Source organism: Panicum virgatum, chromosome 9N (genome assembly GCF_016808335.1).
Source record: "Panicum virgatum strain AP13 chromosome 9N, P.virgatum_v5, whole genome shotgun sequence".
Lineage (NCBI taxonomy): Eukaryota > Viridiplantae > Streptophyta > Magnoliopsida > Poales > Poaceae > Panicum > Panicum virgatum.
The window spans coordinates 59,588,286-59,659,686 of NC_053153.1; the positions used below are offsets into that span (position 1 = coordinate 59,588,286).

General features: G+C 48.3%; 3 protein-coding genes and 1 long non-coding RNA gene across 7 annotated transcripts; all 4 read left to right on the forward strand.

Moving 5' to 3' along the window:
• Positions 1-673: 673 nt before the first annotated feature.
• Positions 674-2,931, forward strand: LOC120691693. 3 transcript variants are annotated; one of them, XR_005682357.1, is made up of 4 exons: positions 674-1,181; positions 1,287-1,443; positions 1,908-1,992; positions 2,597-2,931. It is a non-coding gene; the product is annotated as an uncharacterized LOC120691693 (long non-coding RNA). The 3 variants fall into 3 exon arrangements; XR_005682358.1 differs by having other exon boundaries at positions 1,290-1,443; XR_005682356.1 differs by having other exon boundaries at positions 674-1,443.
• Positions 2,932-7,380: 4,449 nt separating this feature from the next.
• On the forward strand, positions 7,381-10,323 carry LOC120693058 (MOB kinase activator-like 1A). Of its 2 annotated transcripts, none has more exons than XM_039976457.1 (7): positions 7,381-7,598; positions 7,701-7,749; positions 7,900-8,011; positions 8,275-8,368; positions 8,503-8,636; positions 8,757-8,920; positions 9,901-10,323. In XM_039976457.1, exons 1-7 carry the CDS (start codon positions 7,573-7,575, stop codon positions 9,979-9,981), a joined length of 660 nt encoding a protein of 219 aa, XP_039832391.1. In that variant the 5' UTR covers positions 7,381-7,572; the 3' UTR covers positions 9,982-10,323. The 2 variants fall into 2 exon arrangements, with proteins under 2 accessions (XP_039832391.1, XP_039832392.1); XM_039976458.1 differs by having other exon boundaries at positions 7,385-7,598; positions 7,903-8,011.
• A 2,599-nt stretch (positions 10,324-12,922) lies between these two features.
• LOC120689190 (MOB kinase activator-like 1A) lies at positions 12,923-15,634 on the forward strand. The gene is made up of 6 exons (XM_039971509.1): positions 12,923-12,988; positions 13,726-13,834; positions 14,377-14,470; positions 14,758-14,891; positions 14,981-15,144; positions 15,538-15,634. Exons 1-6 carry the CDS (start codon positions 12,923-12,925, stop codon positions 15,610-15,612), a joined length of 642 nt encoding a protein of 213 aa, XP_039827443.1. The 3' UTR covers positions 15,613-15,634.
• Positions 15,635-63,963: 48,329 nt separating this feature from the next.
• On the forward strand, positions 63,964-64,323 carry LOC120689192. The gene has a single exon (XM_039971510.1). The coding sequence runs from the start codon at positions 63,964-63,966 to the stop codon at positions 64,321-64,323; it is 360 nt and encodes a 119-aa protein (XP_039827444.1).
• The last annotated feature ends 7,078 nt before the right edge of the window (positions 64,324-71,401 follow it).

The following is a 71,401-nucleotide window of genomic DNA, read 5'->3' on the forward strand; positions in this document are numbered from 1 at the left end:
ATCACCGAAATTTCGGTCGGAATTCACCGAAATTTTGTTTTTTGAATTTGAATTCTCTTTCCATTCGGAATTAGCGAAATTCGGTGAAATTTCGGCCGAAATTTCGTTTCTGACAGTTGACGGGATTTGGTAAAAAAACAAAATGGTAAACCCTGGTTGATACTCCATGAGAGATTCTTTTCCATGGAGGACTTCTTTCCCTTGTCGTTTTTCTCTGAGCTCCTTGGAGGCTGAGTGATGCATGGCTCCATGCAGGGGATCGCATTTCATTTGGGTTCTTTCTCAAGGCAGGGAGTGCATGCCCAAACGCCTGCTAGTGCTAGCTGGTTCGAGTGGAATCCAGCAACATGTGAGTAGATAAATTTGTAAAAGAGTCCTTAAGCCGTCAAACGATTTTTGAAAGATAAGAGAAGAAATCTTTAAAAACAATTAATTTTAATCGCTGTCATTAGCGGACTAACAGTTTCTTTTGCGGGCCGAAAGCCTTCCAGGCTCGAGAGAGGAAAGAAAGAAATATGCGTGTACGCCACCCAAGCTCCAGCTAGACTGCTAGAGAGATGATCGCCGTCATATCCTTCACGCATGCACGGCCCTCGCCCGCGAGTAATTTATCCTCTTCTGGTCGTCTCCGATATATATATACCTATGTGCTAATCTATACCCTAGGTGTAGATTAGTATTCTACACCCAACTGACCCATCCAGCCCACAAATCAACCAGCTAATCCAAACCCGGCTCCCACCACCCAGCCAGCCCACCCCTCCCGAGCCGTCCCCCAAGCTATCCAGCTTTTGCGTTCAGCGAGCACAAGCCGCGAGCGCGCGGAGCGCGGCGAGCGGCGAGTGTGAGACCTCCCCGGATCGACGGCGCATGGGGCCATCGGGAGCTACGGTGGGCGCGGCCAGCAGGGCCGTTGCGCGCAGGCCGGCGAGAGGCAACGGCCGCGGCCTTCGCAGGGAGCGGCGGTAGGCGCGGCCTGTGCGTGGAGCGGCGGCGCGGTTTTGTGGAGAGCCGCGACGGTGCAGCCTGCACGGAAAAGCGACCTGCGCAGATGCGCGCGCGGTGCACGGGGAGCGGGGAGCGCAGCACACGGGTGGAACAGAGATGGAGCACACGCATGCTAGGATTTAGGCGCAGCTCCCCTCATCCACATAATCTCTCTGATTTGGATGTGATAATAGGTAATGGATATCTGCCTCAGCAATTGAGCTCTCTCATCACCCAAATCTCTACACCCCCAATTGATTTTGCTGTGTAATTATGTAGGCACACGCGGTATGGCCCAGCAGGAGCAACTCGAGGAGCAGCATAGCCAGCGGGGGCGGCGCAAGGAGCAGTGCAGCTGGCTAGCAGCGCCGGTTTGAGGAGCAGGGGCGCGCGGCAGAGGGAGCAAAGGCGCCCCGGCCTGCAACTGGGGAGGTGGCGACGCAGGTAGCAGCAGTGGTGAGAAGCCCCACGCCTTCTTCTCCATGGAGCAGAATGGAAATTGAAAAATTACTGAACCTTCCAGTACTTCAGTAATTCATGCTATTGTTAGTTTCAGTATTTCAGTAGTTATGCTATTGTTAGTTTCAGTACTTCAGTAATCTATGCTAGCATTTAGTTTCAGTAGTTCAATTTTGTTTTTTTTCTTTTTAGTCTTAAGTAGTTTCATTAGCAATTTAGTAATTTTAGAAATAATTTGGTAGTTCAGCACTTCTTAGTAGTTTCATTATGCGTACGCACCCTCCCTTTTCCCTTTTGCATGAACCTGACAAGGAGCAAGGGAAAAGCTATCTTGATCCTACGCGTGGTGCTCCAAGGAGCATCACTCTGTATTATTTTTCTATTTTTTTCAATCCCCTAATCTGGGAATTTGTGTCCATGTATGCGCAATTTTTAAATTTTAATGGACATGTATGTTCTAGGTTTTCTTGGGGTTATGTTGGAAATGGAGACACGCTGATCCCATCAAGCTGGTCGTTATGCAGGCAACGTCACTAACAAATTGAGGTGAGAACGCAGAAGTATGGTTCAATATCCAAAAATCACATGCCCATTTTGTTGGCAATTACTAAATATTTTCTGATGTTGTAAACTACCCAATGTTGGCTAGTAGCTTTTGTTTGGATTTAGTATCAATAAATTTTTAGGTCTTGTAGATAATCCAGTATTTTATTTATTTATTACTGATGCGTGATCACAAAGAACTAAACCCCAATTCTGCTAGATATGGAGTCATTCTACCACCCTCACTTATGTTAATAAATATTAGTAATCCAGTAATACTTATAAATATTAGTAATCCCTCACCCAACAATAATTGTGTATTTTTTCAGTAATTCTCTGTAACCTAGTAATACTATGTACGATGGACATCATCCTCAGTAAAGCAGTAACTCAGTAATTCAGTATCTTATCGGTCTTGCTCTATTTTTCTCAGTGGTCTTTTTCAGAGTTTTACTGTTGTCTGGTTCATATGGGCATGTACTCCTTTTCGACTCAATGGCTCATGCACAGGACAATGGCACCAAGTTATTTCTTGGAAAAGTTCAGAAATGACATCAAGTTTCTCCTTTTTTTGCTCAAGGAGCTGATATTGTCCTTTTTGGTGTAGATTGGAGCTGTGACTGGTGTCTTACTTGCTGCTACCCTATTCATTGGCTTTGGATCTTTGTCCCTTTTCCTCAAATTATTGATGTTGATGCGAGTACTCTCTATGCATTAGCACCTTACTGTGGCCAGCGGGAGAGTTGGAAACAAAACCATGTAACTGATGCTGCAAATAAGACTTGATACTTTTTGCTTTTGTTTCTCTGAAATAAAGTGGGAACATCCTTAACTGTGTGGCAGATAGCAAGGTAGCTCATGTATCTCTATGGAAGTATGTAGACAGTAACAAAATCATGTACATGCTTGGATTCAGTAACGAGGAGATTCAGTTATTCAGTATTTTCTTTTAGTCCAGTATTTTTTCGTCGTATTTTTTGGTGACTTTACAGAGATCTAGTTATTGGATTCTTTAGTAATATAGAGATCTAGTAATTCAGAATTTTTTTATACATTGGTGGAATCAGGATTCCATGCAGACCAATAACTGTTGCAAAATGTGCATGTGTTTGAATTCAGCACTCGAGACTCAATAGTAGATATTCACATATGCTTGTATTCAGTATTATATACGTGCATTATTTTTTTCCCATTCACCCACACCTTGTTTTCATAAATCATTTTTTTTTCAATCAATAATGGTGTACCTTCCAAATGTTTAGTATTTTTTTTCATTCAGATTCAGTAATGCTTATAAATTTTATAAAGATTACTAGTATTGTGCATTTTCTTCCAGTAAATTCTCAGGTTTTTTGTGGTTGTTTTCTTTTCGGTATCGCACCATATACATGATTGGATTCAATAATAGGGAGATCCAGTAGAACCATTAATTTAGGAACATGTCATGACTAATACAGCCAGTAATCCAGTAATACAAGAGATCATTAGCAATGTAATTTTTTGTTTTATCAAAAGCAAACTAGCCATGGTACATCAGTAATTTTAGTATTCAAGTGTTTCGAGAAATCATCACTAATGATGAATCCAAGGAAGGCTGCGGGTCGGAGCGCATCTACTAACAAGGCAGATTTTGCTGGAGCTCGACTGCCTCATTGTAGTATCATATCCTTCCGTATCTGAAGCAGAGTGCTGCAAAGAAACTAAAAAACCAAAGAAGTAGATTACTGAACATTATTAGTATTACTGAACTACTAGATTAAAAAGCAAAATACTTAAATACTAGACTACTGAACTATATTATATTGAATAGATCTCACACTTAAAACACGAACATTGTTTTGCTAGTGGATTTTAAATAAGGGATTGGGAGTTTTGAATATAACGCTCTCTCTTCTTTTTAGTAATTGCCCAAATGAATATAGCTACTGAAACTACTGAATTTCACTACGACTCAACAAATCACAGCATTTTTTCGATCCACGAGAAGTGAGATTAGCTCAATTACTGAGAATCAGGGGTTTTTTAGCTGAAAGAGAAACGAGATTAGCACAATTAGATGAGAATCGGAGCTTCAAAGCTCCATGGACCTCCTCATACCGCCACTGCTCCAGGCACGTCCCTACTCCTTTCACAGCAGCCGCTTCCCGTCGCGCGCGGCAGGCCCCCATGCCGCTGCTTCTGTCACTGGCCGTGCTCCCCGATCGTCCGAGTGCTGCTCCATATGCCGCGGGGCTGCGCTCCCCGCGCAGCTCCGGCTCTGCTCCACGCTGGGCGCTGCGCGCGCCGCCGCCTTCTGCCCTGCGCACGCCGCACGCGATTGAGCCGTCCGCCGTGCGCTCTGCACCGGTTGCGCCGCCATTGCCGCACGCCGCCGCTCCGCTTCCTCCCCACGCCGCGCCGTCCCCGTCGACCCTGCGAGCGCTGCCGAAGCTACCACGCAACGGCTCGTGCTCGCCGCGCTTCGCGCGGCTCGCGGCTCACGCTCGTGATTATATCTTGGTTGCTGGTGGGAACAGGTGGACGGAGGGTCTAGTTGGTGGGGTGGATGGGTTGGGCCGATTGGTGGGAGGTTACTAGGTTGGTTAGGTGTAGAATCCCATTCTACACCTAGGGTGTAGAATAGCGCTGCCATATATATATATATATATATATATATATATATATATATAATTTAATCCATATTGTTGTTGCGCAAGAAACACCCTGTGCGTGTGTAAAATTCATGTCTGCATGCTGTAGAAATTAAATTTGCATATTAGGAAAATACTTAAACTGCACTACTAGCGTCCGAACTTCCGATAGATCATAAATTTCTCAACTGATCGTCTATCGCAACATTGATAGATACTAATAGTTGAAACATTAGAAATCGACGTTTGCAACATTAAGAAAATATGTATACAGTTGATTCTGACATGTGTTTTGAGGATGACCAGGGTCAGCGGATGGGACCTCAGTCACATCTACTGTGGGAGTGGCGTTCTGACGCCGCCCGTCCTTTGAGCCGTGGCGGAGTGGCTGGCCTTTAATGCCTTCGTACGGCGGGCGGTTGGGCGGCGGGGCCGTTTGTCCCTTGTGCCGAGAGACGGCCTCGAGCGAGGCGGAGGTGAGTTACCCGCTCGAGAGTAGATCCGCTACCCTCGAGCGAGGCGGAAGTGTGTTGCGCGGTCGAGGGTCCGGGGGGGGGGGGGGGGGGTGTCCTCGAGCGAGGCGGAGAATGAATCACCCGCTCGAGGGTAGATTCGCTACCCTCGAGCGAGGTGGAGATTGTCCAGCGGGCCCGGGAGGGACCCTCCAGCGAGGCGGAGATCGTTCCGCGGGTTCGAGGGGATGTGAATGGGCCGCGTGCTGGGCTTTATTGAGTCTTTTCCTTTCTTCCGGATTGGAAGGAGGCCGTGGGCCTAGTTGACTTAACAGGTGTTTGTGTTTTTAAAAGCGGTCTTAGTATCCCGATTAGGGTGTCCCTAATTGTGGCACCCGACAAGTGGTTAGTGTAATGATGGATCATAATTTGATAAGATTTGCGTTCTTGCATTTTCATTATTGTGTTCCTTTCCCGGAACAATCCTAGCGTCGCGTTGCGAGATATTTATCGGAGATTTGCCTCTAGGTGGCTAGTTTTCTTTGCCACGCCATCCTAAAATTTGGGCCAAAAGGACTATTTTAGTTCAAAATTTAACTTGTCAGCTGTAATTATCCAGTTACACATAAACTAATCCGACGAGGTACATACTTGGTTCTTGCGCATACGCTTAAATTTCATCAGTTCTACTCCCGTCTCATGATATAGCTACTAGCATTAGTTTTATCCTAAGCCAATATATTTAAGTTTGACCATGAAGGATAGCAAAAATAGCGAAATGGCCTGTAGCCTAGTGGTTATACAAGAGCCTCGGTAGTACCTGAGGTCTTGAGTTCGACTCCTAAGGCTTAGTCTTCGAAAATACTCATAAAGGTAGGGTTTGCATAAGTGTATTCATTGAGGTGTGAGTATGCGTGCGTTGTGAGTGTCTGAGTTGTACTATATAATCTAAAAAAAGATAGCAAAATATCATACAAATTGATTCGTTGTAAACCCAACTACAGCAACATGTATTTTTTCCGATTCAAAATAAATTATTTTGGGAGACACTGTCGGTTAAAGATAAAAATATTTAACCTAGGATAAATTTTAAAAATACATATTCCAAGACTGATGGAACAAGAGAGATTCGGTTGCCGACCTCTTGTTGAAACTCCATGAGAGATTCTTTTCCAAGAAGGACTTCTTTCCCTTGTCGTTTTTCTCTGCGCTCCTTGGAGGCTGAGCGATGCATGGCTCCATGCAGGGAATCGCATTTCATTTGGGTTCTTTCTCAAGGCAGGGAGTGCATGCCCAAACGCCTGCTAGTGCTAGCTGGTTCGAGTGGAATCCAGCAACATGTGAGTAGATAAATTTGTACAAGAGTCCTTAAGCCGTCAAACGATTTTTGAAAGATAAGAGAAGAAATCTTTAAAAACAATTAATTTTAATCGCTGTCATTAGCGGACTAACAGTTTCTTTTGCGGGCCGAAAGCCTTCCAGGCTCGAGAGAGGAAAGAAAGAAATATGCGTGTACGCCACCCAAGCTCCAGCTAGACTGCTAGAGAGATGATCGCCGTCCTATCCTTCACGCATGCACGGCCCTCGCCCGCGAATAATATATATATTATTTAATCCATATTGTTATTGCGCAAGAAACACCCTGTGCGTGTGTAAAATTCATGTCTGCATGCTGTAGAAATTAAATTTGCATATTAGGAAAATACTTAAACTACACTACTAGCGTCCGAACTTCCGATAGATCATAAATTTCTCAACTGATCGTCTATCGCAACATTGATAGATACTAATAGTTGAAACATTAGAAATCGACGCTTGCAACATTAAGAAAATATGTATACAGTTGATTCTGACATGTGATTTGAGGATGGAAATTCCTTACGCAATAATAACATCACGTTTAATGCAAAATCGACTACGAATATAAAAATATAAAAATAAAAAAGACGCGTGACGAGAGCCCAGGCAGGCAGGCAGGCGGCCATCAACACCCCCCGAATCCAATCGCAGCGACAGGAGGAAACCACCCAGGCAAAAGGGGCGGCGGGCGGGCGGGGAGCGGATCACAGCCGAGCCGGGGCTTGCTGCTTGCATCATCAGCACGCGCGGGCGAAGCGGAAGGAACTCAACTGAAGCGGCTTGCCAGGCAAGGCAAGGGGGCGGCCAGCAGGCGAGGGGTTGGCTGGCCCTAGTCTCCGTCACCGCCAGCCTGGCTGCCTGCCTGCCCCTCTCCGTTTCTCTCTCTACTTCTCCCTCCCTCGCTGTCGACGGCGATGGCCATATCCGTGTACGTAACCTGCCCCGGGTATATATGTATATATATTACCTTCTCAGGGGGTTGGTTCAGAATTCAGAACCGCGGACGATCCAATCCAACAGAGAGAGGATTTATACATAAACCCTGCAACTACTTTCTTCTTTCTTTTGTTCGTCGTCGGCAGCTGTCTCTAAACTCTCCCGCGGCGGCTCCTCAGTCCTCACCCGGAGGGTCGGAGGAGAAGATGAGCTTCTTCGCCCGCGGCAGCAGGTTAGCAGATAGATGAGGATTCCACCTTCCACCTCTGGGTTTCCTTTGCTGGCTGATGCTTGATTGCGCTTGCGCCTGCCTGCCTGCCTGACGACGGCGCAGGAACCAGAGGACCTTCAGGCCCAAGAAGAGCGCGCCCTCGGGAAACAAGGTACGGCCTGGGCCATCCGCTCGCGAGCTCTCGGTACAACTTATCTGTGCAAAAAGCTTTATAAATAGACTTTATTTAGTACTTCAAATTAGCAAGATTCTTTCGCAAAATTTTTTTGCGTTTCAACTAAACAGGGCCTGAGACTGTCAGCAGGGTATGCAGCTGAAAAGGCACATCGACGCCACTCTCGGCAGCGGCAACCTGCGCGAGGCGGTACGTCTGCCCATCGGGGAGGACCTCAACGAGTGGCTGGCCGTCAACAGTAAATCCTTCATCCTTAGTTTCAGTTCTTGATCGACCACCGTGTTAACAACTTCATGAATCATGCATGACACCTGTTTTTCCAGTAGTAAGAAACTAAGAACGATGTAGTAGTAGTAACAAGTCTCAAGTCTGTCTTTATGGTCATGTTTCTGTGGGCTGTCGAACCAGCACAACCATATATGTCTTGAAGAGTTTTGAAGGCATTCCACTTTGCAGTGTATTAATTATTACTAACTTGCCGTGCTTCTTTTGTGATGGCAGCTGTTGACTTCTTCAACCAAGTAAACATTCTGTACGGCACCCTGATGGAGTTTTGCACGCCAGCTACCTGCCCGACCATGTCAGCCGGACCAAAGTACAGTATAATCTTGCTTCTTCGTACCCACAAATACAGTCAAACAACTAGTTTAAGAACGAATCTATATCGTCATTATAAAAACATCACACTGTTGCAAACTGTCTGATGAATGAAAAACGAAATCTTGGCAGATATGAGTACAGATGGGCTGATGGAGTCAAGATCAAGAGGCCTATCGAGGTCTCTGCACCAAAGTACGTTGAGTACCTGATGGATTGGATAGAAGCCCAGCTCGACGATGAAAACATATTCCCTCAGAAGCTTGGTAATTGTTTGTTCGTTACAAAGTATATAGTACATCACTTGAAACCATGTGCATTTTGATTTAATTTGAGAATATTTTTAGTCTAATCATGTGTTTCGGTTCCAATTTCTGATGCCGTAGGGGCTCCTTTCCCTTCCAACTTCCGTGACGTCGTCAAGACGATCTTCAAGCGTCTCTTCAGGGTGTATGCGCACATATACCACTCGCACTTTCAGGTGATTATGAAGCTCCAGGAAGAGGCGCATCTCAATACTTGCTTCAAGCACTTCACACTCTTCACATTGGTAATTCTACTCAATGCACTTGTTTGCCCCATTTCCTTGGTAATTGGTAAAACAAAGTAGTAAAATTCTTCTTCTGTAGACAAAACAGCAAAAAAAAAAAGGAATAGCAACTCAGCAAGTCCATTTTAACCATCGACTCAAGGAAAATAGCTCTCTTTCTTATTTATTTATTCTTAGTTTATTTCACTCTAGTATGCTCTTAATTGAATTAGTACACCTTTCTTCTATTCTAAGAATTACAGACATTATTTACATCCCAAATAAGAGATTAGTGGTTCTACCTTTCCCACAATTTGCTAGACTTGTTACATTTTCCAGCTGCTTATGGTGACCTGGTTTTATTTTCCAGCTTTGTTGATTATGGCATTTACCTATATTTATATATCATGCATCCAGCTCAGGTTTCATAGATTGCTTTGGCATATATTCCCAATAGATAGCTTTTACCTGTTGACTTTCTCTCTCATCATAGTCAAAGCTAAAAAAAGTTGAGCTTGACAACAAACCAATCTTGTTCTGGCTGCCGCTAGCGCTGATCAGATCAATAGCATGTTGCAAACCATCTTATTAACATGCAATCCGAGAGGAGGTGGTTGCCTTTGGTGCAGCGATTCAATCGTTCAAATGCTTTTGCCTTCTTGCTTTAGAAGTTGTGATGCATCATTCAGCACACTACCATTCGATTAATTTACAAAAGGAACTAAAGAAAATCGATTTGTTGCATACCTTGCTTATTACAATGATGATCTTCTGTCAGACACTAAACTGAACTAAGTGCCTGACAGCTAATATATAGTTGGTCCGTCTCTGTGATTAGTAGAATATTTAATAGGGAGTTGAGTAGATATTGCTTTAATGCATTTTTGCAAGTTTCATAAAAAAAATGCAGTTTTGCAATGCTGAAAATCTTCATGTGAAAAAATGCTTCTTGCAAATGCTGCGGCGACTGCAAATTAACCTAACTCGTTTTTGTCCCGCAGGAATTCCGGCTGATCGACAGGGCAGAGCTGGCTCCTCTCAGCGAGTTGATTGACCCCATAATACTTGGGAGAGAGCTTTGATGACGCCAAGTGTGGATAGAATTTTTTTTCTCTCCTGATTAATTTTTTGATCAATTCGGATGGAACGTCTCCATTTACATTTTTGGAAGCATATATTATAGGCTAGCAGTTCGCAAGTCAGATGTGTTCTGTAGCAGCCTGATCGCAACGTCATCAGTGAAAATGGAGTGGTTCTTGATCCGCATCAGAAGGGTGCCTCGGTTGGTTAATGTTTCTATTGCTCGTGGCTGCTGCTAAACTGCAGTGGGCCTTCGTGAATCATGTATATAGTTTCAGACGACTGATTCGGACCGCTATTGGGCTAATAACGGTTTGGGCCTGAGTTTTGCCCAATTTTGGATGACAGATAAGTTGTTTGGTGGCGGCTACACGTCGCATGGCGTGATGGCAACCAGCCGGTTTTATAGTTGATAGAAACTTGAGTGTTGTTACTAAGAACTAGGATCAAGGATCTACTCTGGTTAAGAGAAACTGCTACGTACACCCACCGTACCAGTCATGAAAAATATGATTAATTATTATGGACATGCGCACAGTCGTCCAGTGTTCACTCTGTAGGTTATAATAGGCACAATTGTAGCATCTTATTGGCTATCTAGCTTCATCTATACTAGTTAACTACTATATCATGGTATATTATTGGCTCTGACAAAGCTCTTGATCTTGGATCTGGAGCTATATATATAGGTATGTCAAGAGTATTTAAATAGATCATCTTGTTCATAGATTTAGATAAATATTTGACCATTTTAATTTAATCTACAAACTATATCCAACCTAGATTACAAATAGCCCAATCAACGCGATTGTAGAATTCATATTGGCGGCTACCATCTGTATAGGCCAAAGTTTCAGTGTTTTACTCGTCTTATCTCATACTTTTAGTCCCATTACTAGTTATAATTATTGGCATGTTCACATAATTTATGTTGGGTGATACCGATAAAAAATTTCAGCAAGTACTCATTTTATCACCTTTCTTAGTCCATTAGTGAATTTAATTGCCTTTTCACCCATGCCCTCATATGCCAAGACATCAAAAATATGCATCTTGTTATGTCCCGTTATTAATTAGTAGAATTATGTCTCGAAATTTCACTTATCACCTTTCTTAATCCTCTACCGGTACAAACTGAACATGTTTCCTAACTTGCGATACAAACCAAACCAGACGTCATTTACTTCTTGTATATGTTTGCACTATAGTTCATTATAGACACAATTGTAACCGTCTTACCTACTATCTCAACGGTTACTACTTATCTCGTAGATGCCATCCCATCCACAAGAACATCATTATCAAATGCCGTTAGTAGTGCCAAATTCTTTCTTTCGGTGTGTCTATTTTAGGAAACACATGAAAACTACTTAAACGTTGTATTGTATGGATGTCCTATCTATTTTTGTCCATGTGTTCAATACCGTACCATATGCTCGGAATGTAACTTGTCGTATTCTGATCTTGTACCCTTTTCGGGTAGTCATGTTATCGGAGTCACTTATCACCATTTTATAGGCTATCATACCTCTCTATGTTTGTCGCGGAGCATAGAGCAGCCATTACCATCATCTTCCTTTCGTAAACATGCATGATGAGCATGTCTTTTATTGAAAAGAGTATTCCCACCGTTGGCATGCCTATTTCAGGAAATACATGAAAAGTACTTCAATATTGCCTTGACCTACTTTCTATTTTCCGCCATCTGATGTATATCATAAATCCGGAACATAACGTATACCCGGAACGTATAACCGGAACTATCATATCACCCTTTCGGATAACGGGTGTTGCTACTAGAGATAGCGCTACCACCAAGTTCCTCCGGCTACCGTAGCTCTAGTCTTTGTCACTGAGCATGATGCTCCCACTACCATCTTTTCTTCATGGACGTGCCTAATTAATAATGCATTTTTCATTAACAAGAATTCACTGTTATTACCATCTTCCTTTTCACGAGCCGCTGGGGCACCATCTCCAGTAGGGCCTAGGGATGCAAAGTGGCGACTCTTAGGTAAGCAAGGCTCTCTTTAGTTCGAATATTTATGTTACTTTTTGAAATAGAACCTTATTTACAAATATTTAAATTAAATAGGTGGAGGTGCATTATCACCAATTTATTTACACCCCTACTATAACTTGAAACTAGGGTCCATGTCATAAAAATTAAACCTGACAGCTCAACGATGTACTATGTCCGTGACAGGCAGCCGAGGTACGGTCCGCGTGCATGCCCCGCGCCGCGGCGGGTGGCGCCAGGTGAAACTAGGGGTGGTAATGGGCCATGGTCCTAGTGGCCTCTTCACAGCCCAACAAGATTTTTAATTTTTTAACTCAAAATTGTATAAGATTAGAGTCCGGCCCTTTTAGGGCCCGGCCCTTGTAGAACTCGGTCCTTGAATTTTCTAGCTCAAAATGTTGGACCCTTTACCACCCTACGTGAAACTGAACCACCCGGCCCCATACAACGCGCTGCTTACCAGGCAAGGCAGCCAGCACGGTACGTGAAACTGCTCGCTCTGCGTCACCGCCAGCACGGCTCGATTGCTTTCCCTCCTCTCACGCTCGATGTCGATGATGACACACGGCCGTATCAGTGTACGTCACGGTCAGTTCTCGCGGCTATATATACACACACTCGGAAGAACTGTGAATCCAGCAGAGGATCTGTCTCCGTCGCCCTCACCACTTCTTCCTGGTCGTCGACTCTGATCGAGCTTCGGCTCATCAGCAACTGCTCCGGCGACTGCGGATACGTCGGACGGAGGAGAGAAGATGAGCTTCCTTGCGCTTGCTCCTAGCAGCAGCAGGTTAGCAGATGACAATTATTCTTCCTGATCTATCTCCGATAGATCCATCGATCTTTGTCCGAGTCGATTCTGATGTCAAGCTAAGCACTTGATCTGTCTCGATCTCTTGCCTGACGCGGCCTCCTATCCGGCGATGGATCGCACTTGCAGGATCCAGAGGACCTTCAGGCAAAAGAAGAGCGCGCCGTCTGGGAACAAGGTATGTATACTCTCGCTGGAACTGTAAACGCACGTCGCGCGGTGAATTACTTCTGAATTCTATCTTATCGTATGTCGCGAGTGTGTGGGCTTTATTTCACTGAATTCGAACGCGCACCTGCCCAATGCCCATGTACGTGTTTCACAGAATTTGATTTTGGTCAGGCTCAGGCCTGCATGTTATGTTATAGAAGGATGTAATTAAACAGATGCTGAAAGTTGATATAGCTAGGTTCAAGTAGTGATGATATATATATTTTGCCTGCTAGCTGTTGATTGTTTATATATACCCGTATATCTGTTTGCTTTACTAGTTTATCAGCACCGCTATCTCCCTCCCCAACAAAGCTCGATCTACGAGTGGGAGAAATTAGCTAGTGAATCATAACTCGGTCGATCTACGAGTTGGAGATGGAATCCACAGTTCCGTCCAGATGGCCTTTTTCACTAGAAACTGAAACCAGCTTCTCTTTCTTTTATGTTTTGCCTTTTGTCTTGTCAGGCCTGCTTGGGTTGTTTCTTTGAAACGCATGTAGATGTAGGTTTCTTGCAACGCCAAAACTCTCTCAGCAAAGCTAGCAAAAAGAGTTATGAAAGAACGACGAGGTTCTGGAACTTAGCTGCGCATCACGTTATTTTCTCACAACTGGCCGTAGATATGTGTGCTATGCATCTCTATCTGTATGCTCGATCGATTCTAATAGCTAGTATAACCTGAAAGTTTGTGATTCTTTCCAGGGCATTCAGTTGAAGAAGTACATCGACAAGACTCTAGGCGAGGGTGACCTGCGAGAGGCAGTCCGTCTGCCCATCGGGGAGGACCTCAACGAGTGGCTGGCTGTCAACAGTAAATTCTAGATCCTCAATTTCAGTTCTTAATCTTTTTTTTTGAAATGAGAAATTTTATTCATTTCAAACACAATAAATCAAGGTGATATATTGTCTTGAAAATTCCCGGCCTCTGCATAAACGGCACACAGCCCAAAAGAGAGTATGAAACAGCCTAACACACTAATGACTGCCAATCCTAAGACTAGACCGCCACCCATGTGCCCGGGTAAAAAAATTCTTGGCCACTTGCGTGCCAAGAAGTGAGATGCCGCCACAAACTTGTCCTGCAAATAATGATGTTGAAGGATAGCCCACGAACGGAGCCAATGCATTGTCGTTCAGTTCTTAATCTACCATGCAAAGAAATTCAGAATCCTATTTTATGTTACAGTAAGATTAGGAACAAGCCATGCATGACTCTTCTTGTAGTCTTATTCAGCGCGCTTCAGTCTTGTATTCTTGTTCATCAGCGCTTTAGTTAATATACATAACCCTGAATGTTTGTGCTAGTGTACGTAGTAGTACTACTAACTTGCAGTGCTTATGTTGTGATGGCAGCTGTCGACTTCTTCAACAATGTGAACATGATGTACAGCACCCTGATGGAGGTCTGCACGCCAGCTGCCTGCCCGACCATGTCGGCTGGACCAAAGTATACACTACTATCTTTCTTTTTATTCTAGCTTCTTCGTACCCACGAATGCAATATTGCAATTGTCAGACAGATAATCATCCTTTCGACTTGTCTGCTTTCGGCTTATTTCAACTTATTCCGGTCTATTCTCTCTCATACAACACTATTGCACTATTGAATAAGTTGGAAAAAGCTAAAATAAACAAAAAAGTAGACAAAGTGAACATTGTAATAAGAATCTATCAGACTGTAATACAAGGAAGTGTCACACTTCCAACTGTCTGACGAAAATGAAATATCCACAGGTATGAGTACAGGTGGGCTGATGGAGTCAAGGTCAAGAGGCCTATCGCGGTGTCTGCACCAAAGTACGTGGAGTACCTAATGGACTGGATAGAAGCCCAGCTGGATGATGCAGATATATTCCCTCAACATTTTGGTAACTTGCTCGTTGTTCATTATAAAGCACACAACACTGCGAACTGCACATTGATCATGTGTTCTTGTTGGAAATTGTGATGCCAACAGGGGCTCCTTTCCCTCCCAACTTCCGCGACGTCGTCAAGACGATCTTGAAGCGCCTCTTCAGGGTGTATGCGCACATCTACCACTCGCATTTTCAGATGATTATGAACCTCGAGGAAGTGAAGCATCTCAATACTTGCTTCAAGCACTTCACTCTCTTCATAATGGTAAATTCTCTATGCACCCTGAAATTACAGTTTTCAGGAGTCCTTTTGTCAGGTTTTCAGTTGTGATGCACCATTATTCAGCGCGTAAATATTTGTTAGAGGGACACTAACATTGGATTAGTTGCTTACAAAAGATGAGAGAACATTCGATTTGTCGCATGGCATGATAACTTCCCTACATCCCTACAAGAATGACCTTTTGTCCAACAGTAGCTAGACTAAACATGACAAACATTCGTTCTTCATCCGTCCTGATAATGAGTGGATTATATCCTAATAGCTGTGATTCAGTTATGCAATCTATGCAATAATAGTGAAAATCTTCATCTGAAAAAAAACGCAATCGTGTAAAATGTTGTTACTGGAAATTAATGTAACTTTTTTTGTGCGCAGGAATTCCAGCTGATCGACAAGGAAGAGCTGGCTCCCCTCAACGAGCTGATCGAACCCATAATGCTTGGGCGCTAAACCATCCAGAGAGGGAGAGAGAGACTTTGATGAGACCAAGTGCTGAGAGAGTTATTCTACTCTCCCGTTTAATCTAATCACCCGGCCCGGATGTAACATCTCCATTTACATTTTGGAACTTGTTTGGTTAAAATGTGGGGGGGGGGGGGGGGGGGGGTTGTTTTGTTTGATCCGTATCAGTATCACCTGGGTACCTCGGTTCTGCTTTGCTAGGTGCTGCTGTGCTAATTAACTGCAATGGATCTTCGTGGATCATATCTAGTTTCAGACGAGTTCTGATCGGATTCTGACCGTTGTGCTAATGGTTTAGGGCGGAATTTTGCCCAAATTTGGATTAGCAATAAGCTGGCTAGCGGCAGCTACCTGTAGGTTGTATAGCATTTCATGTGGCAACCAAATTTTTTGTTCGCTAGAACTTCTGATCATGTGTTGATGAACAAGAAACTATTAGCAGTTTAGCAGTCGAGGTTATTGGTTAACCCAAACACGGGTGGTGCAAACACGGGTGCACTACTAGAAAACGTGCCATGGGAACCAGTTGGAATCAGCCTTCGGCACCGGTTTTCCAACCGGTTCCCCCAAAACGAGACCAATGGCATCACCCTAAGACCCCATGTATTTAACCGGTGCCTTAGGCGCCCGGTGACTTAAGCACCCATTGGTACCGGTTGGAAAGACCAACCGGTACCAAAGGGGCTGCCGGTTGGTCTTTCCAACCAGTACCAATGACATTTTTCTTTTTTCTTCTTCCCAAATTCAGTTTTGTTTGTTATATTTATTACTGTTTATTATTTTATAATTGCTAAACGCACTCGAGCTCTACAGTACTATACGTTCATTGGTTGTACGTACGTGTTCGTTTTCAGAGAATATTTGAAACTAACTAAAAGTGAAATGCGAGCATATAATTAAGCTAATTAGATGAACTAATATATTTACAAATATACAAACATCAAGACATCACGTTTAGAAATATTTGCAAATGTACAAGTCATGTTTGTAGTTCAACTACTGGCCCCTCAAGAGCTCGATGCAAGTCCTCTATAGATGTGACCGTCGTGGTAGAACTCGCCTCTAGGATCCAGGATCTCGTTCAAAATGAATACGGCGAGCTGCTCGCACACGACGTTGATCCGATCGGTAGAGTAACATTCATCCCACATTCGAGACATCTATCATTTAGGAAAAAAGGATTAACATCATGTGCGTTATAGTATAATTATGAAAATGTACTAATGAATGGTTTGTACGTACTTTTAAGTCCTCCGTAGTAGGCTTCCCACATGGAGTCATGATGTGCAAGTAGTCGCATAAGTAGTACCTGCACCAATCAGTTCCTTGTGCTTGTCTCGCACACTTAAGGAGAAACAAATAAATTACTCAATTTAGAACAATTTGGAATTACTTAACTAGACAAATATTTGTGAATCAACGTACCGGATAATCCATTTTAACGTTCAGTTCGGGCCTCCATTGACCACATTCTTTGTTCGTTTTCACAAATTTTTTCCAGACCCTGCGCTCAAAGTTAAGTTTGATATTCAGGAATTATTATTAACAGAAAAAGGATTTGATTGTGCAAACTGAACTTACCTGTTCAAGGGATCTATGATATGTTGGATTGCGGACTTTGGATTTCTCATTGAGTCAAAGACTACAAGACTGCCGGTCTCTACGGAAAGTATGAGTAAAATCCAATGATAACTGTAGATATAGATAGGATATATACATACATGCATTAGACGACTTAGTATTTATTTAGTAATATAACAGAGGATTGAGTCGACCAATGCTTACCCAAAGTTGTATGGTATGTATATATAGGATTTGTAATTTTGCCTAGTCAACGAATCGTACATGTTTTGGCACGTGTCCGTGTAATTTTCGCTGAGCATTTTCTGGTTGACTAGCAACAGAGACATGAAGCTGATCTGATGGTGCCATCCTTCTTTTCGGCTTCTTTGAATCTCCTGTCTTAATGATACAATAGAAATTATATAATGCACACAGATAATTACGTTCTTATTAACAAAAAGTATTAATTTAATGTAGAGGTAAGTGATACTTACAGAACCGAAATAGTGATGATAGAGGCGTCGAGGGCTTGTCGATGGTAAATGTGATATAAATCTTCAAAGAACACCTAGAAGTCGTCCTCCCCGCAGAAGAAATCATGGTCACGATACGTCACTCCAAACATTTTGCCTTCGTCATTCGATATTCGCAGGTACCATCTATGCAAATTAAACATCTGTGTGCCTAGACTTTTCTCCTCTTCCTCAGTGATAAAAGGTTTTCCATGCTCGAATGGAGTAAGAACGGGAGCGACAGGGATTTCTGCTGCCTCGTCTTGCCCCGTTGCCTGCTCTAGCGTTAATCCTGTTTCTGAAAGAAATATCGCCGCCTGTAGGTCCGCCTGGAGTTGTACGTTCGTCGGGTGTAGGACTGGCAACCCTGGCACCCGGAGGGGCTCGAGTTCTTTTTGTTGTGTGCCAAGTTGAGGAATGGTCTTGCCACATTTTTTCTTCATATTTCTCACCTTGTGTGCCTTTGTCAGAGTACGATCATAGTTCGAGGGTAAGCTTTTTGGTTTTGGTGGGTTGTCTAGGTTCGCGAGAAGCTTTTTCCCTAATTCTAGATCTACCTTTTCCCTCGGCGGGGGGACTTTAGGCTTCAACTGTTCTTTTATATATCGAGCAGTCTTCTCTTCCAACTCCTCAGTGGTCTTCTCGTTGGTCAATTTTCTTTCGACCGTTTTCTGCTTCCTTGATGGTCCAGCCACTGGGAGGGATGCTATCTTTTTCTTTCTTTTTTCTGGTGCAGGAGGAGTTGGAGTACTCGTGGCCTTTTGCCCCGGCGGAGATGGTGGTGAGGGAGGTGGTTGTGGGGACAGCAGTGAGTTTGATGGTCTGCACAGGAGCCGTTGTGCTTACAGTAAGTTTGATGTCGGCCTTGCGCCATAGAACGACCCCGTGCAGTGCGTCTCCCAATGTCTTCTCTCCATCCCCTCCAACGAAGTCGAGCTGAAGATCCTCATTGTTTCCAACTATCTGCTCAACTGTGACGGAGGTGTAGCCAGGGGGTATCGGCCTTCCATGAATTGTAGTACAAGGATTCAGGGGCAGGACTGACCCATATGCGACATGAATGGATATATTCTTTGCTCGCACATGAAGCTCGCACGCTGTCGGCATGGTAACATCATCCACTGGATACCTCTGGTCATCTACCGCCATTGGCTCAATCTGGGGTTGTTGTTCAGCTTGTTCGTCGGGCGCCGCCGTGGATGCACAGCTGCTGCGTCACTGAGAGGCCGGGCTTATCACAACATCCGGGTGCGACCCAGCAGTGCTCCTTTGGCTCAGAGCTAGCTGCACTGCCTCATTGACCCTGGCGTCCATCTGAGATTCCAAGGACGCAACCTTCGTGTTCATCTCTTCTTATATGGCACGGAGTTTCTCTTCTTGTTCGGCTTTGCTCTTTCGGTGAGTCTTGTAAAAGGAATCTCCGGCCCAAGCAGCTTTCCATGGGACCACGCCGATGCCGCGGGCTCGTCCAGGGTGTTCCGGATTCTTCAATGCCCTAGTCAGTTCATCATTCTCCCTTTGAGGCTGGAATGTTCCTTGTTGGGCCTTATCTATTGCTGTGACCAGATCGCGGGACACTTCTTGCATATGCTCGGGCACGACCAAAGTTCCATCCAACTGGTTTAACGTCACGCCGTTAGCAAATAACCACCACTTGGATCTATCCGTCCAATCAAAGTCGTCGGCCTGATGCTTCTGTCCATAAGATCCTGTTCCATCTTCTGTCATTTTTTTATTGCCTTCTTGTACCTTCCAGCCCCAAGGTGATGGCTGTACTTCTTATTTGCTGCATTCGTCTTGGCCTGTTGGGATTTTTCTTGGGTTTCCTTTGATAGTTTATATTGTTTGAACTCCTCCCAGTGTGGTTTATACAGAGGTTGTATATACAGAGTGTCACAGGCCAGGTCTGTGCCTCTAATCCTAAAGGACAAACAATCTTTTTTGCCTCGTATGTTGTCTCCGGCAAGGTGTTACCCTCAAGGAGTAAGCTTTTTGTAAGTTTCAGCAACTCCTCGAATCACTTGTCAGACAAACCATTTGATGCCTTCCATTGCAATAATTCCAATGTGGTACCCAACTTCTTTTGGCCTTGTTTGCAATCTGGGTACAACAATGTTCTGTAGTCCTCCAACATACGTTTCAGATCTCTCGATTCCTTTTCTGTTTCGCAAACTTCCTCAGCTTCGTGCGGTATCTGACCCAGATCATCTTCTATTTCGTGTCCTTCAGCATTTTCTTCAGGCTCACCCATTGCAGTGTCATAAAAAAAGGCACCGTAATTGCCTGCAAAGTCAGGAATCCTATCCTCTTCTTCTTCTTCATTATTATCCAGCATTATTCCTCTTTCTCCATGCTTGGTCCAAACATAATAGTTCGGCATAAAACCACTACTGAACAAGTGATTGTGGATGGTTCTTGATGATGAGTAATCCTTCTCATTCTTGTAGTTTTTGCATGGACAGCGAACGAAACCACCGTACTTGTGGTTCTCAGCAACTTTTATGAATTCATGCACACCATCGATGAACTCCATTGAATGCCAGTCCGTCATGTACATCCATTGCCGACTTATCTGGGTTCACATTTCATTTATTAACATCAAACGAGTGTCAACATAAACCATTTGTAAATAAACATTGGAAGTAATAATAATAAGAAATTGAATGAATCAATGATTGATTACGAAACAAATTAAATTGGAGTGTCATCAAAATTATATACTATAAATATATATATTATGCATGCCTAATATAAAAATAAAATAATCCAAATCCTAACTATATATACATAAATAGTTATCTTATGCCTAATAATTTATATAACAATAATATAATACCATAAAACTAAATCGGGCCCAAAATACATCAACAAATATTTATCATGTGTATAAACTAAATCAAATGCTAACTACATCCTCAAAATGAATTTTCTAAAATATTAAATACAATATTACTAACCTTTTAAAAAAATTGAAAAAATCCGCCCCCTCCCCTGACTCAGCCGTGATGAACAGTGAGTTCACTGCAGCTTTTAGGGGGAAAGGGGGCGGGGTATTTATAGTGGGGGCACAAAGGCACCGGTTGGTGCTGATCAATCGGTGCTCAAAGTAATTGATCAGCACCGGTTGAATTTACCAACCGGTGCCTATGTGCAAGGCCAGCATTGGCACCGGGTCATGTCATGACCCGGTGCTAATGTCTGCTCCATAAGCACCGGGTCGTGCCACCACCCGGTGCCATTGATGCATCGTCCATTTGGTACCGGCTCATGGCTTTAACCGGTGCCTTTGTTAGTGCATTGGCACCGGTTTGTGCCGTGGCGCGTCTTGCCAGCGCTCGGCGCAGGCCAAGAGTACCGACTATTGTTGCAGCCGGTGCTGATGCCTCACATTTTTACAGGTTCAAACAATAAGTGGTACTTTTGGCCTGGATCTTTGGCATGTTTTCTAGTAGTGGTGGTGCCATGTTTGTCAGACCCGGGGCAACGGGACTGCTTACAGACTTAGATTGTTCTAGAGTAAGGGATAGCTCATGGATGTACCTTACCTCTTTTGTAACTATCCGAATAGGCGTAGAACTAGCTGCAGTACAAAGGAAACTACTCGATTGTGTTGTAGTAGGACTCCAACTGTACTCGGCTAGGACTTTCCATGTAACCCAGTCCCCCCGGATATATAAGGGCGGGCAGGGACCCCCTCCAAACAATCATCAACACCTAAGGCAATACAAACTACACAGGACGTAGGGTATTACGCAAACTCGCGGCCCGAACCTGTCTAAATCTTTGTGTTCCTTGTACCACCGAGTTCTAGAGCAGTCGATGCCTACCTACAAACCCTACTGCTAAGGGTATCCCTGAGCAGGCTTGGCGGTAAACACCGACAGCTGGCGCGCCAGGTAGGGGATTTGACGAGTTCACCAACGAATTCGATGGCCGGATCAAGCGACGCCAACAACCTACCGGAAGGCACAACTCTCATTTTCGGTTCTTGGGCATGTACGGCTGATGAAACGGGAGGCTTCTCCAGCCACCTTGTCGCGCCTAACTCGTCTAAATTGAAAACCCGCTCCCAACTCGCCAACATCCGCGAGTCTGCGGATCTCGACGAGAAAAGAGTTCCACCCGAACTCGACTTGGACAACCCAGAAAACATGACAACTCAAAACCTAACTCTTGGTTCGGTTGAGTTTGACACAAATTCTGATTCCAAAAAGCCTTACTTTTCCAAAACTCTCGGAAATTACCTGGCTCATCTCAAGATGATCAAACGCCCTAAGATCAAAAACTCAGAACTACTCGCCAGAGTGGATCAAGTTTAACGATCGATAGAGGGCTGCATCAAACTTGCAGAAACCGCTCCCAGACCATCTGTGCCACAGCAGAACCCTAAAGCACTAAACCCACCGAAGAAGAGGTCGGGCGATATGTTCTCAGGGATCGATCTGGTAAATTCGAAGCTTGCCGACTGCATTAAGGTGGCTGAAAGCACTCTGCAAAACAAATAGCAGAAATCAGGAGGAGGAATCTACGGGGGAGTTGGTGAGACAAACCCCCGGCTTGTTCGGATGGGACCGTCTATCTCCAGGATACCTCAGAGCGCTTCACCGAAACCTGCTCACACTCGGACTCCGAAACCAGTCGAGTCCAAGTTCGATCAGGACTTTGATCGTTTCATGAACGGTCTCGAGAATTTCAAACCATTCGACGATCTCGAAGATTGGTCAGACAATGTTGAGCTATTCATGGATGCTATGGCAAAACCAACCGAGCATGCTGATGCTCTTTGGGAACTGGCCAAGCTTAAAAAGGGAAAAGCCAAAGTTCCAGAACAATCCAGCGATTTAATCTATGATAAACCCTGGATCAAGGAGCCTGAAGGGCTGACTCCTACTCAATCATGGCTACATTGGATAAACGAGAATGCCCTTCGTGTAGAGATGGGCATCCCGCTTCTTACTCACCCAAAACATACATATTCCAAAATCGGTGGTCTAATCGATTCCGAACCCGATTACTCTTCCAACTCGTAGGATGAGCTGGATAATCTAATCCAGTACAGCAAGCAAGTCGAGTCCAACTCGGCCAAGAACTCCAAGTCCGATCTGGACTCTCTCCCTGACCTAATCATATATGCAACCCCGCTAGGACGGACAGTGCATCTAGGGAGGGCTCAAGATCCCAACGCTTCCGCCTCACAGCCAGCGGATCTGCCCTACCAACAGAGCACTCCTTTAGACCCGTCCTCAAGCAAACAAAACCAAGAAGTCCAAGACCTATGCCATGAAATCCTCATGGTTCATATCGCCGAACAACCTGAGGGCGATCCCACGGAGCGTCTCAACCTCGACGACTACAATTCTGATGATTTCGACGAGTACCTTTCCGACAACATGGAAACTACTCCTCCTACAATCACAGAAGCCCAAGCTACTATCAAGGAGGATCTACCTGCTCCTCCTCCTCCTCCAGCGGTGACCGTCACCGTCCAACTGGACGAGCAGCATCCAGCAGAAGACCTCTACGAACGTCGTCGCCAGCTCAACCAGAAGAGGGCGTTCAGGCGTCAGCGCCTCGCTAACACCCTACAAGAACAACAAGGCGACAACTATGACTACTCCAACTGCGACCTCCGCGGTGTGATCAACGTTGGGCGTGATGCGCGCAACATCATCATCTCAAGGAGAAAGGAACGGGAGGAAGTCGAGGCATACAACCCTTCTTCCAACTACCGCATCCCGCCAAAGGCTTCCGCATCCTTCAAGAAGCACAAGCCGGCAACCATCAGCACCCGTCCTCAGGGTATACCACGCACCAAGCATCAAGGTGAATCATCTCAGAGCTGAAACATGATCAATAAAGTACTGCTACGCAAGTAATTTATCCACCCAAAGAGCTCACACACGATCTTCCAGTGTGACTCACTCCGCAAGGCCCTTGGGGCACCTCTCCTGAAGGAGACCCTACCAATAATCTAGTTGACCTCTGCATCGACTAGTTCTACCTCGAATTTAGTCAACCATCATATCGACTAAGTTCTTTCTTCGAAGAAAGTTTTATTCAGTCATATAAACCATTGCTCACATCCAACGAGCAAGGGGTAGGTCTTAAGAGTCAGAGTCTATTACTTTACAGTTATCGTAATTTCAACAAATCCAAATAAAGTTGATTTCTCATATATCGACTACTTGGCTCTCACTCACAACCAATACCCTATCTCGAAAGCCTTGCTCAGCTTTAGAGCAGCTATCGAGTAGTTTTTATGGTTCATACTCGAGTGCTTTTTGGGTATTTATGTCTTGGGCAACCCGACGGGGTTCGTACCTAACAATTCTGTCCTAAAAGACACTCTAGTCCTACGGAAGGACAACCTACTTGCCCTTCTCGAGTAGGTCTTGGATACTCTTTCGGCACCTTCATCTTGGGCAACCCGACGGGGTTAGTACCTAACAGACTTGCCCTAAGAGTTACTCCAATCCTTGGTTAAAAGGACACCTTACTCGCCTTGCTCGAGTAAGTTTTGAATATCCCTTCGACATTTACGTCTTGGGCAACAAAACGGGGTTCATACCTAACAGTTCTGTCTTACGAATTACTCTAGTCCTTGGTTAAAAGGACACCTTACTTGCCCTGCTCGAGTAAGTTCTGGATATCCCTTAGACATTTACATCTTGGGCAACCCGACGGGGTTCGTACCTAACAGTTCTGTCTTACAGATTACTCCAATCCTTGGTTAAAAGGACACCTTACTCGCCCTGCTCGAGTAATTTTTGGATATCCCTTCAACATTTACTTCTTGGGCAACCCGACGGGGTTCATATCTAACAGTTCTGTCTTACGGATTACTCCAGTCCTTGGTTAAAGGACACCCTACTCGCTAGCTCGAGTAGGTCTTGGATACTCTTTCGGCACCTTCGTCTTGGACAACCCGACGGGGTTAGTACCTAACAGACTTGCCTTAGAGTTACTCCAGTCCTCAAGTAGGACACCTTACTCGCCCTGCTCGAGTAAGTTTAGGATGTTTCTAGAATATTCACGTCTTGGTTAACTCGACGGAGTTCAATCCTAACAGTCCTATTCTAGAAATCAATCCAGTCCATTAATAGGACATACTACTCGATATGATCGTGTAGTTTGGAAATTCTCGCAAACAGTTGCATACTATCTGGGTAACCAAACAAGGTCTATTCTAACTGGTCAACTACGTAAACCCTTCAAGGAGTACAGATGAGTTCTTGATACTCTAAAATAAATCGACACAAGTTTCCCACTTGCTTAGTTTACTATGGGAATCTTCGTTACATAATCTTTTTTCCTCAAGTACTTGAGGGGTACTACTCACTTGCTTGAGATACAAAAAGAACTCCTATTTTCCCTTAGTACCCTGAGTAGTTGTCGAGAGCTGCCTATCTTCTTACCTATCAAGAAACTTATTATACCTCCTAAAATACTCAATAAGAGTTCTCCCCCCGATTGGACAACAAAGTCCATATTAGCCGCGTGCTAATTGAAAAATTTCCTCCAAAAAGGAAATCTATTCTAAGCTACGGCTTCTTTCATCTTCTAGTGCTATTCCCACTTGGTTAATCCCGAGGGATTCAATCCTAACCGGTCAGCACTATGGTTTCAGAACCATACAAACTCGAATATATTCGAGAAAATCTTGCCACCCAAGGCACCTACGGATACAATTCCTTGTATCTGCTTTTATGACTGAGTGGGCCCGATGCTTCCTACACTCAGGACCCACGAGTACAACCACTCGACACAACAAAGGATTCCACAATCCTACCACCAAGTACTTAACATTACACAAATATCCAACATTTGTTCAAAGTACTTCTAGCTCACACGCCAACTCAATTACAAGAAAAGCTTAAGGAGACTCTGCCCTGCTCAAGGTTTCTACAATCTGATCAGCCACCCCGGAAGTTTCCGCCAAATACTGACGGAACTGATCATCAGAACAGCTAGCCTTGGCTCCTTGTCCAAGAGCGTCCAGACGAGTGGTTGGCCAATAAGATTTCACCAGCCCAAGTACGTGACCTACGTACTGGCGGGTGATGTGGGAGATAAACCTCTCGAAGGCTACAGGCACCCTGCGAAGCCTCACAGCCAGTGTTAGCAGCTCACCTCCATCCTTTTGTGGGATATCCATGGCCTCCGTCACCTGCAGGGTGGCATCTCTGACCTCTTTCAGCTCCATGAGCTCCTACTGCATCGAGTCTCGAGACTCTGATAAAGTCTTGAGTTGTTGCAGCATTGATGCTGCTTCTCGGTCAGAGTCCTCCTTAATCTTCTTAAGCTTGTCTATTTCATCTGCGTTTCGGTACATAAGAATCTTTAAATCTAGTACCAAGCTTTCCTAAATCTCCAAAGATTTGGCACAAGCTGTGTACTCGATTAAAAAGAAAATCTTATAAAAACCAAGCGGATCTACTATTCGAATGCATATTCAATGCTAAAGACTAACCTTTCTTCGATTGGGAGAGCTTCTTCAGCTTCCCCTCAAGAGCAGTCTTTTCAGACGAGAGCATTTGAACCCTCTCTTTCAGGGCATTCAGCTCTGTCTCATCTTGGGACTGGCCACCCTTCCGTCCTAATGCTTCCTGCAAAAACAAAAAGATCAGTATACCACTCGATCTACTACAAAAAGTACTCGAGGTATTCGACTACTTACTTCCAGCAGCCTGAAAGCATGCTCCACCTTCTCTCGCGGCAAGTCACTTCCCGATGTAACTTGGGAAGTACTCGCCACAACCACAGCCCTCTTGGGCACTTCCTTAATCCTTCCTACAGTATTCCCTGTGACTTGGGAATCTAAAGGAAGAACATGCTACTTAATCACATTAAGAGCAACAAAAGATATTTTTCATACAAGCTGTTACAAGCTTACATGCAGGGGTCTGCTCGGGCTGTTTATCACCGCCGCCCTCAAGAAGCTCCTCGCCTTCTCCTCCTTCTGGAAACTTGCTGCTTCCATCACCTTCTGGGATTTCATCATTGCCCCTCTCTAAGTTCGGCAATGGAGAATCCAGAAGCATAGCGTTGGCCATTGCCTCCGCATCGCGAGCACTCATCTCAGGAGTATTCGGGGGCTTCTCCAGCCCCGACTGGGAAGCTGAGTGGCTCTCAGCCTCCACGTCCTCTTCCAGGACTGCATCTTTGCAAAGATGGGGTAGTTAAAAAACTACTAGACTCAAAAACAGATCCTATGGCTACAAGTTCTAAGGAACTTACGTAGGAGCTCTTATTAGGGTAAACCCCTTGATGCCAAATTTGCAGGCAGGCTTTGTGATCACGGCCAGCTTACCCGCATCGACGGTTTTATCTACTTCGGAATTTCTCGCTGAAGGAGTAGCTCCAATCCCACTTGATGGGTCCACTGTGGTGGAGGGGACAATCTGTTCCACCGCAGAATCATCCCCAGATGCTGAGATCCATGGCATCTTAGCCGCCGGACATGGAAAAGCAAAAACACAAATCAAAACCTGCAAATCGACAACTAGAAAGTACTCGATTGCAAAATAACTAGCTACTTACCTGTCGCTAGTAGTGTGGGAGGAGTTGCTACGCTTCCTCGCCACTGACCGAGTACTCCTTAGGCGCTCGGTCTGGATATCAGCACTCGGAGTGGGGCTGTGCTCCTCATCACTCCTTTCCCCAGATGCTGCCTCATCTGCACAACCAAGTCTAGACATCAGTACTGTTTATATGAAACCTCATATGAGCATACTAAAGATTTGATTAACAGATCGAGGAAATAAGAAGAACAAAAGGGCTAATAAATGCCTGGTAGCGAAGGACTACTTTTAAAGTGCTCCACGTCCTACTACAGAAAGCAAATCCTATCAGGTTCGCACTAAGGTAAAGTACTCGATTTCTACGTATCGACTACTCTTATCAAATACCTGCTTTGGAGGATTCCCAGCAGAAAATATACCAGGAACAACTGGGATTTTTTTACATTCTTCAGAAGTCGTTGTACTCGACTAAAAACTACATCATTCGAGATCTCTTCCTTCGAGTATCTTGACAGATCAGTTGTTCCTTGGTACTGAAACCCAAGAGATTCCCGAGCCTGCAATGGCTGGATTCTTCGCTTCATCTAGTCAAACATGACTGCTTCCCCAGGCAACATATTCTGCCTCAAAACGGCAATTCGCTCGAGAAGTTGTGGGATTTGACTCTCGTCGACTAGTTTTTTATTCCATTTAGACCACTGAATTGGAGGGCCTGGAGTAATTGGTGGAAAGTTTCCTAACCGGTTCTCGACATAGAACCACATGGGTTTCCACTCGATCACCTTATTACTAAGACTATATGAGATATATTCTCTATGTTTCCCTTGCCTAAGTTGGAGACCCGCACCTCCTACTACATCTAAGACGTAGGAGTCGGTTTGATGCTTCAAATGGAAAAAGAATCGGAAAAGCTCAAAATGGGGCTCGATGCCCAGGAAAGCTTCGCACAAATACACGAAGATAGAAATATGAACAAAGGAATTGGGGGTCAGATGATGCAGCTGGATCCTGTAGTAGCACAGGAGTCCAGAAAAGAAAGAAGAACAAGGAAACCCCAATCCCCGTTCCAAGAATGAGGTGAAAGCAACAACTTCCCCCGTATTTTCATACGGATGATCTCTTCCCAAGGCAGGACGCCATTGGATAGTAGATCTGGGAACCAAAAGGCTCTGTTTCACTAAAGATTCCAAGTCAAATAGGGAACACTTACTAGTGTTCCAGCCTTCATCGCGGGTTGGTTCCGCAACCGCACCCTTCCCCTTGCTCACCTTTTTGGGAGCCATCCGGAAATCTATGAATCGCTTCACGCGCATACACTGGTAGAAACCCTAGGGCGAAAGTGGGCAGCAAAGGGGAGCAAGAACTCTAGATCTGGGGACTTGAGAGCGAAAACAGATCTAAGGCATTAAAAACAAGTGGCGGCCGGTGGGGTAAAACCTAAGTTACCGTTTCGTTTTATAATAGCGGTGGTAACATGGTAAAAACACCCAACAGACCAACAGTCCGTTGCAAATTGTAACACCCTAATTTAAATTTCAGTATCTAATAATAAATTTAATTGGCTTTATTTAAATTTCTAAGGTTTATTATGCTTAGCCTTGCATTTAATCTAATTTTCTTTCACAAGTAATTAAAATTTTTCTAGGTTAAATATGTTTGTGCATTCATGCTGGTGCATAAGTTTGTTTTTGGTTGAGTGTCTAGGATTCAAATTAGTTGAGTGTGTTTGGAGAAGAAAAGAAGAAGGAAAAGGAGAAAACCTGAAACCTGAAATCAGCCCAATCCTTCCTTGAGCCCAGCCCGTGCTCCCTTTCCCTTCTTTTCCGTGAGGCCCAGCGAACCCGGCGCAGCTTGCTCTCTCCCGCTCGCCGCGTCAGCCCGACCTGCTCTTTCTCCGCTCGGCCCACCTCCTCCGATTCCCGCAGTCCAGTGCGCTCGCCCGACCCCCACAGCACTCTCGCCCGCGCTCGCTGACAGCCCCGGCCCCCTTGTCGGCGCCGCACGCCCGCTCGTGCGCGCGCGCCCTGCCTCTGACCCGCCGGCCCCACCTGCTGGTCTTCTTCCTCATCGCGCCGCACCTTCCGGCCGCTGGACCAACCTCGCCCGAGCTCCCTTCCTCTGCGCCGTGGGCCGCCCCAACCTGTGGCCTACTGACCAGCCCGAGCACGCTTCGGCCTTCTAGAAGCCGCATCCTCGGAGCCCGAGATCGCGCCGGGTTGTTGCGCGATCCGCAAGATCAGCACCCGAGCGCCGCCGTGATCCTCGCGATTACCTTCCATCGCCTGGGCACTGTGATCCTCGACCTTCCTCTTTAAACGCCCCTGGGCACCCCCTGCGACTCACCTTCACCCTCCCTCACCGCCAGAGCCCCTGCTCCACGCGCCGCCGCGGGGAATGGTCTCCGGCGACCCACGCCGCCGCCCCGCGCGTCCAATCAAACCCGAGCCGCCAGATCCAGATCCAACGGCCCAAATCCTTAGATACCGCTTCGGACTGGTCTTTTTGCTAAAGAGACCCTAGACTTTTCTGGAATCAACCCGCAGTCCACCTTAGTTCAAAAATAATTCCAGATCAGTCCTGTTTTTAACGTTTAGGCCCCTGTCCTTTTTAAAAATCAAACCCGCCGTCCAGCCCATGTCTTTTTGTGCGTTAGAGCCTAAAGCTAACCTCTAATTATGTATAGGTCCCTGGTTTTTGCACAGAACTCCCTGTAGCTTCCAGTTTTTTCATAGTTTAGCCCCTGGGTCTTGTTTTAGCCCTAGTTTTCACGTTTTAGCTCAGTTTGAGGTGGTTTATGCGCCCACGCGATCGTTGTAACGCGTAGAATAGTTTTAGTCTAGTTTCATGCGCTATTTTTATGTAATGGTGTACTGTTTCTTAGCTTTTGTTTTTGTTTGCATGTATGTGTATGTGCTGGACCTTTGTTTTGGCATTGCGATCGTACAAGTTGTGTACTCACTCTTGCCTACTCTACTCTTTTCCTCTTGTTCTCTTTGGGAATACCCTACTGCTACTCAGTTCCCGGCGACGCGGAGGAGTTCACCCAGAGCTACCAGGAGTACGAGGACTTCTAGGCGGTCGTCTCCCAGTCGACGTCCCTGTGGCCCCCAGATTCAGAGTTTCGGACTGTTTTACGCTTCCGCATATTTGTACTAGACATTATGTCATTTATGTAATAAATAGCATTCATACTCGCTTTATTATGTATTTTTACGTGATATGTGCTGTGATATATTGTTCATTCTGTTGTATATACGTGTGACTTGATCCTGGCACGTATATGATTGCTCGGTTTATGTCCTTTTATAAACCGGGTGTTACACAAATTGTGGAAACAATGGGATTTTAAAGAGACATTCCTTTTTCTAAGATTACATTTTGGAAAAAGAAAACACTCAAATTCCTAGTCGACTACTCGACTCTTCTTTCCTTAACTGGGATTACATTCCAGACAAGGAAAAGTACTCGACATAGTACAACTACTCGATATTACAATTCGAGTACTTTTCTCTACCTACACGACTCGGGCTTGCACACAAGACGCCTGGATCTCTTGGAGCTTCTAGTCGACGTCTGCTGTAGCTAGATCGGCCCGAAGCCTTGACAAAGTACAAACTTGTTATTCCCATCAAGGGAATAATGATACATATATCCTGGGAGAAAAGTTTCAAGAGTATGGAGGCAGATTACAGTAATCACCTCACAAGTCCTCTTGTAGCATCTTCTGGAGAAACTTATCCTTCTCCCAAGATATGCTGTGGTAAGATCAAGTTTTCCTGCTAGAGATGTCAGTTCTTGGGCACCCAGAAATAGGCAGCCCCAAGGATGTGACACAACAAGACCCAACCAGTCCACAGAGAACTTGCCTCATTGGAAGATGCAAGGACATGATGTCCAGAATGGATCCAATAAAAGCAAGGCAGTGGCAGGATGAGGTAGCATGGACTTCTCTTGTCACTCGCAAGTTCTCTTCTAGGATCTTTTGCTTGGAAGAACTACACAAATCTCAGGAGGGTGAGAGCAAGAACACCAAGGAAAAACCTTGGCTGCTACACTTTGGTGCTTCTGCTAAGGGCCTCTCCGGCTCTCCCCTGCCTTTTATAGCCACAAGGGGACTTACTGAGGAGAACCCGTGAACCAACAGTGCGTGTTTCATGGACGCATTGATGGCAGCATTCACGGACGCAGTCAAAGATGCAATAATACAGATTCTCCAAACAGAAACGTCCCACGTGAGCACTGAATAAAGAGCTGTACATCCTGGGTTTTATTCCTGAAGTTATTTTGGGTACAATCAGTGTGGCGGATCTAATTGTATCATTTTTCTGGGATTTTATCCGAAAAAGAGGTCTTTACGGATTCCGAATCTGATGAATCCTGCGAATAATTTGAAGCATAAAATCTGATGCCATGTCTTAAATCCTTAATTCCAAATCTACGCTTGGGGGCTACTCGCAGCAAAAGGAATTTTCATTTAAGGCTCGAGGGCTGCGGGATATAGGTATCAAAGATTTATTTTTCAAATTTTTGGAAAATAATGAAGCAAAAAGACTGAAGTGACCCTCAGCCTGATTCTGCGATTCAACCTAAGGCTCGGGGGCTACTCCATATGGAGTGCGAGTACTTCGCGCATCATATATGATCAAGATTTCGGGGCTTGAGCACCTCACAGCCTCGAAGAAAATGGAAGTACTTGAAGGACTACTCGACGTATCTGAAGAAAGGACCAGAAGCAACCAGAAGGATGTTCTGACTGTTTGTAGTACTTGAAGACGCCCAACCAAGCACTCGACGTCTGCAGGACTTGGCTACGAAGAGCTCGGGGGCTTGTCAGACCCGGGGCAGCGGGACTGCTTACAGACATAGAATGTTCCAGAGTAAGGGATTGCTCATGGATGTACCTTAACTCTTTTGTAATTACCCGAATAGGCGTAGAACTAGTTGCAGTACAAAGGAAACTACCCAATTGTGTTGTAGTAGGACTCCAACTGTACTCGGCTAGGACTTTCCATGTAACCCTGTCGCCCCGGATATATAAGGGAGGGCAGGGACCCCCTCCAAACAATCATCAACACCTAAGGCAATACAAACCACACAGGACGTAGGGTATTACGCAAACTCGCGGCCCGAACCTATCTAAATCTTTGTGTTCCTTGTACCACCGAGTTCTAGAGCAGTCGATCCCTACCTACAAACCCTACTGCTAAAGGTATCCCTGAGCAGGCTTGGCGGTAAACACCGACAATGTTACTAGGCTATACTCCGGTTGATAGACATTGACCATTAATATAACTGGCTTATCAACCCGTGCTCCCGCACAGGCTAATTAGAGTTATTTTAAAAATAAATCATAATATTTTTACATACATAATAATAATATAATAATAAAAATAGTAATTTAGATTTTTATATTGATATATTTAATATTTTATTATAATTATATCATTTACATTTAGATTTAGGGGTTACTTTAATTTTTAACAATGACATAATTGGATAATTTATATACAAATTTAGGGGCTGTGTTGCATTATTGTTGTAGTGGCATAGGTGGGTAATTTACACGAAGTTTAGGGGTTACTTTAGATTTTTTTTATAATGGCAGAGGTTGGTAATTTAGATGCATATTTAGGGGGTTACTTTAGTCTATTTTTATAATGACATAGGTGGGTAATTTATTAGAAAAGATAACAAATTCAATGACTATTATGATTAGAATAGTCAGATGGATGGCCAGATGTTTCTGATTTTTATGAGAATTTTTAAGAGTTTTCTATTTTCTTAGAGTGTCCACCTAGGATCCTAGGTGACTTCACGTGGTGACTTCAAAAGAGCCTCCAATTAGTATACACCCACTGGCCATGAAAGATCTGATGATTTTAGATACAGGAATGGTTTCAACTAGAAATATAGTGCGCCTTCATAGTTTGTCACTTTGCGGCACTTCATTAGGGTTAATCATGCATGTAGTTTTAGCCGACATGTGTACCAGTAGTGTTTCCAACCGATTCTTCTATGCCAAATTCTCAAGTGTTTGGCGGAGATCTCCATTATTGCCGTATCGAGTGTGCCAAGCCCACTTGTTTGTTCGTCTTCAACAGCAAGTGCATAATCAGATACCACTTGTGCCCCTAAAGATGACCTGCATGTAAGAAGGTGGTCTTGCATGATCTAAAATGATACCATTTCAACTGAACCAAAGTGAAAAGTTTTGTCTAATAACATTGCAATCATCTTACAGACTATCGTCACCATTACTGCTTATCTTTGCATTATTGACCCAATCGTATACTTCATATTGGCGGTTACCATCAGTAGTCAAAAGTTTCGGTGCATACTCATCTTATCTCTTTTTTGCTTTTTGGCCCTTTTTTGGAAAGATTTATACATTTAGACCCTTTCTAAAATGATTTGCGTTTTTGGACCCTGGAGCACGGCGCCACCAGGATCGTGGCGCCGAGGTAACACATCTCGGCGCCATGGATCGTGGCAACGAGCTCCAGGCAGCGGTCGGCGCGGCCGCCGGCGCAGGGCGGGACCGTGGCACTCACCCCTACGGCCTGCTCGTCTGGCTGGTGCGGCGCTAGGGGCAGCTCGGGAGCGGTCCGGCGCCGCCCTGGCCGACCAGGCCTGCGTCGTCCCCCCTCCCGGCGCCCCCAAACGGCAAGGTAAAAAATTTGTTACTCAATTTCGAGTAGGTAGAATTTGTTAGACAATGTTAGTTAGGAAATTAAGGTAGGTAGATAGCAACGTACCTAGCAATTTAGAAAATTTAGTTACTTCAACATAGTTAGCAATATAGAAATTTTAGTTAGTGCAATGTAAGTAGCAATTTAGAATATTTAGTTATTGCAATATAGTTAGCAAATGTAGTTATTGTAATACAGTTTGTGTATAGATTGCAATATAGTTAGTGCAATGTAGTTAGCAATAGAATTAGCAAGTTAGCAATTTAGTTTTGAACTTTGGAAATGTAGTTGACACTTATTGGAATGGAAATGGTCCCTTTGATATTTGATTCGCGGCCGACGTTTAGTGAGCTGACTGCAAGGGTTCGAGATGAGCTTGAATGGAATTCACAAGAGGAAGCAGTCTCAATTGAAGGGTTCTTCAATATGGTAAAATGGATCAAGTTTACTATAGGTGGCTGCTAAAAATTGCGTCAGAGGTTCTGTCGCTGCGGGAAATGGGCGACTACTAAACTAGTCGATTGCTCGTTTGTTGTGCGCTTGATCGGATATGGTCTAGCACGCAAAGACTCGAGGATTTACACTGGTTCGGGCTGAATGTGCCCTACGTCCAGTATGAGGGGTGGTGTTCTTGCTCTATTACTCTCGAGCCCGGGTGCTCAAAGTTCAGAGGGGAGCTTACAAGCTGGTCAAGCAGTGTTGAACCTCTGGGAGTCCAACCCTTTCCTACGTGGAGGGCTTTTCCTTTTATAGTCCAAGGTGGGGCCCCTGTTTACATATATCTAGCACTGTGTCTTGGCACCGTCGGGGTGCGCTTCGTCCTTGTCAGTCGTCGGGGCCCAGTCGGTCGGTTGGGAGTGGGCAGGTTTGATCCTGTCGATCTTCTTGGGCAAAGGATGATCCTGGCGATCTTCTTGGGCAACACGTTCCCACGGTGCTGTCCCATCCTGGCTCAGTTGGGGCGGCGCGACCACCCGGATGGTCACTCGGAGGTCACCTCCGGTCTTGTCCACCGGAGCCTACGTTCCTCATCTGCAGGACTATTGCGTGCCTCTCTTGCGTAGCCCCTGTCAGCCGGACGGCGCGCCCGGTGAGGGGTGTCTTACCGAGGTCCGGCCAGGGGTGTCCGGTCACACTCGCTGTCGTATTGAAAGGGTGCGTAGGGGCTACCATCATTACGGTGGGGAGAGGCAGCGTTTGTTGATGCCCCCTCCCATCGTGTCATGGGGCCCGCGCGAGCGGAACTGTCCCCTTGTCATAGGGTCCTGTGGCCTAAGCCCTTCCCTCAAGGTAAGGAGAGCTAGCGTCGGGAAGCCCATGAAGGGCCTATCTTGGCCGGCACGCCTGTCAGAAGGCGCGGTGTTCTTGGAGCGCACGTCCCGGGTCATCGGCATGGCTCCGACCCGGGGCGCCAAGTCGAGGGACCGCCACATGTCCCGGGAGGTCGGGCTCCCGGACTTGTTGGCTTAGGAACGAAGGCAGCTTCCCGCACTTGTTAATGGGCCGTCTCGTTCCTCAGCCCAGCGAATCTGCTGGGCTTCTGCTTGCACAAGTCGGGCCCGTCAGGGGTCCGGGGTTTCTACACCCGTCAGGTTCAATGGGAGAAGTTTGTCAAGGCGGTTAAAAACAGTGAAATTCTAGGATTGGATGTGGTTGTTCGGAAGATGAGAACCGATCCACGTCCTCTTGTATGCTCTCCCCCTCGCAATTGGAGTTCACCGCATCGTGAGATTTCTCCAGCACAAGACATTCCCACACCTCATGACCCTCCACCTATCGTAGACCATGCAACGCATATGCAAGATACGGTTGTGGTCCCGGATGCGGAATCCGCCCTTAATGGGATTGACAAGGGTCCTCAAGATGTTGTTACGGCACCTATGGAGATTTCTTTGAGCCAGAACCATCCAAGTAAGTATCGTAGTAGCATGTTTCCTTATTTTTGCCATTCTTGATTCCAATGCACTTTTCCAATGCCATTGTTAATTGTGGTTCAACTGCAGGAGACAATGCCGACAATGGTGGTGTTTGTCATGTGCCTCCCTCCTCCAATACCGACCGTGCATCGAATAGTGTCAATGTTCAGATTGAGGATGATGAGGAGCCGTACAAGATGTCAGGAGCCATTGATTCAGATGATGATAGGCCTGTACCACCATTAAGTTAGGAAGATATTGAGTTAATGAGATGCTTCTGTCCGAATATTGATCCACTAGTTCCAGAATTTAGTGATCTCAGGGATTGTGATGGTGCTTTTGCTGAAGGTAGAGATGATGAGATTTTGGATGCTCCTGATGTCGGGGACAACATGCAAGTTCGTAAGGGTCTTGTTTTCAAGGACTTGACTACATTAAAAAGGTGGTTGCAAGAGTATGCTGTGAAACGTAAGAGGCCGTTCAAAGTTACTCACTCATATGTTGAGCGGCGTTACACAGTTGTTTGTGAGAAGAATGATTGCAATTGGAGGGTATGTGCTCGGAAGCAAAAGGCCACCGGAAAGTTCAAGATCACCAAAATTGTAGGGGGAACATATCGGTGTTTACCGCCAAGCCTGCCCAGGGATACCCTTAGCAGTAGGGTTTGTATGTAGGGAACGACTGCTCTGGAACTCGATGGTACAAGGAACACAAAGATTTAGACAGATTCGGGCCACGAGTTTGCGTAATACCATACGTCCTGTGTGGTTTATATTGCCTTAGGTGTTAATGATCATTTGGAGGGGGTCCCTGCCCGCCCTTATATATCCGGGGGGATAGAGTTACATGGAAAGTCCTAGCCGAGTATAGTTGGAGTCCTACTACAACACAATCAGGTAGTTTCCTTTGTACTGCAGCTAGTTCTACGCCTATTCGGGTAGTTACAAAAGAGGTAAGGTATATCCATGAGCTATTCCTTACTCTAGAACATTGTATGTCTGTAAGCAGTCCCGCTGCCCCGGATCTGACAAGCCCCCGAGCTCTTCGTAGCCGAGTCCTGCAGGCATCGAGTACTTGGTTGAGCGTCTTCGAGTACTTTAGGTAGTCAGAACATCCTTCTGGTCCTTCCTTCAGATAAGTCGAATAGTCCTTCAAGTACTTCCGTTTGCTTTGAGGCTGTGAGGTGCTCAAGCCCCGAAATCTTGATCATATATGGTGCGCGAAGTACTCGCGCTCCATATGGAGTAGCCCCCGAGCCTTAGGTTGAATCGCAGAATCAGGTTGAGGGTCACTTCAGTCTTTTTGCTTCATTATTTTCCAAAAATTTGAAAAATAAATCTTTGATGCCTATATCCCGCAGCCCCCGAGCCTTAAATCAAAATCCCTTTTGCTGCGAGTAGCCCCCGAGCGTAGATTTGGAATTAAGGATTTAAGACGTGGCATCAGATTTTATCCTTCAAATTATTTGCAGGATTCATTAGATCCAGAATCCGAAAAGACCTCTTTTCGGGTACAATCCCAGAAAATGATACAATTGGATCCGCCACACTGATTGCACCCGAAATAACTTCAGTAATAAAACCCGAGATGTATGGCTCTTTATTCAGTGCTCACATGGGATGTTACTGTTTGGAGAATCTGCATTATTGCAACTTTGACTGCGTCCGTGAATGCTTCCATGAATGCGTCCGTGAAACGTGCACTGTTGATTCATGGGGTCTCCTCAGTAAGCCCCTTTGTGGCTATAAAAGGCAGGGAAGATACCTTTGCCAGAAGCACCAAAGTGTAGCAGCCATGGCTTGTCCTTGGTGCTCTTGCTCTCGCCCTCCTAAGATCATCCTTATGAAAATACGGGGGAAGTTGTTGCTTTCACCTCATTCTTGGAACGGGGATTGGGGTTTCCTTGTTCTTCTTTCTTTTCTAGACTCCTGTGCTACTACAGGATCCAGCTGCATCATCTGACCCCCAATTTTTTTGTTCATATTTCTATCTTCGTGCATTTGTGCGAAGCTTTCTTGGGCATCGAGCTCCATTTTGAGCTTTTCCGATTCTTTTTCAATTTGAAGCCTCAACCCGACTCCTACGTCTTAGATGTAGTAGGAGGTGCGGGTCTCCAACTTAGGCAAGGGAAACATAGAGAATATATCTCATATAGTCTTAGTAATAAGGTGATCGAGTGGAAACTCAAGTGATTCTATGTCGAGAACCGGTTAGGAAACTTTCCACCAATTACTCTAGGCCCTCCAATTCAGTGGCCTGAATGGAATAAAAAACCAGTCGACGAGAGTCAGATCCCCCAACTTCTTGAATGAATTGCCATTCTGAGGCAGAATATGTTGACTGGGGAAGCAGTCTTGTTTGACTGGATGAAGCGAAGAATCCAGCCATTGCAGGCTCGGGAATCACTTGGGTTTCTGTACCAAGGAAAAACTGATCCGTCAAGATTTTCGCAGGAATAGATCTCGAATGATGTAGTTTTTAGTCGAGTACAACGACTTCTGAAGAATGTAAAGAAAATCCTAGTTGTTCCTGGTACATTTTCTGCTCGGAATCCTCCAAAGCAGGTATTTGATAAGAGTAGTCGATACATAGAAATCGAGTACTTTACCTTAGTGCAAACCTTATAGGATTTGCTTTCTGTAGAAGGACGTGGAGCATTTCAAAAGTAGTCCTTCGCTACCAGGCATTTATTCGCCCTTTTGTTCTTCCAATTTCCTCGATCTGTTAATCAAATCTTTAGTATGCTCATATGAGGTTTCATATAAACAGTACTGATGTCTAGACTTGGTTGTGCAGATGAGGCAGCATCTGGGGAAAGCAGTGATGAGGAGCACATCCCTACTCCGAGTGCTGATATCCAGACCGGGCGCCTAAGGAGTACTCGGTCAGTGGCGAGGAAGCGTAGCAGCTCCTCCCGCACTACTAGTGACAGGTAAGTAGCTAGTTATTTTATAATCGAGTACTTTCTAGTTGTCGATTTGCAAGTTTTGATTTGTGTTTTTGCTTTTCCAAGTCCGGCGGCTAAGATGCCACGGACCTCAACATCTGGGGATGATGCTGCGGTGGAACAGACTGTCCCCTCCACCACAGTGGACCCGTCGAGTGGGATCGGGGTTACTCATTCCGCGAGTAGTTCCGATGTAAATATTACCGGCGATGCGGGTAAGTGTGCCATTGTTGCCAAGCCTGCCCGCAGATTTGGCATCAAGGGGCTCACTCTGATAAGATCTCCTACGTAAGTTCCTTAGAACTTGGAGCTATAGGATCTGATTTTGAGTCTGGCAGTTTTTTAACTACTTTGTCTTTGCAGAGATGCAGTCCTTGAGGGAGACGCGGGTACTGAGGGTAACTCAGCTTCCCAATCAGAGGTGGAGAAGCCCCCGAACACTCCTGTGATGAGTGTTCATGATGCGGAGGCTATGGTTGACTCCATGCTTCAGGATTCTCCTTTGCCTGATCCTGTAAGGGCCAGTGAGGAAATCCCAGAGGATGGTGGGAGCGGCAAGCTTCCAGAAGGAGGAGAAGGCGAGAAGCTTCCTGAGGGAGGCAATGATAAATAGCCCAAGACGACCCCTACAGGTAAGCTTGTAACACCTTGTAGTAATGGTGTCTTTTTGTTGCTCTTAATGTGATTAAGTAGCATGTTCTTTCTTTAGACTCCCAAACCATAGGGAAGGCTGCAGGGAGAGCTGAAGATGTGCCCAAAGGGGCCATAGCTGAGGTGCTGGCGTGTCCTTCCCAGGTCATATCGGGAAGTGTCTTGCCACGAGAGAAGGTGGAGCTTGCTGTTAAGCTGCTGGAGGTAAGTAGTCGAATACTTCGAGTACTTTTTTGTAGTAGATCGAGTAGTATACTGATCTTTTTGTTTTTGCAGGAAGCGCTGGGACGGAAGGGGAGCCAGTCCCAAGATAAATCAGAGCTGAATGCCCTGAAAGAGAGGGTTAAGATGCTCTCGTACGAGAAGACTGCTCTTGAGGGAAAGCTGAAGAAGCTCTCCCAGTCTAAGAAAGGTTAGTCTTTAGCATTTGATATGCATTCGACTAGTAGATCTGCTTGGTGTTTATAAGTTTTTCCTTTTAAATCGAGTACACAGCTTGTGCCAAATCTTTAGAGATTCAGGAAAGCTTGGTACTGGATCTAAAGATACTTATGTACCGCAATGCAGATGAAAGAGAGAAGCTCAAGAAGATCAAGGAGGACTCTGATCGGGAGGCGGCGTCGACTCTTCAGCAGCTCAAGACCTTGTCGGAGTCACGAGACTCGATGCACCGAGAACTCGTGGAGCTGAGAAATGTCAGGGATGCCGCCCTAGAGGTAGCCGAGGCCATGGATATCCCAGTTAGGGATGGAGATGAACCACTCATGCTGGCAGGGAGGCTTCGCAAAGTTCCCGGAGCCTTTGAGAGGTTTGTTTCCATCATCACCCGCCAGTACGTGGGTCACATACTGGGGTTGGTGAAGTCCTATTGGCCAACCACTCGTCTGGACTCCCTGGCTCAGGGAGCCAAAGCTGACTGTACGGAGGACAAATTTCGTCAGTATTTGACAGAGACTTCCAGAGTGGCCGATCAAATTGTAGAATCCTTGAGCAAGGCAGAGTCCCCTTGAACTTTTTATTGTAATTGAATTGGCGTGTGGGCCAGGAGTACTTTTGAACAAATACTGAATATTTGTGAAATGTTAAGTACCCGTTTTGTATTTGGATTGTGGAATCCTTTGGTATGTTGAGTTGTTGCATTCGATGGTCCTGAGTGTAGGCGGCATCGCGCCCACTAAGTCATAATAGTAGATACAATGGATTGTATCCGTGGGTGCCTTAGGAGGCAAAGCATTCTCGATAAAAGTCGAGTTTTTATGATTCTGGTTTAAAACCATGGTACTAACCGGTTAGGATTGAATCCCTCGGGATTAACCAAGTGGGAATAGCACCATAAGAGTGAAAAAAGCCATAGCTTTGAGTGGGTTTCCTTTATGAGGAAATGCGCAGCTGTTATGGACCTGGTTTGTCCAAACGGGGAAAAACTCTTATCAATTATTTAGGAGATATAAGAAGTTTCTTGATAGATAAGAAGACAGGCAGCTCTCGACAACTACTCAGAGTACTAAGGGAGAACAGGAATTCTCTTTGTATCTCGAGCAAGCGAGTAGTACCCGTCAAGTACTCGAGGGAAAAAGATTCTATAATGGAGGTTCCCATAGTAGACTAAGCAAGCGGGAAACTTATGTCAACCTATTTTATAGTATCAAGAACTTATATGTACTCCTTGAGGAGTTTTTGTAGTTGACCAATTAGGATAGACCTTGTTTGGTTACCCAGGTCGTATGCAACTGTTTACGAGAATGTTCCAAACTACTCGATCGTATCGAGTTGTATGTTCTATTAATGGACTTGATTGATTTCTAGAATAGGAATGTTGGGATTGAACTTCGTCGAGTTAACCCAGACATGAATATTCTAAAAATATCACCAACTTACTCGAGCAGGGCGAGTAAGGTGTCCTACCTGTGGACTGGAGTAACTCTAGGGCAAGTCTGTGAGGTACTAACCGCGTCGGGTTGTCCAAGACGAAGGTGCCGAAAGAGTATCCAAAACCTACTCAAGCAAGCGAGTAGGGTGTCCTTTAACCGAGGACTAGAGTATCCTTAAGATAGAACTATTAGGTACGAACCCCGTCGGGTTGCCCAAGACATAAATGTCAAAGGGATATCCAAAACTCACTCGAGCGAGGCGAGTAAGGTGTCCTTTTAACCAAGGACTGGAGTAATCCTTAAGACAGAACTGTTAGGCACGAACCCCGTCGGGTTGCCCAAGACGTAAATGTCAGAAAGATATCCAAAACTCACTCGAGCGAGGCGAGTAAGATGTCCTTTTAATCAAGGACTGGAGTAATTCTTAAGACAGAACTGTTAGGTACGAACCCCGTCGGGTTGCCCAAGACGTAAATGTCAGAAAGATATCCAAAACTTACTCGAGCGAGGCGAGTAAGGTATCCTTTTAACCAAGGACTGGAGTAACTCTTGGGCAAGTCTGTTAGGTACTAACCCCATCGGGTTGCCCAAGATGAAGGTGCCGAAAGAGTATCCAAGACCTACTCGGGCAGGGCGAGTAGGGTGCCCTACCTGAGGACTAGAGTGTCTTTTAAGACAGAACTGTTAAGTACTATAACACTCCAATTTAAATTTCAGCATTTAATAATAAATTTAATTGGCTTTATTTAACTTTTTTTCTAAGGTTTATATGCTTAGCCTTGCATTTAATTTAATTTTTTCTCACAAGTAATTAAAATTTTTCTAGGTTAAACTCGTTGTTGCATTCATGCTGGTGCATTGTTTTATTTTACTTGATTTCATCGGAGTTTGAATTCAAATTCATTTGAATTCAAATAGATTTGAGTTGTTTGGAAATAGAATAGAAAAGAGGAAAGGGAACGGAAAAGAGAAAGGAAAACCCAGCACCCAAACCGGCCCAACCCAACGCCACGGCCCGCTCCACCTCTCTCTCCTTTTCCCTCGCGGCCCAGCCCGGCCTGTTCCCTTTTCCCGCACTGGCCCAGACTCCCGCGCGCGCTCTGGCCCAGCCCACGCGCACGGCTGCTCCCGCAGACCCCGCGTCACCAGCCCCGCGCGTCGCCCCCTCCCCTCCCCGACAACACGACCCCACCTGGCAGCTCCTTCCTCCCCGCCGTGACGCCCGCGCCGACTCCCTCTGCTCCTCTGTCGCCGTGCTCCCTCGCTGTCTCGTGGCCCCGCTCTGCACCGTGCGCGCGCCCGAGGCCCACCGGCCAGCCACACCGCGCCCCTTCCCTCTAGAAGCTTCGCCCAGAACCCGGGATTACGCCGAAGCCGTTCCGCGATCCGCTTCCCTCGCGAGCAATCACGTCCGCGATCCCCGCTCTACGCCAGCGCCCGGCACGGCCGCCCAAGATCCCCGGACCCCACCTTAAGTGGCCCGTGATCCCCTCCTGCGAGCCACGACGCCACACCGCAGTCGCCGCCCCGAATCCCACTGCCCCTGCCTAGCTCCGCCGTGCAGAGGATCCGCGCCGCCGTGGTTACGCCGCCCCACCCCACCACAGCCACCGCGAGCCACAGCCGGAGCTCTGCCCGAGCACCAGGAACCTCACCGAGCCTTTTTCCCTCGAGTTCAGCAACACCAGTGCCGGAATTTCACCGGAGCACACGCCGGGTAAGCTCTATCCGCCGCCGCGATTGGTCACTGCCGGTGGACCTCAGGCCGAGCTAACCCCTGGATCTTCTCTGCAGCACGCCTACGGACCTCCTCGACGGATCAGCAGGCCAGGAGGTCCACCCCTGCGATCGGTCCACGAGTTCCACCACGCCATCGCCACTGAGCTCGACGCCGATCCTCTGCACCGTTCTTCTTCTTCGATCTGAGCCCTTGGTGAGCACCCGTAGCACCCGCTTTACATTACGCACTAGTTGTAGTGGCCCGTAGGCCCTTTTCGAGGCCGGAACGGCGCTAGCCGTCGCTCCGCCGCCGCAGATCCGCCCCTTACCCATGCCCGCTGCTCCGTGCCCCGACGAGCCCCGCCGTAACCCCAAGTGGATTACGCACGTCGCATACTCCACCCACGGCCAAACCGCAGGCCAAACCGAGCCCGGAGCGGCCGATTTGGCCAAATCCGACGAGTCGCGCTGCCGCGCCGCGCGCCCAACCGCCCGTGGCCGTCTGATCCTAAATCCACGACCCAGAATAGATCAAGCCGAGGTCAACCAGACCAAATAACGGTCAGCGCTGGCATTCATGCAAAGTAGTCCCTGTGTTTTTACAAAAACATCCCGCCGTCCAGTCGCGTGCAAAAGTAATTGCACGTGGGTCCTGTTTTTAACGTTTTAGCCCCTGAACTTTTCCCTTTTAGAACCCGCAATCCAGTCCCAGTCTTTTTGCGCATTAGCCCCTGAGTCTAGGGTTTAATTATGCTTAGGCCCTCGGTTTTTGCCCAGAGCCCCCTGTAGCTCAGTTTTTCTCGCAGATAGGTCCCTGGATCTTGTTTTAGGCCTAGTTTTCGTGTTCTAGCTCCGTTTTAGGTGTTCTTTATGTCCACGCGATCGTTGTAACACATAGAATAGTTCTAGCTTAGTTTTGTTCGCTATTTTTATGTATTGTTGTACTGTTTCTTAGTGTTTGCTCTTGTTTGCATGTATGTTTATATTGTTGCCTTGTTTCTGGCCATGTGTTCGTGAGTAGATGTTGAGCTACCGGAGGAGCCCCAGTACCAGCACCCGGAGCAGCTACCACCTTCTGAGCCCTTTGAGTAGCAGGAGCACTTTGAGAAAGGCAAGTATAACATGAACAACACCTATCACCTTTAAATACAATTTCATACTGCATTTTAATACTGTATGCCTATAAGGACTTTCCTAGCCACTTTATATCCTTTATATATATCCCTTGGGTTGCATTTTGGTTAGTTGTGCTAGGTTGCTGCACTATAACACACTTGGTCCTTTTTAATTAATTTGATTAATGGTATATGCAACTTAATTCTGGGAGTGGCCCATTTGAGGGGCTCACGTCTCGTTAAAAATTGGTTTTTCTAGAAACTTGGTTTAGGGGGCTCGCACTGTGTTTTGTGCTAGCTACTCTCCATAAGGACCGTACGTCATTAGAGTGACAACCTGGGACAACCGCGCAACCACAAGACTAGAATGGGACGGTCTTGGCGTAATAATTAGGTCTTTTTGGTTGGGAGTAACTTACCTGTGGGGCAGGGGAGGTAAGCTTCTATGGCCCTCGTACTGAGTGGCCTCGTCTGTGCTCCGTGTCTTGATGCCCACTAGACCTACTCCATAGTCGCTAATCCACCCTCGCGGTTACTCCTTACCAACGAGATTCTTTGTAAAGGCCTCGTAGTGTGCTTGCTAGCCATCTCACCTAAGGAAGTGTGATGAACAACTAGCGTAGCCCACGACTTGTGGGTAAAGATGTGCAACCTCTGTAGAGTGTAAAACTGGTATACTAGCCGTGCTCACGGTCATAAGCGGCCCAGATCCTCCATTTGATTAGTGGGGTTACCTTGTTGGTTTCGGTTTGGTTCTCAGGAGTTCATGGTTAATTTTGATTAATTACTATGTAACTGGGTTATGGTAATTTATCCACTTGTAGTAATTAGCTTTAATAAAATTTTGCTAAGATTAAAAGCTAATGCAGTTGAGTCAGCCAACCTTAGAGCCTCATAGTTTGTGTTATACTTGTTGAGTACAAGTTGTGTACTCACTCTTGCCTACTCTACTCTTTTTCCCTTGTTCTTTTTGGGGATACTCTACTGCTGCTCAGTTCCTGCCGACGCGAGGGAGTTCACCCGGAGCTACCAGGAGTACGAGGGCTTCTAGGCGTTCGTCTCCCAGTCGACGTCCCTGTGGCGCCCTGCTCAGCTTCCGACGAGAGTTATCGTATATGTTTTACGCTTCCGCATACTCTGTATCAGACATTTTGTCATTAATGTAATAAATAACATTCGTACTCACTTTATTATATCTTTTACGTGATATGTGCTGTGATATATTGTTCATTCTGTTGTATATACGTGTGACTTAATCCTGGCACGTATATGATTGCTCGGTTTATGTTTTTTTATAAACCGGGTGTTACAGAGTGGCATCAGAGATATATCGACTGTAGGACGAAAGCCTAGATAGAACTGGTTGAGTTTTAGGTCTTCTTCTCTCTAAGTCTTGTCTGCTGAAACTATTTTGCTATTATATTCCTTGAAATTCCAAAATCTTTACTCGTCTTGCCTCGAATCTTCTCTATAGGATTAGTTTTTATAGATTCTGGCCATAAGTAAGTCGGCCGACCATCATAAGTGTAAGCTAAATCACCCCTTTATAATAGCACGATAGAACGTTCTGCGACACGTTGTGTTAGTTGAGTCGTGTGATAAACTCGACTAAAGTGTGCACATTTGAATGCTTGTTATTATGCTACATGTTTGATTTGGATTTTTGAATGATTGCATAGTTTAGTAGATAAATTTGTTTAATAAAAATTAGTCTTAAGATAAAGTAAATTAAATTAATAAAATGAGTTAGAACCGTTGGGGTTAAAGCCATGCACTCTATCCTGTCTACTTTATCATGCCTAAGTCTTCCTTGCAGATAGATATCATATCCGTCTGAAATTATTTCTGCAATATCTTTGCTCATACATCTTTTGTTCAAATCAGATGGTGAACACCAGGAGCACCGGTTCCGGTTCTGGCCAGCAGTAGGGGCAGAACAACCAGGGTACCGGGATGCCGATGCCTCCACCCTTGACTCCGGAGCAGTTCTTTCAGCTCTAGATGCAGATGATGGCCACCCTGAACAACACTGTTCAGGCACTGCAGCAGGTCCACGCTCAGCCGCCGCCTCCACCACAGCAGCCCCGCGACAGGCGTGCGAAGTTTCTGAGGGGTCACCCGCCGACGTTCTCCCACACGTCTGACCCACTCCAGGCGGACGACTAGCTCCATGTAGTGGAGCGTCAGTTGGATATCGCCCAGTGCGATGATCGGGAGCGTGTCTTGTACGCTGCAGGACAGCTGCGAGGGGCAGCTTTGGACTGGTGGGAGTCCCACCGAGTTCAGGACCGCGAGGCTTTCACTGGGATCCAGTTCCGGGAGCAGTTCCGCAGCCACAACGTCCCCGCGGGCGTTATGAAGACGAAGAAGAAGGAGTTCCTTGCACTTAAGCAGGTAAACTCAGATATAATCTTTCAGCATTTCCTTTTGAGCTAGTATCCCCCTTGTTCTATCTTTCTGAAGCATGAGCTAATCATTCATCATACATCTGTCCTTTTCACTTCAGGGAACTATGACAGTCACGGAGTATCGTGATCGCTTCCTTCAGCTCGCTCGCTACGCCCCTGCCGAGGTCGCGGATGACCGCGACAAGCAGGAGCACTTCGTGGAGGGACTGGAGGACTACATCCAGTATGCGCTGCTCAACCTCCGCTTCAACGACTTCAACCATCTGGTTGACAGCGCGCTCAACACGGAGCGCAAGCACCAGGAGATGGAGGACAAGAAGAGGAAGATCACTCCCATTGCTTCCGGCAGCAACACCCGTCCTCGCCTCCAGCTGCCCTAGCAGTACCAGCAACAGCAGCAGTACCAGCCGCCTCAGCAGTACCAGCAGCAGCCGCAGCAGTACCCGCCTCGACAGCAGCAGCAGGCGGGTCAGGGCCCGAGGTTACCGGCACCTCCGGCTCGTGCTGCTCCACCAGCTCCGCCAGCACCTACTCGGACAGGGCAAGTAGGGTGCCCTACCTAAGGACTAGAGTGTCTTTTAAGACAAAACTGTTAGGTACGAACCCCATCGGGTTGCCCAAGACGTAAATGTCGAAGAACCACTCGGGGAAAAACCATAAAACTACTCGCTAGCTGCTCCAATGCTGAGCGTAGCTTTCGAGATGGGGTATTGGTTTGAGTGAGCAAGAGCCAAGTAGTCGATATAGGGAAATCAACTTTATTAGGATTTGTCGAAGTTACAATAACTGCAAAGTGACAGACTCTGACTCTTGAGACCTACCCCTTTCTCGTTGGACGTGAGCAATGGTTTACATGACTGAATTAAACTTATTTGAAGATGGTACTAGTCGATATCGGGGTCGACTAGATTTGTGGGAGGGTATCCTTCAGGAGAGGTGCCCTGAGGGCCTTGCGGAGTGAGTCACACTGGAAGATCGTGTGAGAGCTCTTTGGGTGGATAAAGCATTTATGTAGTAGTACTTTGTTGATCCTGTTGCCACCCTGAGACGATTCACCCTGGTGCGGGATGCGTGGTTTACCCTGATGATGGGGTCCTGATGGTTGCCGGCTTGTGCTTTTTGAAGGATGCGGAAGCCTTTAGCGGGATGCGGTAGTTGGAAAAAGGGTTGTACATCTCGACTTCCTCTCGTTCCTTTCTCCTTGAGACAATGATGTTGTGCGCGTCGTGCCCAACGTTGATCACGCTGCGGAGGTCAAAGTTGGAATAGTCATAGTTGTCGCCTTGTTGTTCTTGTAGGGTGTTAGCGAGGTGCTGACGCCTAAACGCCCTCTTCTAGTTGAGCTGGCGACGACATTCATAGAGATCTTCTGCTAGATGCTGCTCGTCCAGTTGGACGGTGACGGTCACCGCTGGAGGAGGAGGAGGAGCAGGTAGATCCTCCTTGGTAGTAGCTTGGGCTTCTGTGATTGTAGGAGTAGTAGTTTCCATGTTGTCGGAGAGGTAGTTGTCGAAATCATCAGAATTGTAGTCGTCGAGGTTGAGACGCTCTGTGGGATCGCCCTCATGTTCCTCAGCGATGCGAACCGTGAGGATTTCACGACAGAGGTTTTGGACTTCTTGGTTTTGTTTGCTTGTGGACGGGTCTAAAGGAGTGCTTTGTTGGTAGGGCAGATCCACTGGCTGTGAGGTGGAAGTGTTGGGATCTTGAGCCTTCCCTAGATGCACTGTCCGTCCTTGCGGGGTTGCATATATGACCAGGTTAGGGAGAGAGTCCTGATCGGACTTGGAGTTCTTGGCCGAGTTGGACTCGACTTGCTTGCTGTACTGGATTACATTATCCAGCTCATCCTCCGAGTTGGAAGAGTAATCGGGTTCGGAATCGGTTAGGCCACCGATTTTGGAATATGTATGCTTTGGGTGAGCAAGAAGCGGGATACCCATCTCTACACGGAGGGCGTTATTGTTTATCCAATGTAGCCATGATTGAGTAGGAGTCAGCCCTTCAAGCTCCTTGATCCAGGGTTTTTCATAGATTAAATCGCTGGATTGTACTTTGACTCGACTGGTTTCGGAGTTCGAGTGTGAGTAGGTTTCGGTAAAGGGCTCTGAGGTATTCTGGAGATAGACGGTCTCATCCGAACATGCAGGGGGTTTGTCTCACCAGCTCCCCCACAGATTCCTCCTCCCGCTTTCTGCTCTTTGTTTTGCAGAGTGCTTTCGGCCACCTTAATGCAGTCGGCAAGCTTCGAATTCACCCGATCAATCCCTGAGAGCATATCACCCGACCTCTTCTGAGGTGGGTTTAACGCTTCAGGGACCTGCTGCGACGTATATGAGCCGAGAGCGATTTCTACAAGTTTGATGCAGCCCTCAATTGACCGCGAAACTTGATCTACTCCAGCGAGTAGTCCTGAGTTTTTGATCTTGGGGCGTTTGGTCGTCTTGAGATGAGTCAAGTATTTTCCAAGAGCTTTGGAAAAGTGAGGTTTTTCAGAGTCAGGGTTTGTGTCGAACTCGACTGAACCGAGAGTTCGGGTCGGAGTTGGCACATTTTCTGGGTTGTCCGAGTCGAGTTCGAGTAGAACTCTTTTTCCGTCGAGATCCGCAGACTCGCGGATGCCGGTGACTTGGGAGCTGGTTTTCGGTTTAGGCGAATTAGGCGCAACGAGGTGGCTGGAGAAGCCTCCCGTTCCGTCAGCCGTGTATGCCTAGGAGCCAAAAACGAGGGTTGTGCCTTCCGGCACGTTGTTGGCATCGCTTGATCCGGCCATCGAATTCGCTGATGAACTCGCCGAATCCCCTACCTAGCGCACCAGCTGTCGGTGTTTACCGCCAAGCCTGCTCAGGGATATCCTTAGCAGTAGGGTTTATAGGTAGGGATCGGCTGCTCTGGAACTCGATGGTACAAGGAACACAAAGATTTAGACAGGTTCGGGCCGCGAGTTTGCGTAATACCCTACGTCCTGTGTGGTTTGTATTGCCTTAGGTGTTAATGATCGTTTGGAGGGGGTCCCTAGCCGAGTACAGTTGGAATCCTACTACAACACAATCGGGTAGTTTCCTTTGTACTGCAGCTAGTTCTACGCCTATTTGGGTAGTTACAAAAGAGGTAAGGTACATCCATGAGTTATCCCTTACTCTAGAACATTCTATGTCTATAAGCAGTCCCGCTGCCCCGGGTCTGACAGAACACACATGTTCAGAGAAAGAATTGCATATGAGGCATGGACAGTTGACCTCTACCCTTATGGCTAGCAGGTTGATAGCAATACTGAAGAGCCAGCCCAATTTGAAGATTAAGTCAATTATAAACATCGTTGAGCAGATATTCAACTACAAGATAAAATATGGCAAACCATGGCGGGCAAAGCAAAGGTCTTGGAAGATGATATATGGTAGCTGGGAGGAGGCGTATGAGAAGTTGCCTTCACTATTAGCTGCAATGAAAGCAGCTAATCCCGGTATGCACTATGAGTACATTCCAAAACTAAATGAATGGCGGGAGGACGGGAGGCAGATATTCTTCCGGGCTTTCTGGTGCTTCCCTCAGTCTATTGAGTCTTTCAGGCATTGTCGGCCTGTGTTCTCTATTGATGGCACTTTCTTGTTGGACAAGTACATGGGCACACTCTTGGTAGCCATTTTTTGTGACGCGGAAAATGCATTGGTTCCTCTAGCATTTGCCTTGGTTGAGAAGGAGAACAAAGACAGCTGGGGTGGTTCTTGCGTCTTGTACGGATACATGTTGTAGGGCCTGGCAGGGAGGTTTAAGTCATTTTTGATAGGCACCAGGGTATACTCAGTGTGGTACAGGAACAGCTCCCAGGGTATGCACCTTTACATCATCGCTGGTGCACTCGACATCTTGCAGAGAATTTATTTAAGAAAGGCAATGTCAAGGACAACTTGCCTCTATTCGAGGTCCAATTTTTTGAGGAGGAGCTGGAGGAACTGAAAACGGCAACGAATGATCAAGGTAGGCAATGGCTTAGAGGATTGTTGAGAGAGCCTGAGAAATGATGCAGAGCACATGATGATGGTGGCCGAAGGTGGGAGTTCCAAACAAGCAACATGGTAGAGTCTTTTAATAGTGTCCTTAAGGGAATCCGGGGCATGCCTGTGACTGGTATTGTTGCATTCACATTTTCAAGGTTGGTGGAATGGTACAACAAAAGACACGCAGAGGGGTTAGCATTACAAAGAAACAACCAGGACTGGGCACCTAAACCTGTTGAACATCTTGACAAGGCAAAGGAGAAGGCTCGCAACCATGATGTGGAATGTTTCGATCATGACACAAGAAAATATGTGGTCACCGTTCGGGGTGGCACAACTGAGGATGGTGCCTCGCGGCCCTCAAGGTGTTATGTTGTTGTACTTGTTGATTTCTCATGCACGTGTGGGAAAATAAAGCAGTATCACTCTCCATGTTCCCATTACATTGCGGCTTCTCGACACCGTGTCTATGATTTCGAGAGTAGGTTACTGTTCGAGATAAGTGTGGACGCCCTAGTGCGAACGTGGTCCTCCCGCTTTGAGCCATACCTCGATGAAGGACAGTGGCCACCATACACGGGTCGGAAATACATTGCAGACCCAGGTTGCCGGTGGAACAAGCGTGGATCTAGAAAGAGATCGAGGTACAACATGGCAATGGACCAGATATCCGAACGTACCAGGCGCGGTAGAGCAAGACCCTTTGTTAGTGAACCAGAGGAAAACAACTGTGGGAGATGCGGCAGAGTAGGACACAATTCGCGGAGATGCAGTTGGCCGCTTAGCCAGGTACTACTATTAGGGGGTTAACTTAATTTGTTGTAGTACATTTCAAGTAGATATATTTTTTTTTGCACTTATTGACATAATTGATTCTTACCATTTCAATTAGGTTGCCTTTATTGAATTCATTTATCACATGTTTACAATAATTGCTATGTTTACATACTTCATTTATTTGTTGTACATGTATGTCCGGATTTCATAAACTCACATTTACTTTTTGCAGGATGGAGCCACCTCACCTTCTAGATCCTTACTACGAGCAGAACCACTGAGGGCGACGCACCGCAGTGGGGGAGGTAATTGTTTCCTAATTTAAGTCCTTTTGATTCACTCTATCGATTCAAAAGTATTGAAACCACAAATTCTTTGTAGGAACTCGCCCCCCTGCGTCTTCGAACCCATGACGGGTTAGAGGACATGCGGTACGACGAGAGGTACACTCTTCTACTATGGAGGGCTAGCCTCGACATCGTATCGTACTCGGTTCACCACGGGTTGCCTCACTTCAACCCCGCGGCGATCACTACTTTAGTTGACAGGTATACTTTCTATCTTGTTATCTTGTTGTTCTTGGACATTCGTTTGTAATGAATCATTATATTTTGACGTGTTTGATGTAGGTGGAGGATGGAAACTCATACTTTCTACCTTCCGTGTGGTGAGATGACTGTCACCCTCCAGGATGTCCAGAAGATCCTTGGGCTCAGTATTAGAGGCCGCCCAATGACAGGGCATTGCCGGTTAGATGGTTGAAGGGGTAGAGTGGAAGCATTCCTTGGAGCATTCAGTCTTCCAACGACGAGGACACGTCGTACAACCTTGCGACTAGGAGTGGCACGCTTGTGGAGGCTTCCCTGATCTTGGATAGAGTGGTATGTATCAAAATAATAAATGTATTAATTCGAGTTGTCGTTGCAGCATTTACTTATCTCATATAGTAGTTAAGTTGGACCAACCTAGGAAACTTATCTCATATAGTAGCATGTGACCAGTGCACTAATGATTCCTTACTTTTGTTGTGTGTAGGGCAACGGGCTGAAGCAGTCGGTGCTTGACATCGAGCGATTCCCGAGAACAGGAGTGGATGAGCCGACACTCAGCAACTTCCTTGGCATAAGTTCTTACTGATCATTTACATTACACATTTATTAACTCAAAATGATCCACCGATCTAACATTGACCTACAGCGACTAGCACGTAGGCTACGCCGTGCTGCCGCTCATTGTGGCTGGAGGTCTATGACTGGGACAGACATACAAGGACCATCAACACGGCGATACGACACCAGTGCTGGCCACGGTTCTTCTTCGTGCCAGGGTGCACAGTCGGGTGCACACACATCTTCGCTGTCTACACAGTCTACTTTCTCGGCGAGTGGTAGCGACAATGCAGGGGACCAGGCCGAGGAGATTGGACCGTCCCAGATGCCGGACGCTCCTTCCACGCAGACGTCACAGCCTCGAGCACATAGGCGACGCTGTGCTCCTGATCAGTACACTCCAGGCACCGACGCTCTTGGTGCCAAGGGCAAGGGTAAGGCTAGGAAGCAGTGAGGGTGACGTCATGGAGTAGATGGATTTCATGGACTATGCTTTTGTGTATGATATGTAATATGGATTTTATGTATGGATTGTGCTTGTGTGTGATGAACTATGTATGGATCCATTGGACTGTATGAACTTAATGTCTGGACTTCGATACATGTGTTCACATCATGCTCATTTTTAGTGTCCTATTGTCAATTACGTGAATTTATAATTGTGATATGTTGTTATAATTGTCCGTGCGTCCAAAAAGAAGATAAGTTATTGCAATTTTTTTTGTGGTGTAAATACAATTTAATTGAAATAATGTTATCAATAGTTGTCAATTTCCGTGTTGGAATTATTAACATGATGTGAGCCTTCCTGTAAAGTTTTTGCCGGTGAAAAAAAACACTGATTTAAAGCTACTAGGAAAACTTGCTTGCGACGGTCAAGATGTTCTTCTTTTACGGTTTTGGGTTAGATCACGAAAAACACATCTATTACGTATTCATCCCATAATTCATGATTGCAAAAAGCGAAAGTTGATCAAGTTAAGGGGTCGAGTACAACTTCATACAAATCTTGTGCAAATGACATTAAACTGCATGCCCGCAGCCATTGCATTATTAACTACTGTGATATATTATATTTTAATTTATGTTATGTATTAATTTATTTATCGCGGTGCTATTTTTCCTAGCCTTTTCTGACTATGCAGTGCTATTTTTCCTAGTCTTTTCAGCGCTATCGCAACTAGGCTTTTCAGAGCTATCGCAACTAGGCTTTTCAGATGATTCAAGGCTAGTTTTCCTAGCCTTTTTAGAGCTATCGAACCTAGCCTTTTCAGACTATTTAGAGCTAGCATTTTCAGAGTTATCAAATCTAGCCTTTTCAGTGCTATCACAAGTAGTATTTTCATTGATCTGTCATATAGCCTTTTCAGTTATAGTACATAGCCTTTTCAGAATCCAGTGACAACTCAATTCAATCCGACTTTCGATGTACATTTACACATCCACACAACAGGATGAACCTCCCCCCGGCTATATATACCCCTTCATTTCATGGGTTTCACATTCACTGGAGTAACAATGTCTGAAGGGTCATCTAGCGGGAAGGGTTTCGACACTGGGAAAGGAAAGGGGGGAAGAAAGAGACCTCCGGTAGTGTGGGATGGGCCTCTTGGTCCAGACTTGTTTCTGGAACCGATATTTGAGTTCCCAGCTCAGAATAAAAGAGAGTACACCAGAGAAACACCTCTCAGACGGTATGATAACCATAAAGAGGACTGGCCAAAATGCAGGCATAGTGAGGACTTCTTAGTGCAGATGTGCACCGATGGGATGGATGGAGGTCGCCGTTTCTTCAAATGTCCGCGCGCTTGGGTAACTATTAGCATGAAATATATTTACATTTTGTTTGTACGGCCATTATAACATACATAAGATTTCTGTTGTAGTCTTCAGATGCTCCCGAGAACTGTGGATTCACTAGGTGGGTCGATCCCGCGCCAATTGATCCGCATCAGGAGTACATCGAACACTTACAGAATCGTATCTTCGAGTTAGAAGCTGAAGTGAGCGCTGCTGCCCAAGAGGAAGATGATGGCGTCTCCCCACAACAAATGTGCATTATTCCTAATTGTAGCTGCCCCTGTCACAAGAACCAGGGTCCTACATCGTCGCCGTCACCACCACCAACACCACATGCAACGGAAGCATACTATGGAGAAGGTGCAACACAATATGCTAGGTGGCCGCACTACTAGAGTACCCTAGTAGCATTCCGATGCTACATGCAATGTTTCTTCTCCCGTTTAGTGCAATAAGGCATGTCAGGTTATGTCCAGAACCTTATCATTCTAGTAGTGTACACCACCATACATATCACTTCATGTGTTGTCTCTGTTTAATTATGTAATGTCCCCTGTTGAATGTCTTTAATTCTATCAGATTATGTTGACTATTTAACTCGCACACTATGATCATATTAAGTGCCATAAGAACACAAAAGTATACTGAAACATGGAATGATGACAACATATCAAAACTAGAGTACATGATAGCTCACTGAAAAGTTCAGTACATGACAACACAAGAACAGACATAAATAAAAGACAGCACACACCTAATAGTTCATTACACGATAGCACGACATCAGTCGACCAGAATAGTTCATTACTAGCTAGACTTGCCCAATGAAAACACGCATTCTGCTGCGTGCAACGAGGCCACTTCCCCTTCCTCAAAGCATCTGGATTCTCCTCCATTACGGCTTTGGCACGGCGAACATGCTCAAGCTTCCGCTCCCTCTCCTCCCTACGTTCAGCTGCCAGCCTCCTTTGTTGTTCTTCCTGCCGCTCCTTTTCTACTGCCTCCTCCTGGCGTCTCTTCTCCACCCTCTCCAGCCGCTCTGCTTCCCTGCTTGCACATCTCCATATACCTCTTCTCCTCCTCCTTTATCTCTGTGTCAAACCACTACTCAAAGTCACAGAGCGGACGAGGGGTCTACAAAACAATCCATTGTTACACAATATTCACACACGATTTGTAATAATATCAAAGTAAATGTAGACACAACATAAATACTAACCAGCAACCCAATGCGAATCTGATGAGGTGTTGGATCGAAGGCATAGTTTGCACACATCCAATATCTGTCTATATGTGTCCTCTTCAACAGACACATCTACCTTGCAAGGATCACCGCAGAAGCACATCGGTACAGGAACTCCACTAGGCAGCGGCAAACGGACAAAAGCATCACCAGTCCGCACCGAGGGTTTCTTTGATTTGCCCCGCCTAGGCATCCTAGTTGCATAATACAAGTTACAACAATTACAACCTAAACCCTAAGTTTCTAAATTACGAAAATACATGTACAATAGACCAAATGAAAACGTACAAATTTAGGAGGTGAGAGAGAATACCTTGCTCTTGATGATCTACGGATGAAATCAAAGTTTTCCAGGTCAAATATGACGAATCCGAGGGTTGGGCGAGTTGAGGGGGAGAGAAAACCCGAGAAGGAAGGATGAACAATGGAGGCACGCTCGGGAAAGGGAAGAGGGCGCGGGGTAAAGGTAGCATGCTCGGCGCCAAGATCAATGGCGCCGAGCTCGGCGCCAAGACCTGTGGCGCTGAGCTCGGCGCCACGATCTGTGGCGCCGAGGTCGCTGCCACACTGGACCCACGCTAGAGCCACACTGGAGGACTGTCCATACCTCGGCGCTTGGCGTCGAGACGTGTAACCTCGGCGCCATAGGTTGTGGCTCCAATCCCCTGGGTCCAAAAACGCAAATCGTTTCAAAAAGGGCCTGAATGTGAAAATCTTTCCAAAAAAGGGCTAAATTGCAAAAAGTACGGCTCATCTTATCGTCTTTTTCATCCATCAACAATAGATTGAATTCTCTACTGATCCTTGAATATTTGCAGGCATGTTTACTCGTGGAGACATAAAAACTCCTACAATGATCCTTGAAGTTGTAGCATCACACATATGGTATGCTTTTTTTGGAATAGCTAGGGCTTATAATGATATCAATATGTTGAACAGGTCACCACTATTCATTGATGCGATAAAATAAGAAGCCCCAAGAGTGAATTATAATGTAAATGGAATGCAATATGGCATGTGGTATTATCTCGCCGATAGAATATATTCGGAGTGGGCAGCTTTTGTGAAGACAATATCTAAGCCTCAAATGGAGAACACAAATTATATGCACGATGTCAAAAAGGGGCAAGGAAAGATGTCGAGTGTGCATTTGGCATGTGGCAATCCTGTTTTGATATTATTAATCTTCCGGCACGATTGTGGAAATAGGATGATATTGTTAGTATAATGCAAGCTTGTGTTATCCTCCATAATGTATGATAGTCGAAGATGATAAGGAGTTGGTTCGAACTTTCATTGGATTTGAATGAGAATCTGAGTGCAACCATTGTCCTATTACCAGAAGTGAGTACAAATGATAATACTTATCCATGCTTTGCAAAAGTGCTTAATAGAAACATGGCAATCCGGGCAAAGGGGAAATTAGAGCTACATGTATTAATCAAAGTATTACTTTTATTATATCATATCATGTATTCCTAAGAACCTTCTCATGTGAATATATATTATATATATGCTTTTCTAAGAGACTCATACGAATTATTTGAATATATTATGTGTTCTCTCATGTAAGCACCAAAATAGCTATGAAGATCAAATTATGTACTAGATTATCATGATTTACTTTTTCAAATGATGAATTAAATATTTTGAGGCAAATAGATAGCAACTGTCTAAACTGTTGTACAAACTATCTATTTAGCTATCCGTGTGAAAAAATACAATAGTTGTCTAAACTATTGTACTTGCCCTTAGCGAGCTGATCGAGCCCATAGCAGCTTGGCAATAATAATAATAATAATCAAAGAGGAGGCTAGGAGCGAACCGAGGAGGCAAAAATGCCGAGGATTTCTTTTTTATGTTTTGTTTTCAATTTGGAGGAACTATTTGGATTTACAATCTTGATGCCTTTTATCCAAATTTGCATGAATGAACCATATGGGGAAGAAAAATGGGACCATTGGGGGCTGGCAGGTTGGGCCTTAGTTCGCCCGAATCTGGAAGAGCAGGACGGTTGAAAAAATACACGGCAAATGTGTTGGCCTGATCTTCGAGGAACTATGGGGGTGTTTGCTAGAAATATGCGTTTAAAGATACCAGATTTCAATTTGTGTCGGGTACCATGATTAGGGGCACCCTAACTAGGGGACTAAATTACCCTCAAAACGCAAACACATGTTAGGCAAACGGGCCCACTAAGACCAACAATCTCCTTCCAATCCAAAGGAAAGGACACAAAGAGGCCCACTTCGCCCTCGGCCCATGGCCTGGCTCTACAGTACAACCCATTCGCACCCCCCTCGAACCCGCGGAGCAATCTCCGCCTCGCTCGAGGGTAACGAGCCTACCCTCGGGAAAGCGGATCAACTCCGTCTCGCTCGAGGCCACCCCTCGACGGAAAGGACAAATGGCCCATCCGCTCACCCGCCCGCCGTACGTAGGCATTAAATGCCAACAACTCTGCTGCAACACCTGGGTCAAACGGCGTCAGGCCGCCACTCCACACAGCAACAGTGCCCGGAGTCCCGTCCGCCAACTCTAGTCACTGCTCAGCCATCCCCGGCGCTGTGGCGCCACTGTGGGAACCTGCGACACTGTGCGAGACGTGCTCGGCGCTGCACCAGCCACTGTGCTACCAACTCCCTGTCCTTCCCTCGTACTTTCCCCTCCGCAGAACCCTCGAATGGCATGGGCACGACCCTCGAGCGCGGCCCGAACCTTGACCCGATCAAGACCCCCGCCTGCAGGACCCTCGAAACGCCGCCACGATGAACGCAGAGGACGGTACCCTCTATAGGAGACGCCACGACGCCTACAGGAACCACAAGGACACCGGCGCGATCTCCACGAGATCGGGACGTTGCCTAGGACAACCGCCACGCCTGGCGCCATGCTCTTCAGTGCCCCACAGTGTACTTTCTAAAGTAGTCGCCCACAGCGCACCCCCGATTGGGGAGAAGACGATGACTTTAGATCTCCCCGTACATGTACTCTGCCCCTCCTTGTGTCTATAAAAGGGGGAGGCGGGCACCATCCTCTCCACGATCTCATCATTCACACACACGTGACTCGCAGAACACACACGCCCGCTCTCTTGAGCCCCGATATTGGCACTTGCCTCAATCATCTCCTCCTCTAGCAGAGACTTGGGAGCTTCCCTCCCTCTCTCGCCTCGCTTGTATCCCCTACTACAGGCACCCCCGGTGCAAGATAGTACAGTGCACTCGCACACCCTTGCTGGACGTACGACCCTGCGGCCGGAACCAGGATAAACCTGTGCGTTCTTGTGTTACCTCTTGCATCAACCATCCATGGTGAGGGATCACGCAGCATTTTACTAGTTGGTGACGGACCGCCGGGTCAGGACACCGACAGTTGGCTTGCCAGGTAGGGGGCATGCTGTGTTACATCTTGTCTTCGTTCTCTCTTGTTTTCTGGATGGCGAACGAGCCATGCCCACTCCCGACGGGCACTGTGCTTCGGTTCGGGAGCCTTGACTTCGTTGCGACCGGCAACGGTTTCAACATGGAGCTTCTCCCACCCGAGGCCAACCCCGACACTCCGACTCCGCCGGCCCGGCACAACAGGCGCTCGGGCCAACACGCGCGGCAAGCGCGCTTGGAGCAGCGCAGGGCGGCACGACTCAGCTCCCCCACGTGGATTGAGGCTGACGTATCGCAGCCCGGCGTTGCAGCTAGCGGCATCGCCACTTCACCACGTGCTCCGGTGCCATCTGCGCCGGCACCACCACCGAATGCGGCCCCAGAGCCTCCCAAAGAGGGCGCGACTGCACCGTCGCCCTTTCCCTTCGGGATGCATAACGCGGCTGCTACCTACGCTTCATCGGTCAGCACCAGCATGAGCGCGTACGAGGACTTGCCGGGTCACCACCTCCTCTCGATCTACAACCTCATCGCGTCATCACCCGATGACTCTTACCCCGACACGACGGGATCGATCACCGATGACATTAACTTCTTCATGGACAACGTCACGGCCACGGATCGGGACTACTCCGGGGTCCGTGACCTCAACGCCTTCCGGTTGTTTCAGCTCGCGGCGGACTACTGCCTCACCTGCTCTGAAGACTCCAGCGAGGGGGATTACGACCACACCCGGGAGTGCTTCATAGTCGAGCTGGCTGATGAGGTGGTTGAAGAAGCGCCAAGCGACAACGGGAACAATGAGGAGCCCCCACCAGCGAACCAAGTAGTGGTGCCCCCTCCAAACTCTGCCGCTTCGTCAAGCTTGACAGTGCGGTGGGCGCAGCTGGCGCAACTCACGGAGCTCGAAGAGGAGTGTCGGCAGACACAACTTCTACGTACCACGCTTGAGCAGGAGCGCACCGCATGCGGTGCGCGGGCTCAGGCGACGGGACACATCGCTCGGGAGGGATCCTGTCCGACGACAATGTCGACAAATCGTTGAAACTGAAAAGGGCCAGTCAGAAGCTCGTCGCGGCGGCTTATCTGCTCTAAGCCATGCCGGAGCCCTCTACGACCGAGGGACGCAACCTGCGCAATGAGGCGAAGGTGCTCATCGAGCAGGCTACAGTGCAGCAAGCTGATAGCTCTGCATCTCGCATGCGCTCGGCGGTTTCGAAGGCCGATGGGGCAGCACACCAGGGCCACGGGGCCTCAGTGCACACTCCACCGGGAGGAAAGGGCAAGGCAGTCGCGGTGGACGACGCAAGGGCACCCTGGGTGCACGATCACATCAAGAAGCCTCCTGTGAGGGAGTGCCTTTACGATGCGTGTGGGTGCACCGACGACGGCGACGCCCGCAACATTATCAATGGGAGGAAGTACACCCCTCGATGGGGTGGCCGCTTCGACCCAGAGCACGACAGGGGCATGTCACCGGAGCCTCCAGGCACCCGTGTGTTCAGTCGTGAGATTCGCACCGCTCCCTTTCCCCCACGCTTTCGCCAACCCACCACCCTCGTCAAGTACTCAGGAGAGACGGACCCCGCGATCTGGCTCAACGATTACCGCCTGGCATGCCAGCTGGGCGGTGCGACGGATGACGCCGTGATCATCCGCAACCTCCCTCTTCACCTTGCCGACGCCACACGAACGTGGCTCGAGCATCTGCCCGTGGATCAGATGCACGACTGGGCCGACCTAGTCAAGATCTTTGTGGGCAATTTCCAAGGCACCTATGTGCGCCCCGAAAACTCCTGGGATCTCCGAGGGTGTCAGCAGAAGCCCAACAAATCCCTACGTGACTATGTGCGATGCTTCTCCAAGCAAAGCACCGAGCTCCCCAGTGTCACTGACGTCAAGGTCATCAGCGCCTTCCTCGACGGCACGACGTGCAGGAACCTGGTGCACGAGCTTGTGCGAAGTCGTCCCGCCAACATCAACGAGTTGTTCGATGCTGCCACCAACTATGCTGCCGGCAAGGAGGCAGTTGGTGCCATTTTCGACAAAAAGCCGAACAAGCGTAAGGAAGATGCGCCCGCAGAGGGCAGCAACAGCAAGACCAAGGCCCCCGCCAAGAAACAAAAGCAGGGGAAAAAAAGGAAAGAAGCCGGTCCCACCGAACCAGCGCGGACAGGGGCAAGCGAAGGACTCCGACTTGGCCATCGTCGCTTCCCCAGACCGCAAGGGCCCTCGAGACCCCCCTCGAGGCGGTGGTGGCCTGTTTGACGACATGCTCAAGAAGTTGTGCCCTTACCACAAGAGCTCGGTCAACCACACCCTCGAGCAGTGTGAAATTCTCCGCAAGTATTACAACTGCATCGTGCAACGCGACGAGGACAAGAAGAAGGATGCGGGCGACAAGGGTGGAGACGGCGAATTCCCCTCGGTGGAAAACGCCTTCTTTATCTTCGGAGGGCCGACGGCGAACATGACCTCTCGGCACCGCAAGCACGAGCGCCGACAAGTCTTCTCCGTCACCAAGGCCACACCATCCTACCCCGATTGGTCGGAGGACACCATCTCCTTCAGCCGCAAGGACCACCCCAACTATGTCCCGAACCCGGGACAGTATCCACTCGTTGTGGATCCCATCATCGGCAACACCCGCTTCTCCAAGGTGCTCATGGATGGAGGCAGCAGCCTCAACATCATGTACGCCCACACTAGACAAGCTCCGCCCCAGCAAGTCGCCGTTCCACGGTGTTGCGCCGGGGAAGCGAGTCCAACCCCTCAGCCAGATCGACCTGCCCGTCTGCTTTGGCACGGTAGCCAACTTCCGCAAGGAAGTGCTCACCTTCGAGGTGGTGGGGTTCCGGGTAGCCTACAACGCCATCCTTGGGCGTCCCTGATACGCCAAGTTCTTGACGATCCCCAACTACACCTACCTCAAGATGAAGATGCCAGGCCCGAAAGGTGTCATCACCATCGGCTCCTCGTTCGAGCATGCCTACGAGTGTGACGTCGAGTGCGTCGAGCACGCCGAGGCACTGGCGCTCGACGAGGCCCTCACTGCGCAGCTACAGGAGACGGCTGAGGAGTCCATGGACTCCGAGCAGTGGCATGCGGGCAACTTCGAGTCTGCCAAGGGTACCAAGGATGTTCCCCTAGACACAAAGACCCCCAACGGCAAGGCACTGAAGATCAGCGCTACCCTCGACAGCAAATAGGAAGTGGTGCTCGTCGACTTTCTTTGCACCAACGCTGACATCTTTGCGTGGAGCCCCTCGGACATGCCTGGCATCCCGAGAGAGGTCGCCGAGCACTCCCTTGATATCCTGCCGAACTCCAAGCCGGTCAAGCAATGCCTGCGGCGCTTCGACGAGCTCAAGCGACGGGCGATCGGCGAGGAGGTGCACAAGCTTTTGGAGGCCTTATTCATCAAGGAGGTATTCCATCCCGAGTGGCTAGCTAATCCTGTGCTAGTTAAGAAAAAGAGTGGGAAATGGAGGATGTGTAGACTATACTAGTTTAAATAAGGCATGTCCTAAAGTTCCCTTTCCTTTGCCACGAATTGATCAAATCATTGATTCCACTACGGGATGCGAACTTTTGTCCTTTCTTGATGCATACTCCGGTTATCATCAAATCAAAATGAAAGAGTCCGACCAGCTCGCGACTTCTTTTATTACCCCTTTCGGCATGTACTGCTACGTCACGATGCCCTTTGGCCTCAGAAACGCCAGAGCTACATACCAGTGATGTATGCTCCACGTGTTTAAAGACCATATCGGGCGGACTGTAGAGGCGTATGTCGATGACATTGTTGTGAAATCCAGGAAGGCGGACGACCTGGTAGCCGATCTCAGGATCGTGTTTGATTGCCTTAGGGCTAAGGGGGTGAAACTCAACCCCAAGAAGTGCGTGTTCGGAGTCCCTCGAGGCATGCTCTTGGGCCATTGTCTCCTAGAAGGGCATCGAACCCAACCCTGAGAAAGCCTCGGCCATCACTCGGATGGGGCCAATTCGAGACCTAAAGGGGGTGCAGAAGGTCATGGGCTGCCTAGCGGCCCTCATCCGATTCATCTCATCCCTCGGTGAGAAGGGCTTACCTATGTATTAACTCCTAAGGAAATCCAAACGCTTCTCGTGAACCCCCGAGGCCCAAGAGGCCCTCAACAAACTCAAGGTGTCACTTACAAGCGCTCTGATCTTAACACCACCAGTGGACGACGAGTCCCTCTATCTATACGTGGCAGCAACGACTCAGGTCGTCAGCGCAGCCATCGTTGTAGAACGACAGAAGGAGGGACATGCTCTGCCAGTCCAAAGGCCGGTGTACTTTATCAGTGAAGTGCTGTCTGAAACCAATACACGGTATCCACAGATCTAGAAGCTGCTGTACGCAGTAATCTTGGCACGGCACAAGCTGCGCCATTACTTTGAGGCTCATCCCGTCACCGTGGTCTCGTCTTTCCCCCTCGGGGAGATAGTCCACAACCGGGAGGTCACGGGTAGGATTGCCAAGAGGTCAGTGGACCTGATGGGAGAGACTCTCACCTACGCCCCTCTCAAAGTAGTCAAATCCCAGATCTTGGCAGACTTCATTACCGAATGGAGCGACACTCAGCTACCCCCGCCTCAGATTCAAGCCGAATGCTGGCTCATGTACTTCGACGGGTCAATGATGAAGACTGGTGTGGGCGCGGGCCTGCTATTCGTCTCACCCCTCGGAAAGCACATGCGGTATGTGGTGCGCTTGCACTTCCCGGCGTCTAACAACATGGTGGAATACAAGGCCCTCCTCAGCGGCCTCCGCATCGCCATCGAACTCGACATCAAATGTCTCGATGGAGGCTAGCTGCCACGATGAGAAGATGGAGGCGTACTGCAATGCAGTGCGTCGCCTCGAAGACAAGTTCGACGGGCTCGAGCTTAACCACATCACGCGCAAGTACAACGAAGAAGCGGACGAACTGGCCAAGATCGCGTCTTAGCGGACCACCGTTCCCCCGAACATTTTTGCCCGTGACTTCACCAAGCCATCCGTCGACTTCAAGAATCCTACGGAAGCCATCGGAGCAGCACCCAAACCCTCGGGGGCTGCGACCACGGAGCCATCAGCCAAAGACCCCTCGATGGAGGAGTCCGAGGCCATGGACACTGACATCGAGACCTCCTCAGTGGACGAGGCTGAAGCAATGGAGATCGACGAGGCCCCACCTCCGCGAGATTGGTGTACCCAGTACCTCGACTGGATGATCCGAGGGGTCTTACCCTCGGACCGCGCTCAGGCGCGGTGCATTGCTAGGCGAGCCAAGTCCTTCGTCTTGATCGACGACAAACTGTACAAGCGCAGTCCCTCAGGCATTCTGCAATGGTGCATCTCCATCCCCGAGGGCAAGGAGCTGATCCGAGACATCCACACCGGCATCTGCGGTCACCACACCATGCCGCGCACCCTCGTAGGCAACGCGTTTCGGCAGGGCTTTTACTAGCCCACCGCGGTCGCCGACGCTACTGACGTCGTGCGGACCTGCGAGGGTTGCCAGTTCTACACCCGAAAGACGCACCTCCCGGCACATGCTCTGCAGACCATCCCCATAACGTGGCCATTCGCTGTGTGGGGACTAGACCTCATCGACCCACTGCAGAAGGCGCCCGGGGGGTTCACCCACTTGTTGGTAGCGATCGACAAGTTCTCCAAGTGGATCGAGGTTCGACCCATCGGCAAGATCAAATCCGAGTAGGCTATTCTGTTCTTCACCGACATAGTCTTCAGGTTCGGGGTCCCGAACTCGATCATCACCGACAACGGCACTAAGTTCACGGGCAAGAAATTCTTAGCGTTCTGCGACAACTACCACATACATGTGGATTGGTCAGCTGTGGCACAACCACAAACTAATGGCCAAGTGGAGCGTGCCAATGGCATAATTCTACAAGGCCTCAAGCCAAGGATCTTTAACAAGTTGAACAAGTTTGGCCGAAGGTGGCTCACCGAGCTACCCTCGGTCACCTGGAGCCTGAGGACGACCCCAAGTAGAGCCACAGGCTTCACCCCGTTCTTCCTTGTCTATGGCGCTGAGGCCATCCTCCCCACGGACTTGGAGGACGGATCGCCAAGGCTCAAGGCTTATCAGGACCAACAAAACCGGCAAGTCCGCGAGGACTCGCTAAACCAAGTGGACGAGGCTCGAGACATGGCACTCCTATACTCAGCACGTTATCAGCAATCCCTGAGAAGATATCAAGCGCAGAGGATCCGACGTCGAGACCTCAACAAAGGGGACCTGGCGCTGAGGCTTCGACAGGACAACATGGGATGCCACAAGCTCTCACCGCCATGGGAAGGCCCATACATCGTCGCTGAGGTGCTCAAGCCCGGCACGTACAAGCTGGCGAACGAGAACGGCGAAGTCTTCACAAATGCTTGGAACATTCAGCAGTTACGTCGCTTCTACCCTTGAATTCCCAAGCCATTTGTACACAGTTTGTACTTATATCTAAAGTTTCCTGAAGCAATAAAGAATATGATTTACTTTTTTATTTTTTGGGAACCTTCTGAACCCTCGGGGACTCGGACACGCACGAACACTGAGGTACGCTCGGCTTTACCCTCGGCGAAGCCAAGCCTCCCTCGGGGGCTACTACGGTGGGAACCCCTCGATCGGCCACACTGTCGATATACAATAACCAGTTTTCTCGCTCAAAAACAGATACGATAAAATACTAACTTATTTACATGGGCTTCGAGGCCCAGACCACCTACAGGTTGCCTTCCCGCCCTTGCGGATCTTCAACGACGTCGAATTCGGCTATGGGGGGATGTCGTCCTCAAGCTTCCTGGCCAAGACGAACTCCTTGACGGTGGTGTCAGCGTCATCCATGGAAGCCGACGCGGCGTCCGCACCAATGCTGGACGCGATGACATACCCCAACGACACCCTCTCGAGGTCCATATCATAGTGCGTCGAGGCCACGGCGAGGGCCCGTTGAACGCCGAGGCGGAAGGTGCTTTTGATGTGCTCGGCCACCCGACCGCCTAGCGATCACAGGCGGCTGGCCACCGAGCTACCAGATAACGCCCCCTCCCCCTCGAGCTCCTGGCATACGGCCACGATGGTCTGCTCCAGCTCTGCGTACTCAGTTTGTGCCACCGTAAGCGCGGTGTGGACAGCTTCTTTCGCCGCGGTCTCGTCTGCGACCGCCTTCCTCAGCTCTGAACAGGGGAATAAAGATAAGTCTCAGGCAAATCGAGAATCAACCTAAGCAACAATCTCATATACTCACCTTTGATGTCTCCTTGCGCCTCCTCCAGCCGAGCCAGCATGGCGTTCGCCTGCTCCTGGAGTGTGGACAAGGAGTCCTCCTTCTCCTTGAGGGCAGCCTCCTGCTCCGAGCGGCCGCCTCCTGCTTAGCAAGGGCGGCATCCCTCTCAGTGACGGTCGCGGAGAGCGTCGCGATGGTCGCCTTCTCGCGTTGGAGCTCGACCTCCTTCCGCTGTAGCTCGGCAGCCTGCGCCTCGACCTCCTGGGCCTTCCGCTCCACCGCAGCCCTCTGGGCATCGCGCTCATTGGCGGCTTGCGCCAGCTCCTCCTCCAGCGCATGCTGGCGCGCCCCCAGGTCGGTCACCAAGGTGTTGGCCTCGATCGTTCGAACGACCAAACTGGCATTGTACTGTCCAAGCCAGCGCACCTAGGAGTCCAACCGGGCCAGCTCGGTGCTTTTGTTGCACGAGATTTCCCTCAGCCGCTGCAAGCGGGGGAGCATGAGTGGAACACACAAGAACAAGATAAAAAACGAGTGATTCCCAGGGGAAAGTATTTACCTTGCTGATACGAAAATCCGTCTTCTGATGGAGTTGGAAGGAGCGGTCGAGGGCATTTTGGATCTGAGTGCCGACATCATACTACGCATTCCAGACCTCCTCCTCCTGCTACTCGTAGCGAAAAAATTCCAAGGGGACCACGAACTGAATGATCACATAGTTGGCCCCATGACCGGGCCCCTCGGACGTCCCTATGCCGAGGATGTCCTCGGAGGCTGAAATAAATTCGGCAATTCGGGCGGCGCCGCTAGTCGCAGTAGCTGGATCGACGTCCCCGTACTCATCGCTGCTCAGCGGCAGCTCCACCACCGGCTCCATGTTCTCCGGCACCGTTTGCGCTGTCGCCGCTGCAGCAGCACCCTCGTCCCTGGCCCTCGCGGGCTCCGGGATACGGGTATCTTCCACCACCGGTGCCCTTGGCGCCGACTCCACATCCGTGACCCCCTCGACCCCAGCCCTCGAGGGCTCGGGGGGCGAGGGTCTCCCCCTCTCTTTGGCTGGCGGGGCGCTCCTGCGCTTCCCCACCAGCTCCTCCTCCTACTTCCGGCTAGGCGACACTGCCCGCTCCACCCTCGCCGGCTTCGACATCCGGCCGGGCGGCGCTCTCCGCGCCACCCCGGCCGGCCTCCTCCTCGGCGTCGGCCTGGGTGGTCACCGTAGCACCGCTCTGGCCGGTGTCATTTTCGCCCTCCCGTGCTCGGGTCTGTTGGGCCGACAGGGCCCCCCGAGCCACCGCCTCTCGGAGCTTTGCGGCCTCCGCCTCTAGGGCCGGGTCCCCTCTGGTCGGGAGCTGCAGCGCCAAATGCGGCGTTGCGTGCGCCCCGGTCTTGAGGGCCTTTGTCGGCGCGAGGTGGGTCGCATCCTTGGTGGTGGCACTGTAGCAGGGCAGACGGGGAGAAAAATGCTAAAGCCAGTGAGATTGGAGAGTCGGGTAAACGAATGCGAAGAAGAAAGACAAGATCACTTACTCTGACCGAGCGCTCATGCTGCGCTTGCCCGTGCCACTCCTCCGGGCCCGCGGCACGCTGACGCCTCCCGATGACTGGCCCGAGGGCGTCGCCCTCGGATCGGCCAGAAGCCTCGGGTCTGTCCGTGCGGGCATTTCCGCGCTTGCCGTAGACCCCCCTGCCACCAGTCGACGCCGCGGGCGCGGGAGTCCGCCTACCCATTGCCGGCGAGGGCAACCTCTGCCCCGTCGCCGGCGCGGGCGATCTCCTGCCCACGGCCGGCACGGGCGACCTCTGCCTCGCCGCCGGCATGGGTGACCTCCGCTCCGTCCTTGCCACGGGCACCCCCACCAGTGACCCTGGTGCAAGCCTCGCCTCGCCCAGCACCATTGACGAGCCCTCAACGCCAGCCCCTCGATGGGCCAGTGGGGGACTCACGCCCGTCACCACCTCGAAGTCATCGGACTCCGAGAAATCGAGCCCACAGGACGAGGAATCCTCCTCCTCGATGGACTCGGGCGTGGGCGGCCATGGGCACCCTCCGTCTGTGCAATTTTGCATGCCTTCTCATGCTCCTCCTTCCTCTCCCTCTTCCTGGCGGCGGCCTCCTTCGCCGCGTCCTTCTTCTTCTTCACCGCCTCCCCGTGAAGGCAGTTGGCTTTGCGAGCCTCCGGAGTCGGGGGCTTTGAGACATAGCCTTGGTGGCTCAGTCCCTGCAAACGCGACGGAATAGGTGGATCCACATATCCCAGTGCGCTTCTATCCCCAAGTAACCCTCGCAGAGGGCGACGAAGACTGCCGCCTGCGAGATGGAGTTGGGGCCGAAGTTGTGCAGCTCCACCACATAGTGCACACGGATGAACCTACCGACGGGGACACCGAACCCCCGCTCATGGAGCCGCACGAGGCTCATGATGTAGCCGCTTGGGGGATTCGGCTCGATCTCCTCTGGTCACAGAGGGATCCACACCGGCTGCGATGGATTGGTGTTCAGCGGCAGGAGCCTCTCGGCGACCAGCCCCTCCAAGACCGCCTCGGTGGCGGAGGATCTCCCCCACGGCAGCAGCTCCTCGATCTGCGCCATCGCTTCAAATCGGCGGGGAGCACAGGAAACAAGCTCAAATGATGGCTAAGGTGCACTCTCTCCTCTTCTTCTTCCTCCTCTCGCTCTTGGCTCTGGGCTCTGGATGCAGGGGAGGCGGAGAAGGAAGGGGAGGCGAGAGCAAAATGGCCAGGTGAGCCCAATCGATACCCACGACGAGCGGATTCACCGCCGCGGCCCCAAATCTACCGCATTGAATGCGGTAGGTTTTCGCTGCCGCCGACAACCGGGCCCCACGACCGCGGAGACTCCCACGCGCGCGCTCGGCTATAATTACGGCGCGGTAACTAACGGGGCGCGGCGGAACTGTAGCACCGTCCCATCCGCCAGCCGCCGCCCGCGCCTCTCCGTCTACCCGAGGCAGCCGTCTGAAAAGGCAGGCCCGCACTGCACCGCACGTACCGGGCCACGTCACCCATGACTAGCAGAAGACCCACGCGCACGACTGGCGACTCCACGCCGTTTAGCGAACCATTACGGAATATTCCCTCCGAGGATTCCTTACCATCGAAGGAATTCGATTCCGAGTCCTTATTGATCAGGGGTTCGATACCTGGCCCGTCGAGGGTTCGACAGGCACCCCAGATCGCCAGAGTCAGGGATTGCATGGACGTGCCATACAAGCTATCCTCGAACGTGGAGTTCGAGATGTCCCACGCAGTGTTCAAGGCCGGTCGAGGGTGCCTAGCAGGGGGATCCCATCGAGGGAGAGCATCGAGCCCTCGGACCCCATTGAACGGGTCCGAGCCCCGCCTAGCGAACCTTTGCGAGTGCACTATGCGACGTGTCCCCCGACCGTAAGCTGACACTTATCGAACGGGGCACGGACGTCCACTTGAACTACCCGACAACAGCTCACTGAAGCAACCATGGCTCGCGACCCGGGCATGGGTAGCATGGCACGCTTCACCCCTCCTCCCTGCGGAAGGGCGACGAAGGTCTTAACAAAAAGTCGAGGGTCCCTTGAACACCTTCACGCAGGCCAGGGCTCGGGGGCTCCTCGCACACCGTGGCTCAGGCCGCACCCACGAATGAGTCGGCTACCGTTGATCGTGAAATCCCACGTGTTTAACAAACCTCCCGCGCTTACACACGCCTGCTACATTGCTCAACAGAATTACGGGCCATTGTACCAGCATGAAAAACACTGAGGCCGGCTGAAAGGAACACCAAGGCTGGCTGAAAAGGAAGCTGGGCAATCGCCCCAATCAATCAATCGTGCAGGGCGATGTTTATAGCCCTTTGACGAGTGCAAGCACTCCTCCAAGGCCTCGGGGGCTACACCCGCGTGTGCGCTGACGCACCCCCACGGAGGAAACTTCACACACTAGAGGATCGAAATCCTCCGCAGACTAGCTCGGACTCTCCTATCAACACGATGGCGACGCCCCCAACGGCAACGCCATAGTGCCCGAGGCGACTATGATCTGCATAGACAACTCGGAGTGACCTCCCCACCGCTCCTCCAACAACAAACCTCGATCCTGGACTAATCTCCTCCGACAACACTCGCCGGGGCACCGTCACACCTCGGGCAAACTAAGATCCCCACGGTCAACACCCGAGTCACGCCCTCGAGGGATCAAGCCTCTGCAGGTCTGATGCTCATCCCTACAAAAGCTCGGGGGCTACTGTTGGGTACCATGATTAGGGTCACCCTAACCAGAGAACTAAATCACCCTCAAAATGCAAACACATGTTAGGCAAACGGGCCCACTAAGGCCAACAGTCTCCTTCCAATACGAAGGAAAGGAAAGGACACAAAGAGGCCCACTTCGCCCTCGGCCCATGGCCTGGCTCTACAGTATAGCCCATTCGCACCCCCCTCGAACCCGCGGAGCAATCTCCGCCTCGCTCGAGGTCTCCCTGTCCTTTTCTCGTACTTTCCCCTCCGCGGAACCCTCGAACGGCATGGGCACAACCCTCAGGTGCGGCCCGAACCTTTACCCGATCAAGACCCCCACCTGCAGGATTCTCGGAACGCCGCCATGATGAACACAGAGGACGGTACCCTCTACAGGAGACACCACGACGCCTATAGGAACCACAAGGATGACGGCGCAATCTCTACAAAATCGGGACGTCGCCCAGGACAACCGCCACGCCCGGCACCATGCTCTTCAGTGCCCCACAGTGTACTTTCTACAGTAGTCACCCACTGCGTACCCCCGATTCGGGGAGAAGACGATGATTTTAGATCTCCCCGTACATGTACTCTGCCCCTCCTTGTTTCTATAAAAGGGGGAGGTGGGCACCATCTTCTCCACGATATCATCATTCACACACATGTGACTCGCAGAACACACACACCCGCTCTCTTGAGCCCCGATATTAGCACTTTCCTCAATCATATCCTCCTCTAGCAGAGACTTGGGAGCTTCTCTCCCTCCCTCGCCTCGCTTGTATCCCCTACTACAGGCACCCCCGGTGCAAGATAGTACAGTGTACTCGCACACCCTTGCTGGACGTACAACCCCACGGCGGGAACCAGGATAAACCTGTGCGTTCCTGTGTTACCTCTTGCATCAACCATCCAGCGTGAGGGATCACGCAGCATTTTACTAATTGGTGCCGGACCGCCGGGTCAGGACACCGACAATTTGAGGCAAAATATAAATAGCAACGCTACTGCTATCTCAAAAAGAATTGAAAACTGAACGAGTAAATCGAGCTGAAACATACTCATGTTAAATTCG

Bases quoted from the DNA above. Each gene is read 5' to 3' on its own strand.
- LOC120689190 (XM_039971509.1), top strand. From the start codon at position 12,923: ATGGATCGCACTTGCAGGATCCAGAGGACCTTCAGGCAAAAGAAGAGC. The intron at 12,989-13,725 runs GTATGTATACTC...GATTCTTTCCAG, and splicing joins GCGCGCCGTCTGGGAACAAG to GGCATTCAGTTGAAGAAGTA. The intron at 14,892-14,980 runs GTAACTTGCTCG...TGATGCCAACAG, and splicing joins TATATTCCCTCAACATTTTG to GGGCTCCTTTCCCTCCCAAC.
- LOC120693058 (XM_039976457.1), top strand. From the start codon at position 7,573: ATGAGCTTCTTCGCCCGCGGCAGCAG. The intron at 7,599-7,700 runs GTTAGCAGATAG...ACGACGGCGCAG, and splicing joins TTCTTCGCCCGCGGCAGCAG to GAACCAGAGGACCTTCAGGC. The intron at 8,921-9,900 runs GTAATTCTACTC...TTTGTCCCGCAG, and splicing joins ACTTCACACTCTTCACATTG to GAATTCCGGCTGATCGACAG.
- LOC120689192 (XM_039971510.1), top strand. From the start codon at position 63,964: ATGGAGGAGTCCGAGGCCATGGACACTGACATCGAGACCTCCTCAGTG.